Below are 71047 nucleotides of genomic sequence, written 5' to 3' on the forward strand. Positions count from 1 at the left end.
AAAAGGAGGACAGTTTATGCAAGCAAAGACAAGCACTAAACAGCACCAGGCTCCATTTGCCCAGATATTTCCTATCCTGCAATTTTACAGTCAAGCAAAACAATACCAGCAATTTAAGCTGCATTTGGCTCCTTCTGTTACCAAACATCTTCTGGATTCAGGAATGCAAGCATTACCAAGTGACAGACAACTGTGCAAGCTGCTAATGTAACACTAGAGAGCAAACAGCTCTAGTTTTACTGTCATGAAAGTTAAACTACACCTTTTATATTAGTGAATTGGAATTATGTCTAACTAAAGTTTCCAGATATCTTTTTTCCTATTTTCATATGACCATTATCCAAAATAAGTTTAAAAAAAGAGTACAGTTGTATTCAATCATTCTTATTTTGCTGGTGTTGAAGGGAACACCCAAAAGGATTTCTTATAGAGTGCATATACTCCTCCTGCCAAGCATGGTGTCTGGTCACACAGAGCTCTTGGCAGGATAATTGTCTAATATGGTAAATTATTCATTTTTTTGTTTGATAGTTACTTCTAGAAAACCGTTCAGTACTTTGTGCATTGGGGAAAGTCCTGGAGAATAAAATTAAGAAGTGCAAATGTACCAACATGGCTTTATCACAGCAAAGAACACCACTAAAAAAGGAAAGAAAATTACTTGGCTTCTTTACAACTCTGTGAACAGAGAAACTAATTAGTACTAATTAGCTTCTATAGAATAACAACTGCTTTACAGAATACATTCAAACAGACACTGTTCTGACCTTGATGCTATTCATCAGGGGTGTCCCTGTAACAGCAGCTAAAAGCTATGAACAAGATGTCAGTTTTCCTCTGTATTATATGGACACACACTAAAAGGAGACCTTGACCTCGGACTTAATGCTATGAACTGGACACAAGTTACAAAACCATGGCTGAGGGAGACTGAGGAAAAGAAAAATACAAGTGGACTTGATTTAAAGGAGAATTTCTCATCCTAAGATTAAGAATCAAATCTTTCCTGAAGCAGGAAATGCTGAAGCCTCTTGCCTATCACTTTTCCAAGCACCTGCTAAAAGCCAAGCATTTGTTAAATCACAGCTCTGAACTTGTGTAATGAGCAGCAAACCTCAACCCCATTATGTTGCTCTCTCTCTGTTGATGCAAACCCTTGAAGCTGCAAAGCAGAAAAGTATTTTTGCTGCTGTAATATAAACTACACCTGAGCATAGATGTACACCTAAGCATCGTAAGGAATAGGATTCCTGGCTTGCCTGACTCATCGTCCCAAAGAAACTGAGAAGGACAACAAGCTCATGAAGACAGTGGGATGCCTGGCAGCTGGACCACACTGGGGAAATATTGCCAAATTTTTCAGCTCCTGACTTGCTATCACACTGGAGAAGTCAACACATCTCAAGGCACAGAGGCACCACACCACAGTCACATAAGCTTGCTACCCTTGCTGCTGCTTTACCCAAACTGCTACCCAACAGCAACTCAGACAGACTGCACTGCATTTGGGCACTGAGATGGACTAGGAAAACACAGCTGACCTCATTTCTTTCCCTTCCTCCCTGATGCCTCGCCCAAAAGTAGGGCACCAGTGCCTAGACAGCAACTTCACACCAGCTCATAGGAGAAAATATAGCCTTGGATAGGAGGCAGGTTTGTGTACAACAGAAGAGAATAATGCTAAGTGAATGATTCCCAAAATGGGAGTAGAGGACGACTTTTAGGGATCAGCACAGAAATGATTTGTTGCACACTACCAAGTCTCTCTCATTCTTAGGCAGCTCTTGTCATTTTACTCACGTTTGTGCTCATGTGAGCACTCAGATTTTGACATGTTAGGACTTGATGCTCGGCTAAAGCAGCTTAGTTCATGACATTGGCACTATACAAATCCTCCTCTTCCACACACAGAAAATGAGGTGCCAAAGACAAGGATTTGTGATGTGCACTCAAGGACACACCTCAGTCCCGCAAGAGGGAAAGCTGAAGAGTGAGGAACAACCGGATGCCTGTACCTCTAGGGAAATCTGCAATCCCAGTGATTCAGAAGATCACTGCCTCCTGCACTAAGCCATACTTGTTTTCTTGTACCCAAACACTGACTCGTTTTCTCTTCAGCACACAAGAGATTTATTCACATTTCCCAAAGTTCTTAGAGCACTTTGCTAGAGACCATCAACACCTGGCTTCATCTCCCTCTGTGCCTACCCCAGCTGGGACTTGTAGTCCTGGGAGAGAGAGCCAGCTGCCAGTTCCTGCTCAGCAAGATGGGGACTCCTGTGGTAAAAGATTTCAGCCTTGTACAGTATCTATTGGCTTCGCATCTCTTCTCTGTGACCATCAGTGATCCGCAGCTCACAGCCAAAGGAGGCAAAAAAATAGAATCTGAAAGTGAGGAGAAGGAGCAAGCAAAGCATTGGCAGCTTCATGCATTTAGAGCCACCAGAAGGGGAACTAATTGCCTGCTCTTTTCATATGATTCTTCAATATTTACTTTGGTTGGGTGTCTGAGTATCTACAAGAAAGACGATTATGCTCACTGCTGAGGGAGAAGAAAGGCAAGAAGGCCATGCTTCCCAAATGCACAAAACACAAATTTAGTGTGTGCAACAGGGGTGTAAATCTCCCATGATCTCATTTCATGTTTGAGTCTCATGTTGTGTACTACTTTGTAGTTCCTCTAAGTGGAAATTCAAAGATTATTTTCATCTCCTCACTGTAACACTACCCTCAGATCAATGTCCCTGAAAATTGCACAGAAATGCTGGCTTTTTTACTCCTATTTTTACAACATTCTCTTTCTAAGCTCATGACAGCTGTGGACAAATCCAGAGCAACACCCTGAAGCATTAACAAACAGAAGCAACACAACACAGAAGCTGCTGCTGCATTTCCTGTGGCCATTTGAGGCTGCAATTGCAAGTGTGAAAATATTGCAGTTCTGTCATTCAGGAAGAAGTACACCTTCCAAAGGAAATCCATTCAAAGCAGATTATACAGCATCGATTTGTTACCCATTTGAAGTTCTTACTGGAAGCCAAAGAAAGATTTCTTTGGTAGTCTCACAGCTTTACCTTCACCATTTAGAATCGAACTGTTACTCTGCTTTAAATTGAAGTGGTTTTTTCCCCCAACAGTTTCATCTACCTCCTCACCAAGCTGATACAGAATAGAGGAGCACAGGTAGTGTGAGGAACAGATTTGGAATTACATAAATGGACTTACCATGTGGCTACAACTGATATTTCCAGCTCTGTGGGCTAAGAGCATCCATCCAATGTCCTGCCACTCCAGCACTTCCTGATGCTATTTGCAGCCACTGCTTCCACACAAGTTAGAACAATGCACTTCTCCTTTGATGTCATGTGGCTGCTGCAAGTGCAACAACGGAGACACCAATTTCTAGTTGCAAGGTCAGGATTACAAATTTAAAACCTTACTCTTACAAAAGGTCAAGACTCTCCAATCCTGCTGGAAACAAGAGCTTTGAAGAAACCTAACTCTTCCAACTTCAGCCTGCTTCCAACTTTATGGTATTAGCTTTTTCAGATAATAAAGGATTGTCTGTAGATTACTGTGGATTAAAATTATAACTGCAGACCTGAGTATTAGTCTCAAGTTTGATGGTATGAGGAAGGTGATGGTCTTCTTATCCATCCCTGTAATCACCATGATGCACTGTCTCGACTATCTCCAACAGGTTGTTTTTTGTTTCAACGTGGATAAACTGTTTTATGAAGGTTGGAACAGGGAGAATGGCTGCCTTCCATACCAATCAAACAGGTTCGATTTTCAAGTGATTCGAATTGGATCAAAGTCTTCGGACCCAAATAGGTGTAGCCTCTGTGAAATACAGAAGCCCTTATGAAAGCCTCACTCAGAAGGCGTGAATAGAATAAATAAGAAATTCATCATAAAAAAATGAAGAAGGAAAAAACCTCCATTCCCTAACACTGCAGAATTCCAGCCAAGTAAAATCTCACTCACTTTACAATGAAAGGAAAATAGTTTAGTGGTGGTGCCAGGGACAAGGATATACGGTGCCAGGGAGGATTCTGCACTTAGAGATGCTGAGTATCCAGCCAAGAGACAGAAATTCAATTGCCAAGGCATTTGAATGAAGTCAGTTAAGTCACATCATCTTTTCTATCTCAGTGATTCCATCTGACAAGAAAGCAAAGGCGGGCAGCAGAAAGCAGGGGAGCTGCTGCACTCAGGGGGAGGGATCGAATGAAGTACGATGGTTCCATATGCACTATGGGAAAAGCAGGCAGAAGAGAGGAATAGCTCTAAAATTAAGATGGAATTTTAACCTCTTCCTTCTCTGTTGACACTGACTGTAGGGTTGTCTAACAGCTTTTCAGACCATTGGGTTTGATTTTGTTCCACAAACCTTACCTAGATCCATGTTCATTAGCTGACTCTCTGCTGCCATCAAAATTGAGGGAAGTAACACCTTTTAGCACTGCCTAGAAACAGAGGAGATCAAACTAAACTCTGCAGCTCCAATGAGCTAAGGAATTATGTCCTATCCACCTTCATGAAGTCGCAAAGACCAAAATCTCTTGAGAGCATGCCATTTCCTTTCAGCCTTGTGCACTGAGCCTTCAGCTCATCATGGATCAAAAGATGCTTCACTAAATGACAAGAAAAATGACTGCATTCTCTTTAGTTGCAATCCTGCTAGTCATAACAAATCTTGTGGGCATCAGCTGGGCTCCACAAAAATCATATGCAACAGCAACACCATCTTCAGAGCCTCTCCCACTACCTTACCTAATCATTGCTCCGGGACTGTACAAGACTTGTCCCCACCCTTCACACCTACAGCAACAAACCTACAAATCTTCCAAAGAGTTCTTAAATTCCACATCCCTACGGAACATTCCCGCTTAAAACCGCACAGCTGCCCACGGGACAAAGGTCCAGTGTTACAAGCTTCTGCTCTCCCTCCACACAAGCCCCTTACACATCTTGCACTGCTGCTCTCAAACTGCAAAAGTTGTCAGCAGCGCCATTAGACTCACAAGTGGGGAAACAATTCCTTCTGCTGGCTTAAGTTGGAAACAGTTCAAGCTACAGGAGTTATTTATTATCATCCTCATGGAATGCCCCTGCCCTTCAGAGCTCAAGCACTACTGTGCAGAGCATTTCATGGAGCCAAACAGAAAGGACTGCTGTCCCAAAAGAAGAGGCTGGGAGGAACTGCCAGTGTCCTTCATGCCTTGAGAAAATTAAGGAGCACTCACTGTTGGCCTAAAGGGTACAAATTCAGTTCAGATGACAAATTTTCCAGGGTGATCCCCCTCCTCTTTATCTTCTAACACAACTACAAACAAACCAAATGACAGATTGCACAAGGAATAAGGGATGGTTAAAAGCAAATCTCTAAACTAAGCCTGCCAGGCTCACCTAGGAGTTCAACACATCAAGGCAGGCACTCTGCACTACCTAGTTCATGGGAAGAGATTTCTAAACTCTACCAAATGAAGTTAAGAAATGAAACAGAGAGCAATAGAACCATATTTTAATTCATTTAAAGGGATGGAATAACACAGAATCTTTGCCATGAAACTAGGGGATTTTTCTCCCTTAGCTAGTGCCCAAGTAAGATTAGAAATTGGGAAAAAAAACCCCACTGAAACTGCAAATGCATTATGCCACCGGATAGAAACAAAAGGTAATTATTGGAAAACTAGAAAAAACTCCAAGAGGAAACATAAAACATGATGGAATATGGATTATTTTGATCCCCGAGAATTCCCCATGTTCAAGGCATGGAGAAAACCATCATTCACAAGTGGGAAAACAGAGGGAGTGTAAAAGTGAAATGGAGTTCTGACAAATGATGCTGTGTAGAATATGGGTTCCCAAACCAACAGAAAAAAAGCACCCTGCTTTTTTTCTGATATTTATAATTATTCATAATAGGTACCAGAATCACAATATTCCAGTATTGCTGCTACTGCCAATTTAATTTTAGCAAAGTCAAAGCTCTCAACTGTGCTGAACTACACTATTTGGTTCAGAGTTTTCCAAGATGTACAGCAAGAGACATCTGAAGGATAGTTCACCCCACAGTTTCAACTCTTACGTGCCTGCCCAAATCATTGTCACGTGAGCTACAGGAATGGCTGCTAGACTGAACGAGGAAATGCCAGTGGCTCTCTTACCTGCCTCAGAAAAATTCTTTCTGCTTTGAGGTTTTTGAGTGAAGAGCATCATTGAAGATCACAAAGAGCACTGATTTCTAGATTGGTCCAGGTAGATGTCTACAGATTCATTTTTCTGTAATGGAGAATACAGAGCTCTGTAAATCTAAAACTGTATTTCAAGGGGGCAAGGGAGAGCAGAGTTGGCAATATTTTCCATTTGAATAAAGCTTCCATTTTTATTTCGAGTTACAAAAAAATGATCATTTTTTAGTTATGGCTTCTTACAGTGTCACAATGGAAAAAGCTAGCACAGTAAACCATTTGCAATCAAAAAAATGTAACAGGGAAAAGTTATGGAGAGTAACAATAAAAGCACATTAAACAATGGCTGAATGCTTCAATGGAACTTAAAGGAAGACAGCTTTTAAAATTTTTCTTCTAACATTTACTGTACAGTCACACCAAATGTGAAGCTTTTAAGTTCTAGGAAGTTTTGTTGCTCCCTGCCTTCTCCTAGTTTACTGCACAGTGCATTATTTACATAAAACAGAATTTCTTCCATGGGAAAGGCTTGCATGGTACTTCAAAGCCTGAATAAATCAGGGACTTCAGCTAGAATCTACAAAAAAATCATCCCAAAAATTCCTTTCAATATCTGCATTCTATTACCTTATCATGCTACCTGTCTAGCTGAGTTATTCAGGTATCCACACCAGAAATGCCAGACAATGTCTCTCTAGGATGATGTGATGTTACTTCAAATGAAAAAAAAACAATAAATAAAAAATCACACATTAATTTCCCATACAAATGGTAACTCACTACTCCCAAATCCTTCCTATAGCAGGATGCTCACTTCAGTCTGGAAGTCTTCATGTTGCAGCCTGCAGGAATCAGCTGATTTCCTGTAAAGGGCTGGAAAGCCTTACAGGAACTGGTTTTGGTTGAAGAACTTCTCCAAGGTGCTTACCTGTGGGACTTATCCAGGTGAGGGATGTTAGCTCCCTCTTCTTTGAGGTTCAGTGTCCAACCACTCCTACTGCTGTAAGAAGAACAGAAGAAACATCTGCCTATAGCAAGGACTGCACAGGTGGGCAAAGTCCAAATTCCGTCCTTCAGGGAAAAAGAAACCAAGACTGAGGAATTCATGCCTGTTCAAAATTTCATCCTTGACTACTGAAAGCACTGGAAGCACATGTGTATGTTTAAAAATGGAATTGTCCTAATTTAAGAACAAAAAATAATTTGATCCCATCACCATTTCTCTTGGTCCAATCCTGAACTGGAGATCCAACAGCTGAGAAAGCATGGAATAGTCTGCTGGACAACATTAAAATGAACAACTCCTGTATCTTCCCAAGTTAAGAATACAAATCACAAAGAAAGGCACTGTGAGAAAAAAATTTCTTAAAGGAAGACCTCAATTAATTTCCAGCAAGGCAGGTAATAAGCATTTGGATATTTCTCAAAAAAACCCAAAAAACCAAAAAAACTGTTTTCATACAAGATTTTACTCATATATTAACTATCACATATTTTGCAAAACAAGAACCATAGCAAAGTAAAATCCCAGATATTTCCTATATTTAAACTGTGATTGTATTTGTGAAATGGGAATCCAGAGCCTCACCAGATTAATATCACCACTTTGACCAGGGAATTTGCCATATCCACTTCTGGTTTCGTTCAGTTGGAGTTTCTGTTTCTACAGTGATGGCTCTTGAACATTTCAGGATTTAAAGTAGTCCCTGAAGAGATAGCTGACAAAAATATGACGTTATTTTAAGATGCTTTCTAATTATTTCAACCCTCACCCAGAACCTGCAAACATCTGATCTCCTTCACTATGCTCCAAGCTCATTAAAATTGGAACACTAAATAAGAATATTCAAAATATTTTGTTTTGCATTGCTAAAGGCACCACTACAGGTACTTGACTCATCCTTCAGACTGTAAATAAATAAATGAAGTCCAGGAGAAATCAAATAAAGACACTATGTCTTCTAGGTTTTGTTGGGGGTTTTTTTTAGAAGACTTAGTAGATTTGAAACAGGTCTTATATTAAAGAATAGTTCCTAAGGGACTTGACTTAGAGAAATTACTTTATACTTGGCAGTCCATCTCATTGATTGCAGTTCCTTTTTTTTCCAAATATAATCCAACATTTTCACTACCAGGGGTGGTGGTTGGAAATGTTGGGACTGTAGAACACTGCAAGGCTAATTTCTCCTCCGGTCTCCATTATTTTTATGTAGCTCAGCACTTTCTCATCCTTACTGAGATCTGCTGCAAATTTCAAACACCCTAACAGGGCTGAGAGAGTCTTGCAACAGTGTTTATCTACTGTATCATTAGAGTTCTTGTTACCATAATTCCACAGTTCTGAACAACAACTCTCATTTTATGGGCAGGTAATTGAGCTCTATGATACATGAATTGATTTGCAGGGAAAATACATTAAAACCTGGTTGGAAAAGCAAATTATTCAGGATCTTCACTCTCATTGCCTTTTAGAGCTACCACTCTAGGACCACTGAAAGAGTTTACTTTAGCTCGTGTCAATGAAGCTGCAATTCAGTGTTTGTCCAAAAAATGTTCACATTCTAAAATGAAGGTGAGGTTACTGTGGTTTCATGAATTATAAAGACAGAATTAGAGATTACTGCAGATTCTTAGATCAGGACCACTTCCCAGCTCAAGAGCTATTTAGTGGGAAGAGCCAAGGCAAAAGGCAAAATTCAAGCAAGTGTTGCTGATAAAGTGAGTTATGGGTTCTACATTAAAATGTTAGCAAGGGTGATCCAGTCAGATCTCATGTCTGCCTGTGGTTCAGCACTGCAGCTGGTAACACCCAGAGCACCAGATCCAATCCCTCCTGGGGAGCAGGTTTGTTAAAGCAAGCACTGTTGTTTCAGGACCAGTGAAAGACAGGACAGAGACAAAATTGATAGGACTCCCTCAGTGTAAACACAACTTGCCCAGCGACAAATTTCCTCCTCTCTGGCCCTACTTGTAACATCCCTGTTTTCAAATTCCTATTTTTAGCAGCTTCTCATAAAAGGCATTCTTACTCAAAGAAGTGAATGTTACAAGTGTTCATTTGAATGAAGCCAACAATTAAGCAACATCTTCTCTCAAGTGATTTTGTAAAAGTTATGGTTTAGTTTTCTTCCTAATTGCTTGGAAAAATCGGATCGGTGCAGGAAATGGGAAGGGTTGGCTCAAAGGGATGGGAACCAGCCAGTAACTCCTGCTGCTGCTGACCTGCTGCAACTCCCAGGTAAGAGGACAAGTGCTTCATTTGTAATCAAGTCTATCTAAAAGACAAAAAAGGCAGAAGGACAAACCTGGTTCATAAAGGCAGCAGTCTGTGACCAAAAGCAGCAGAGTCAGCAGCCAGTGTTTCACTCCTGATGAGAGCCCACTTGCAAAAGTTCCACTTGAGCACCTGCTGGAGAGCAGAGGCTGTTCTTCTTTGATGTGTCAAACCATAAGAGCCATACTTCTGTTGCTATTCAAAGAACAGGGATAAACTCTGGGGTTTGTTAGGTTTAAAATAGTTCCCAATTTCAGGCCTAATAGAAGGCAAAATGGAAAATATCACATGTAATAGGACTTAAAAATAGAAATGTGGAAGAACACAATGTTATACTCATGTTACCTATCACTTTTTTCAGCTGAGCAAAGCCTTCACAAACATTGTAAATACATATATTTTTTCCCCAATGATAAAAAAAAAATAATACTAATACTAATAAAAAAATCTGTCTTGTAACCTGAAAGAAAAGACATAAAACCAAAGCAAACCTGATTCTTGTAAACAGAAACTGTTGCTTAAAAATTCAGTTTGGGGAGCATAAATAGTTAATTGCCTTGAGCATGTCTTAGAAGTTCAGATTTACTCAAAATAGTGTCAAGAGCAAACAAAACTGCAAAACAATCTCTTTTAGTAGGAAATACCTTGTGAGAATCAAGTGTTTTCTTATCATCTTTCACTGTTTCACTTTATGTCTGAATCTTGTAACTCCAGCTCCTATAACAGCATCAGTGGGGGAGAGAGACAAGGAACACTCCTTCTGGTATTTAACTGACTGCAAGGTTTTGACATGTACAATATTAATAAAAATAATTTATTCTCACAGGGCTTTATTACAATAACAAGCTGGTAGCTTTAGATATGTTTAAGAAACAGAAAGAAACATCTGAAGTAGTAGGACAAAACCTTCATAAAAAGGTATATATCAGATATACATATTTATATTCATATCTATATCTCCAATTTCCCAAAGCATTGCTCTAAGAATTACACAAAACTGGCTACAAAATTTACATTTTTTAGGTTATTTATTGACTGCAAAGTGCATCCTGATTGATAATAAATATCACTGGGGAGCATTTATTATTAAATATACATTGTCCAATCTTTAATAAATCAACTTTAGTAAGAACAATTTTAAATCTAAAATTAAAAACAATTTCTAGGACACTTATTTTAAGTAATTGCACTAATAAATAATAAGACCTTATATACAATTAAATGACTAGCAGCTAACTCACATGATCATAGTAAGAATAATATATATGTACTGCAATTTTAAGTGTTAGGACTTCAAGAATTTGTAGTAATAACCAAGCATTACTTGCTAAATAACACAAGATTTGTCTGATTAAGTCTTTGTTTAAGAAAATAGGCAATGGGAATAACTAAGAGCTGAAATTAATGGTAAGTGCTAGCTTGTAAAGACAGAAATTTACTTCTGACAAGTAGGAAAACATGCAATATATTCCTAGAGTTAACACATGTTCATAGTGCAGACATTACTTTTAATAAATTTCAGGTTAAAATTGACAAATGTGACATGTTTTGCTATATGGAATTTTGTCAAGTGACTATTGTTCCGTCTGACAACACAGACTAGAAAATGTCCTGCCTCTCAGAAATATTATTCTGTTTCTACTTTTTACTTGATATTTCTCAGTTTTAGAAAAACACAGAATTTTTTTTAACTTTTTTTTTTTAGTTTTAGAAAAATACAGGACAAAAACAAGGCTTCTGTTGCATTTCTGGTTTTGTGGCTCAAAGTCATTGCTGCTATTATCATTATTATTAATAATTATTTATTTTAAATTACTTCCATTTAATTTGGATGAATTCTTGAAACAAACAAACCAACTCACGTATTTCAAAACCCGCATTTTAAAATGTGATATTCCAAATAATCCAGCTCTATGCAGCTCCTCAGGGTTCACTTCCATGCATATTTTCTGAGTTCAGAAGAAATTTGTCAACTGTTTTACCTGGGTTGAACAAGACATATAGATTTTGAGGGGTGACTATGGCTCTCATATCATATTCTCAGCAATGATAATTTGATTTTTTTCTCTGCACAGGTTATTTTCATTCTAGCAGCAGCCAACCAGTTGGAAATGGTCAATCACTTTGTGCTGCTCCCCAGGCACAGCTCATCATGGGAATCTAATCTGCTCAAATGAACCCTCTTGCTGCACTTCCACAGACAATTAACCCTTGTATTGCCATGGGTTGTGCAAACCAAATCTCACCCATCAACGTCATCTGCACATTGCTCCAGGAGCCATAATTGCAAACAACAGCTCTTCTTTTCCATGATTACTCCTGAGGTTTGAATCATGTCTGGGTACAGTTCTGAGCAAAACAGACACCCCCAAATCCATCCATCATCTCAACACGTCCCAATGTCATTTCCAGCTCAGCTCCAAAGCTGTGCCAGGGAAGCAGCCCCGTTTGCTGGTTTCCCAGGACAGCCTGGGATGTGAGGATGTTTTCCTAGGGCAGCCTAACGTGGCTGAGGACAAAATCCTCTCCCCACAGCTACTTCAGCAGTGCCTTTGACATTGCTTGTGCTTCATGGCCTATTAGGTGGCACTTCAGAGAACATATTAGAACTCACCACCAGACAGACTGTTCACCTTCTTGACAATTAGTTTGACTTCCCCAGGACTTAGCTGAGTAAAAAATCACTGCCCTTTGTCTATGACTCATGTCTTTGTCCAAGACAGTAAGAAATAAGACCAAAGAAGATTTCCTCCTGGTCAAAATCCGTACCCTTATCTGTGTGTCTCTCAAATCCCTGCTTTGGAGAAGGATCTAAATTGTATTTGTTTACATAAATACCTCAACTGACAAACAAGAGGCAATAAAATCTCCTTGAATAGCCAATGTTTTGTCCTCTGGTGAGTTTTCCTGACACTGGACCAAGCTTGCAGAGTCATGAGAGAAAGAATTTCCCAGAACAGAGACAACAGAGAACAAGAACAAGACACCAAAGAAAGGAAGGCTCTGGGAAAAGGTATAAAAAACACATTTTGTGATATATACTGAAATGAATAGTGACCATCCTTGGGCGTCAAGAGACATCCTGATGAGCTGAATAACACATGGCCATAGAGAATCCAAGCCGAGGGATGGGATGGGGGGAATCTCCTTGACTATCTGTGTGATCCTCAGGTATTGATTTAACACACAAGTAGATAGAAAGCTGGCAGTAGCTAAACAGAGTTTGAGATTTTATGACAGATACATGAACCCAGAGACACATTCCAGACTGTGGACTGCTTACAAATAGCTCACAAAAAGGACCTCTAAAATTGGCTTCCACAAATTCTATGGCAAAAATCCTTTATCTCATGTCCTCCTGCACGTTATACAGAAATTATTTCTTTATACTAAAAGCTTGATCTAATCATAATGAAACACAAGTCATGTCAAATATTGGCAGCTTCCCTAAGCCCTTAAAGGAACATAATTCTATAAAATCAATGCAATAAAAGTATAAACATTGAAAGTCGTCTGGTTGATGCCATAGGATACATCTACACATACACATACGGTGCTAATGTTGGAAACTTTCCATTTTGAAGTCATTAATGGTATTTAATACAAGATTACTATTTGTTTTGGGTATGAAGGTTACTTAAACACCATTTGATGCTTCTTCTCAACCTACACTTTCTACTTTCAAACAACTCTCCTCATCTCTCCTTCTAACATGATTTCTTTTTACTCAGGTGAATAAACGTCAGCAAATAAAATGCTTATATCCACTGTGTATAATTTGGTTTTGGACAATGGAAATCATTCTACAAATGATAAAATAATATAATAAATGGAAACGGCTTTTCTGACACCTCTTTGGCTGATGCTGCTCTTGAACCCTGGCAGGGCCAAGGACTACCACAGACTTCACCCTGGAAGGCTGCCAGCAGCAACAAGTGTTCATTTCCAGGCAAAGATTGCTTTGGTAAGGCAGTTTCAGGGAGAAAGTACCAGCAATTCACCTATTTGGGCCCCCTTTCAGAACTAACAAACAGGAAAACTCAAACAAAATACACACACCCACTTTTCTCTGCCTAATTCTAATCACCAGAAGGAACAGTAACAAAAACAAAATTCCAAAATATAGAAAAATAATATCGTACTGCTGTGTAAGAGCCCTCTGTGCTACAGAAATAATACACATTTACCAATGCGGCAAGCAAATCTTTTACTTTCTAGTGGCCTGTATCTCTTGTTCAAATATCAAATAATAAAAGGTGAGGCAGTTTGCCATTTCATATCTGTCATATTTTAAGTAGACATCTTCAATAAAGCAGCACCCAGAGCGAAAAATAACAACCTGAAACAGCACTATTCTAACAAAACGCTTTTGTAAAGCCATGGGGCTGCTGCTTTTTTAATCAAATTTCATTTTGCAGCAATAATTTTAATAGCTACTTTAAACCCACCCCACTCCCTCAAGGCAATGTTGGGGTCTGATAAAACTAAAATCATGGACTTGTTTTCTTCTGTGAGAGAAAAAAAGCTTCAGTAATAGCTATTTCTTTTATTTGCACCCTACCACTTGGTTTATTAAGTATATAAGATAAGGGAAACAAACATCCCTCACACATCAGGTCGACAAGGAGTGTTAACACTCACCTGCCTCAAAGTGCTCAGCAGTGTCTTTACTCCAGCCTCAGAAGCTGACAAATATATATATACAAATACAGAGCGTGTGTAGATACAAGTATTTGTGCAAAAGTTCATAACTAAATATATAAAACCAACAGCAGAAGGAAAGGAACGACCTCGCACCACACGCAACGCCACAGCCAAAAGCAAGACAGCCGCAAGGGGAGGGGGCACGGACCTGCCTTAAACAGCCCCTCAGAGCGCTACTCTACTTAAAAACTAAAATTTTTACATTCCTGAGGCAGGGAAAGGAGACAGCTCCTCCCAGCCACTCGCAGTTCATAGCCAAGGAAACCCCCACGAACCTGCCGGGAGAACACCAGTCCCTCTCCACAGCCCTGAGGAGCCGGCTCTCAGGCGCTCCCTCACAGCCCAGCAGCCCTGAGGAAAGGAGCTACAAAGCCTCAAAAAAAGGGTCAAGACGCCTTACCCCACAACTTTCACCCTCACGAACCTCACAAAGGGCAGGAAACCTTGAAAGAAGGGGGCGCCCGTGGCCCCAGAAGTCTTAAAAAGGGCGGGAGCACCGCCCCCCTCACGGCCTCCCGCCCTCAGAAAGCTTCAAAATGGCGGGAAGCCGTGAGGGGCCCCCTTCCCCCTCTCGGTCTCGCCTCAGGATCGGCGAACAGGTGGGGATGTGCCGGCCATGCCTTGCCGGTGTCTTGTCTGCTTCCCCCAATGCAAGTTCATTTTTAGCGATCTCTTTCTGTGTGGTTTTTTTCTATCTGGTTTTGCTTTTTTGTTGTTTTTTTGTTGTTGTTGTTTTTGTTTGGGTTTTGTGGGTTTTTTGTGCTTTTGTTTTTTGGGTTTTTTTGCCCCAAAAGCCCCCTCAGAGCCTTGTGGGCAGCCTCAAGGGAGAACCGGGTGTGTCTCCTGACAGGGTTGTCAAGGTGAACCAGCCCTTCCATGGGGTGCCTCCCTCAGCCCCCAAACCACAATAAAACACCCTCAGAATGTCCCATTAAACACACAGAACAGGCTTTTCACTGTTCCTAGAGCATTTAACGAGAATCTTTTCTGATGTTCCTCAAATGCGAGAAGCGTTCCTCCAGAGGTAGAAGGCAGATCAGCATGAAAAGTGGTTTAAAAACAGGCTGGAATCACTGGGTTCTCAGTCTAAATAACTTTGGGGATAATATACAGGGACTGACAACAAAGACTTGCACTGCCTATGCAAAGTCCACTAGAAAAATTGTGGATGCATTTCTTTATTGTAGACAATTGCTGAAAGGGAGCAAAGAAATATCACAGCAGCATTGGCATGAAACTTACAAAGGAAAAGGATTGATTTCTACAATGTGCAGGTGTGTATTCTGAGGGGTTTATTAATAAAATGAGTTATATTTATAAAGCCTGCGTTTTATTTATAAAATCTGAAGAAACAGGGAAAAGCAGAAACTGACAATTCACTGTAACCTAACATCAACAACACTGAATGCTATTTTATGCAGTGTTTGCTTTCCAAAGTGATTTAATCAATACGTTTTTAAATGTGTCATCTATTCTCTATCTCCTGCACATTTAATGACTGCTATATAGTTAGAAGTCTGGAGGATTCTATGGGATTTCTTATACATGGCTTACTGATCTTCTTACTTAAACCACAATTATTCCTATTTTCAGTCTGAACTTAAAGCAGTGTGTGGAAGTCTAATGGCAGTGCTGCCTCATCGCAGTCTCACAGTATCTCATCTTTAATAAAAGACTGAGAATTGTTTTGCTTGTCCCATTTTTCTCTGATAGTGTTACAAGCACATCCCTTTTCTTCCATCCATCTTCATTTCATGAATTTAAATATCTTGTTCTTGCTTTTGATTACTTCTTAAATAGCTCTGCTAGTATTTGACCCACTATATTCTGAATTTGTGAATTTTGATTAATTAACTTTGCTTTTTAGAGGAATAGCTTTATTCATGATTGGAATAGTTTTATTCATGATTATTGCCAGCTAGAGGTCATTTCCAGACCTAAGCATTCCCCAGCACCTGTTAGATTTCCCAGAGAGTGATAAAAGTAATATCTCAATATATAAAATTCATACTCATTTCTAGTAGCTAAGGTTCTGATGAGAGATGGAGCAGATTGTTTTACCCCAAGAAGTTGCTCTAATTCCAAATCAACTTATACTGATATTATTTAATGCTGTCTCTTCACTTTTGCACTGAGCTCCTGGTCCAGATCCAAAAGGCCAAACTGCAGCGCTAAACTGGCAGGTCGTTGTATCTAATAGCAGATACAAGGAAGCATTTAGTAACTCTAAAGCTTTCAGGTCCTTTAGGGTGTCCTTTTTCCTTACATGTGTCACAAACACGGGAAACACAGCTGGAAATATCACTGTACGAGCACGGGAAGCTTCTACCCAGCCATTTAATCAGTTCAGTCTTACTATGTGCTGATGTAACTGTGAAATGTGTTCTCTTTGCACTCCTAATTACCCTAGAACAGATGGGAAGGCTGCTAGTTTAAAGCAAAAAGCCTGTTTTACAGAGTCTGTGGTAATTCCACACTCTTAAAAGAGTTTACTGTGGTCTGTGAGTGTGTGTGGGGGAAAAGGTTTGGATTTCGTTGTTGTTTTTATTAATTTTTTTAAAATTTGCTTTCATGTTGCTGACCTAACATTCTAAATAACTCCAGTAGGTTTTCAAAGGTTCTTGCTAGATATGAACAGTTTCCAGAGAAGAAATCATCTGATCTAGAGTACGATTTTCTTCTAATTGCATTGGAAAGATCTTAGGAAATTTGTAACACCCTCTCAAGTTCTGAAATACCTGTAGAACAACTTTATACTGATAACTGTGTTTAATATTCTGCTTTTCATTCACGAAAACAAAACCTTGTGTCAAAATTAATGTGTTACAAAGTAGGTCTATCTCTGCTTATCAGTTCTGTCAAAAATGTTATTATGTAATAACAAATATGTAATGTCCCTTTTGAAATCCTATCCATGAATTCCATGCTGGAAACCCCTAGCTCAGGAAAGGCTTTTTGGGAAGTCTTAGTGACATAATTTTGTGTGAAGGTTTAGCCTGTACCCATTTCATCCCTACAGTACTACCTGTGCAGATTAACAGTGGCATTGCAATGTAAGTCTGCTGAATACATTTCCCACACACAGAAAGAGTGACAGGCTCAGTTCAGAATTCCCACTGATCTTTTCTGCTCACTGAAGGTTTCCCTGGCCCTCTTTTTTCTCTTCATGTTTCTTTTTGGTAGTGACCCACTGGCTACCGCCCTGTCTGCTCTGTACCATCCTTCATTTGGTTTTAATTTTTATTTGCAGTGCATGTTTTGGTTTTATATAGATCAGTTAAAACACACAGAGAGCCAGCAAAATATAAATTACAGCACTTTCGCAATTAATTTCTTCTGCATTCTGTTGAGTTTCGTCTGTGCACTGCAGTCCTTGGCCCAAGCTTTGTTCGTGTCTCATGACTTCACAAGTAAACTGAAAGCATAGAAATTCGCTGTGTGGAATTGGCTTGAAAAAATTCTTTGATCTCTAAAACTGCATCAGATATTTGGCACTGCAGACAGGGAGCTCCCGTGGTTTTGGCACATCTGGAAGCTCATCTCTACTGGAACTCTGTTGTAGCAATTCACAGCTGAAAGTGCTACCAGCATTTACAAAAGCTGCTGTACCTGATTCTTGCCACGGCCCATGAGAATGTGTCAGGAATCTGTGCTCACTGAGAGAAAACCAGCAGGTCTTCCCCTTTTTGTTTTTGCCTTTTTACACAAAGGCAATAGAGAAGCCTTTCTCACTGTGTCGATTTTCACCCAACTTGATTTTCCAGAGAAGCATCCTAGCTGAAAGGAGGTCTCGCTTCACCCTTCAGCTTTCTGTGTGTGGAGATGGAGCTTGGCCAGTTCTGCCCATCTGCAGGCAGGCAGTCGTCTCCTCACTGTAGCTGGATCAGCCTCAGCTCTCAGCACAGACTTAGCAGCTCTCTGGCTCCACTTCCACATGTGAAAGCTTCCCAGAAGATCACCCAGGGATGATGGATGCAAGGGTAGTTGGAAAAGGAGGGAGAAAAAAAAAAAAAAGAGAAATGACATGGACAGGAGAGAAAGAGAACCTAAAAATAAAATAAAATAGGGTCATGAAGATCTTGCCTGAAGCTGTGTAATTCTGCTTTTGTTCTTAGTTTAATCACAGTGGTCCAATTCTATAGGTGTTACACGAGCTTACAATTGTTGAGGGGAAAATATACGTAACATAATTCTGATTTTCAGAAGAAATTTAGAGTGAGTACACTGGGACTGGAAATCTTAGCCAATATTTTGTTTTTCCTTTTTCTTCATGAGGTAAGAGATATGTTTCTCTAAGCACTTTCCTAATGTATTTCTGCTTTTTATTCATCAGTCCTTATCATTGCACTTGGGAGGTTACGTGGTTTCAGGATATCCATAGATTTACACTTTTCCTGGTAGCACTGAATAGATTGTGTGTATCCACTGTAAAAAATCATGTTTTTTCCCTACAAAACATCTCATATGTAAGAATGATATTTCATTCTTTTCACATAAAAATTCAACTGTTTTATTCTCACACTCTTTTTAAATATAGATTTTGTTGCCTATATTTGGACCCAGGATGACGTCTTTAAACGACTTCCTCGTCAGCACCTGACCTGGTGCCCACGGCTACACCAGAACAAGAGATTCTCAAGGTGAGTTTTTTGTCTGCTGGTTCATAAACACTGGGTTGGACCTTGCAGCTAAACTTGTGCCATCTCCTCTGGAAAGTGAGCAGCTGTCCTTTAGCAGAATGCCTTCTTGTGAGGAGTGATCTGCCTCTCTGGGGTCCATTTGGCTCTCGTGATTTTCTTTCCTTTGGAGAAACGGGGAATATTTAGGGATTATGTTCCAGCTGCTTTATTTTGTTTTCATTAAACCATCCGGTGGGAGAGTGTGGACTTGATGAGAGATTGCTTTCAGTGCAGATTGCTACCACAGACAGATAGGTTCTCATTGCCTGCTCTAGTGGACTACACACTTGCAGGAGTGGCAGTAACACATTTTATCCTGAAAATTAAGGGCCAATCCACCCCTAGGAAACCTGTTTTTCAGCCAGATGTTGTCCCAGACGGCGGCCAAGAGAAGGCAACTTGTAGATCTCTAAAGAATGTGCAATGTCTAATATTTAGCAGTATTGTGGTATTTTTAATTCATAGGTGTGAGCTCAAAATATCTATTTTTAAGTTATTACTTCATCTGTCTGATTAATGCAGCTCATTGGTGGAGTTTTCATCCCACCAGGGACCAGGAGAGGAATGATGAGTGTGATCTCCTCCTCCTCAGTCACCCAGGCCAGAATTCCATGCTTGGCAGCTCAGTAGGTACCTCACTATAAATGGTGCTGATGGATCAGGAAGTCAGGTTTGGGCGAGATAAGAAAGGATTCAGGGTGCTCTGGCTTTGTATTAATGTGCTGTAATCAATCATCAGGAACTGGAATGAGAAATTATCACTGCATGACTCGCCAAGGTGCTGGAAGCCAGCAGCAAGCGCTTCAAGAATGAGTTTGGCATTGTTAGGCCAGTATACAGCTAGTCAAAAAAGCCTGAAAGTACAGCAAAGTTTATGTTTTGAATTTTCATTCAAAAAGCAGATCTCCTGAAGTGAAAAGAAATTTAGATGATACTGATCAATATAATGGGCTTATAGACAAAAAAAAAAAAAAAAAAAATTCTACAATGAATCCCAATTATTCCCATAGAGAAGGAGCCTTAAAGCTTGGGAAACACATTGTGACTTCTCTTCTTCTCATAAATGTAGTGGAAAGGCAAGAGTGTGGACATGGAAAGTGATGGGGAAGGTGCCAAAAGGAGGTGAAATGAAACTAGGAATGTAATAAACAGCAGGCTGGCTTTAGTTGTGCAAGTCTGTGAAGGCTCCTAAAGCAGTGCAGGCCACATATGAATGAAAGGCTTTCACTGCAGCCACAACACCCAGGCCATCCTTCACACAGGAAATTTCTGAGGACTGCTTAATTTGATTGTGTAAATGCCAAACTGTCAGATGGATTAATCAGCCAGAAAGTGGCAGCTTGTGGAAATATTTGTCCATCCTCTAAAGGAGAAAAATGAGGGCATAAAACCAGCAGTGCAAGGGTAATTGTCTGTTCATTAAAGATTGTGTAATGCAAAAGGTTTAAAAGTGGCTTCTGGTTGTTTAGCATGAGTCTCTTACCTTCTCATTAGCACTTTTTAAAGGTAGGATGGGTCTACTTCTTGCACTGCTGTTCACTTTCTGCGCTTTTCTTCCTTTTTTTGCCTCACTGTACTGGAAGGGAAAATTTCTAGGTGGATGGTTGTCCTCCTGCCATTTAGTTGTAAGCCCAAAAATGTCAGTTCAAGGCACATCTTCTCAAAACATTGTATCTTATCTCCACTTGCTGTGTATCTGCCTTTAAACAAACATAGATTTACTATGGAACTGCTTGGCCTGCATCTTCAGGCTGCCTCCCAACAGCTACTGCCACGTTTTAGTCCATCAGAAGCAAATGGAAGAAATTCATATTAATATCTCCAGATTATTTAGGTGAAGGTAAAATCAGGAGAAGGAACAGGGTTTTTTAAAGGGTTCTTGCACTCTGGGAAACACTTTGGGCTTAATGCTTGTCTGTTTCTTCCCTTCTCATAATTATTATTATCATAACATTATCTGCTGCAAATACGACCTGCCTGGATGAAAGTGAAAAACTAAATGTAAATGTCTTAAAATTTAATGAGGGATGATTTTTTTTAAAAATAAAAGCACGGTCCACACATCTCTGCTGCTCTATGCAGAACAAGACAACCAGAGAAATCCCCTGCTATTTCTGAGATGACCATTTAGTCCATCCATGATTAATAAATATTACAATATATTTATTTTTTTATTTTACATGTGTATCGTGGCTTTTCAAGAATCCTCAGCTTAGAATTAAACGGGGGAGCAGTACTAATAATCGGAGTGTTTGTTCAAAAATCATTCAGAGACAAGATACCTAACAGAGAGCTGCTTGATTTAAAAAAAGGGGCAATATAAAGCTTAAAATAAGAGGCAGACTGAACTGCTGGTCAAGTTATCCTTTTAACTGAGCTGACTTTTATTAGACTGAATTCCTGTAAATCATCTAGTGCATGAAAGTAAAGCAACAGTGTAACTGGAGCTGCATTTTGTAACAAAACATCTTTTATTTCAATTTAAGTAAAGGACAGTTTCAACAGTACCAGTGGAGATTTTTAGAGGAGGGGTGTTGCTTTAATCTAAGTTTCAAGACTAGATTGTCAGTGGTGAACAGTTTGAGAAAAGAAAACATTTTTGAAGGGATCTCTTATGATTTTTTGTTTGTCCTTGTAGAGAAGAAATAAAACTGAGTAAGTCACTAAGGTTGCTTTGAAGTGCTCTAGCAAGATTTTAACTGCACCTGTTGATAACTGTCTGCATAGCAGAAGTACTTTATTTGACTAGGAAGTCGGTGAGAGAAATGATTTGAAATTTTCATTTGCAAGATGGTGTTCATAGTAATAATGGCTATGAGTTGTTCTAGTCTTTTAAAAAAGATTTCTTTTTAAAAAGGTTTCTTTGACATGCCTTGTCCAAATCAGGAAAGAGAGTTGCTAACAATAATCTCAGTTCATGAAAATAAATTTAAAAGGCTACTAGTACTTTAAACAAAGTTTCTAGGTATTCACTTTCAACCTACCGTTGCTCTTTTCCATTTTTCCAATAATAATAATTTTAATAATAATAAATATTTTCTTTTGCATCTTCCTGCTTATCACTGAACCTATGGCACCGTAGTTATGCTTGTTCTTTTATGGCCTTAACAGACACACAGGGAAGTTGTGCAGTACCTTACTCTAAATGATGCAGTAACCTGTCCAAAAGAATGAATTCATTAACACTGTACACACCACCTCAGTGAAAAGAACACAGCAATGCAGATTGGTAAAAGGTTAAGAAAAAAGCCACCTTTAAGATTTTACAATTGTTATGAAACTGTTACCCTTTTTAAAATGTTTCTGTCTGCTCTGTTTTTTAAGATGTAGTTAAACTACAACTTCATTTAAAAGAGGAATGGAAGAATAGAAAACTAATATATTCTACGATTTGCAATTCCCAGAAAGGAAAACAGTTATTTCTCATAGAGGTAGATGAAATTCAGCAGCAACATGGACACAGGCTGTGCTTATTCTCAAAAGAAATCTCTTCCTGGATTTCTACTACCTGAGAAGATACTGAAAATGAGCCTTTAAGACTTGAACTTCAATCTCAGGGACTGACAGGAGTACAGGAGAGGTTTCATTATGTAGGAGCATTTGGATAAGGCTTAGTAGATGTTTTTCAGACACTTGACAGACCAGGTTGTCTTTTTTTGTGTGCCCTACTCTGTATAAAAACTTTAAAAAAAAAAAAAAAAAGTCCTGGGAATATGAGGTCAAGGGAGTTTATTATTTATTATTTGTCAGGCAGTGTGGGTGACTGCAAAGTTCAAACTTGGTGAAAAACATGATACTGATGTTTTTATTCACTTTGTTTAAGCGGGATGCCATTAACTCTGATGAATGTTGGAGAAGTGCACATTATGAACATTTTGAACAAAGATACTTTATCCCAGTAACTCTGCTGTCCTGTAAAAGGATCAAAGAAAGGGTCACGTGGTTTTTGATAAACAAAGTGTACAAGTCCTTCATCACATTCAGTAGAGGCTAATTGATGAGCTATGGAGACAAAACAATGGAGGAAGGATCCAAGGATGTTTTCCAGAAAACAGGACGTGTTTCTGAAGAGCAGATGACATAACTGAAAGTTAGCAGTGAACACATGCATGCAGACTGCCATGGGGCTGGTTGTGTGTGCAATTTGTTCTCAGCTCAACAAGAGTTTTTAAGGCTCTTGCCAGTAGTTTCAGTTTGGAAAGGACAAAATAGTATCAGATGCTGTGACTTCAAAAGCTCATCATTGCAAGCACAGGGGCCTTTCTGATTTGTGTTCTTGTGCTTGGCATTTTCCATCGTGTCTACACCTGTGAGACTGTGCATACCTGCACAGCTGGGAGAGGGAAGAGAATAAAGCTGGCTTCCAGTACTGACACTGAGCACTGAATGATCTCTGGACACCCACTGGAGAGCCCACACAAAGTTTGAGTATACCCAGACCCCCAGCTGATAGAGCCCCTCTCCCTCTTGTGCACAATAAAGTACAAATGGCAGTTCAGAAAATGTAGAATTACAAGGAGCACAAGAGGAGAGAGAATTCCTGAAGCCCTACTGCTCCTGGTCAGCAGTGGAAGGAAATAAGTTCAACTGAACTCATTCATTTAAATGATAATTGAAATATCTGTTTTGTTCACAGGCATCTGAGCATGAGATGGCAGAGGAGGGTTCATGTTCTCCCAGTTCTCCAATAAGAACGCTGCCCAAGCTGCCAATTCAGGGCAGGAATAACAGAGTGTTCAGCATGGTGACAATTTCCCAGCTCCCCAGTAAGTCTTGGATTTTTCCTTTCTTGGCTTCATAAAATAGCTTTAAACACAGAGCTCTTGGTAACAATCTGATTTCAAAACATAAACCTGATGTACTCTGTTAATGACTAGGGATATAAAAATATTTCATATTCTGTCTACCCTATGAAAATTAACATTGCATTATACTGACTCTTGGCTTGATTTAGCAATTTGAATTGACGGTTGTTATGCAAAGTTGGATTTCTGTTCTTCTGTTTTTTGACCTGGTAGAAGGCGAATTGTAAATGGCACATCTAATTAAAAAAAAAAAAAAAAAAAAAAAAAGAGAGAGAGAGAGAAAGCCAGAACAGGGGTCGTTTTCTGTGCAATAGTCCTTCGAAGCGTACAGGAGTTGGCATCACTCTTGTTAGATCATGTTGGAGTGCAGCCTTACAATTCTATGGAAAAGTATTGTTCTTTTTATTTGAAGGCTAGGAAAAGGGATGTGATTCACTGTTTTTAAAGGGAAAACCTATACAAGTGTGTGTCTTAAGGGCATCATTACCCTCACAGGGCTTTTTGCTTCTAGAGCTGATGTTTGAAGTTGGCTCGTGTCCACACCAGTTGGAAATCATCACCATCTGAGACTTGGTCCTATAATGCAAAAAATTCTCAAAGGTCAGTGGTAGCTTTATATGCAGAGGGGATTCATAATAAACCTTTCTTAATCGCTTTTCAGTGGCTTTTGTGAAGTGAGAGTTGTCAGTTCAGAGCCCAGTGCACGCCTGCAGCAAGGAAGACACACGACAGCATCACAGGTGGTTTTGTCTGGTATCTTAGCTGGGATACTGAGCAGGGACCTGATAGCTGTGGCCCTGAAATCACAGGGTATTGCCTCTTGCAAGTGAAGCTGTACTGAGTAAAATAAGAGCACAGTCTGTAATTAAAAAACTTCACAGGGAAATTCAGCTGTTGAAAAGTATTTTAATATTCCAGTCTGAGACTAAGAGGTAGGGACATTCTTCATTACGCTGCCAGTTCTAGAAGAGGAGTTCTAGAAATGCTTTTGTAAATAATGATTTATTAAAAAATGCAATGCAGCTTGTCTCACATGAGTGCTGTCACTGCATTACATTCAGAAGAAGGAGCTTGAAAATGGATTTTATTCAGTGTTTACATGGGTAGAGAGTAAGATACTGTGGGAGGAGACAAATTAAATTTGAGTTTGATCAGTTCATACTGAAAGCTGAAGAAAATGGAAGGAGGATGGGAAAAATTAGCTTATTTGTTGTTAGTTTACTGCTTTGTTGGTTTGAGCAGTGGCTAATGTGCCTGTCCAGTGACTTAAGGATAAAGTGTATTGGGCTTTTTCTGACAGCAGCTGAACAAATTCATGCGTTTTGAAACAGATTTTTCCCTAGAAGAAAGCATCAATTCCTTACCATAGCCATGCATAAAACTTCTCACAAGATGCAGACCCTCAGCTTTCTGTCCAGTTTCAACAATATTAAATTGTCTCTCTGTGTATGAAGGGACAGACTCATCTCAGAAGTGGCTACGAAGGCAGGGAGTGCAGTGCATACAACGGGATCATGGAAGGAAAGAGGGAGAGGATTCGATCTTTTGCTTCAATGACATCATCAGGACACGGCAGAAGTTGGGAAATGACACCTGTCCCAGAACACAGGAGCATTTGGAAGTCATGGGCTGGAGCTGTGTCTTGCAGCTATGGCAGTCTCCTAGCAAGGGAACCTCCCTCGGTGCTCAGCCAGGGCCTCTCTGCTGTGTGTGACGTCACCAAGTGGAAAATGGCAATAGCACGCTAAAATACATTTGCACAAAGCATGAGAGTGAGCACCAGAGTCTACAAAGATGGATTTTTCAGGAGAACGTGTCCCTGTCCAGCACAGTAATTCATCTTCATCTAATAAGATATAGAGCCCAGTCAAGCGTGCATAAATCATTCCTTGTTTGTTCTCTTTGTACTGGGCGTGGATGGGACTAGAGTGCTTTGGACACTGTTTATGTCAAAGAGGAGAAATGTTGCAGTGTTAAGATAAAGAAGGAGAATGCTCCTTTGCTGCAGGCCAAGTGTGCACCTCCATCAGTTTGCAGTCTGCTTCAAACAGCAAGTAGTGTTTGGGAGAGCAGAATACTAATTCTAGAAAAGAATTAACTAACAATGTTCGGTAGGAGTTGAGAAGTTCTGATAGTGCCCTTCGGTGAAAAACACCAGCCTCAGAAGTGGACTGAGGGAGGAGCTCCTCGGCAGAAATCCCAGCTCCTCAGTTCTTTGCTGGCTGTGTTGCTCACTTACGGTGAACTTGGGCTTTCTCCCTAAACTCAGTGTGGCTCAGCCTTCCCAGAGCCTCCTGCATCCCCTGATCTCCTGTGTGTCCAGTGCAGTGGCCCTTGAGCCGTTTGCAGGCTCTACGGAGATAGTTACAAATCGGTGAGTTGTCAGAGCGTCACAGTCGCCGTGGTGTGCCAGAGAGATCGGCTGTGCTCCCCCTGCTGCACTGAAGGATGGCAGGAGCATCTCTTCCTGTGCACAAATCCATATCATCACAGATGCCTGTGACACTTCAGAAGCAGGTAGTGGGCAGGGAGCTGCGTCCAGATTATTTCAGGTGAATCCCCTGAGTTGTCCAGCTGCCTCTGTGCCCCGTCCTGGAGAGTTTGTGGCCCAGGAGCAGGCACGATGTGCAAGAGCTGTGGCACACCATGGGTAAATGAAATTAAGTGGTAAGGCTGACATGCCAAAGCAGCATTTTCTAGGCACAGCTCCTAGGAAACTTAACAGGGAATTGCATACAATATTTGTGGCATTATAAAGTGTTATTATTCACTGCTATTAGATGACCACCAGCTGCTAGCTTAAACCTACTACAATTTCTGCTCTGGAACAACCAAGCTGAAAGGTAGAATTCAACTCCTTGTGATGGTAGTCCCCTTTTTCATGTATTTGCACAATATCTAGTACAGTGGGGCACTATTAACAATAGGAAGTTTTAGCTTTTAATTTTAATCTTCAGTCTGTCTGGGTTAGCATTTGCCTTTAAGGTGACTTAACATTTTGCATGTAATTACAGTCTCTGGATCTTTGAAAAGAGCTGTTTCTCTTGAGTTTTCTGAGTGGAATAAAATACACTTATTAGCCTGTAACCTTTTTTAAATCCCTCTCCCATATGGTATTCATGTGGCATCACCTATAACAATATAGGATAATAACCTGCATAATATGGGCTATCATGAATATTGATGAACAGGGTAATTAAGATCTCTGTGCATGGTGCATGATTACATATGGGCAACCTATTGACGTAATTTCTTAAGATTAAATCAAAATAATACATGATAAACATAAGAGTTCTACCGGTTTATCTGATATTTCAATCCATTTCATGTTTGGGGAGAACTGAAATATTAATAAGCAGAAAGATCTGGTATTCAAATGAATTCTAGCAGGAAAGAAAACAATTTCTCCCTTTTTTTTCTTTACCTGTTGACTTGTGGGACAGATGACAAGCTGATATGTTTCCCTGGAGGCTAACATCTTATGTTCCAGAATACAGGCTTTCATTAAAAAATGATGACTTGTGAGGAGATGTTCATATTCATGTGAACAGAGTGCAGGTGCTCCTCTTCTCTAGTGCCCACAGACAGCCTGAAAGAACCAGTGTGACAAACAAACCACAGCTGAAACAGCCGATAGCAACTCCAGCATCAGTGATGAGGATTTATTCCTGTTCTTGTTGGGTTTGATCTCCCAGCACTATAAAAACTCTGGGCTCACTGATGGATGGATGCTCTGAATCCTCCATCAAGGCCGGGCCAGCACCGTGATGAGCAATGTGTGATGGTCACTCAAGCTCCATCTCCAGGTTAACCACACTTTTTGCCCTCACTGCTCACAGAATGCGTCTGCTTCGCTCTGGTGATTTAAGGGCTTCTTCTAATTTCCATCCTAACTTTCTGCACCAATTTTACCCAATTGTTATTATGCCAAAAATCTCTTTTTCTTAAATAGTTGTGAGCTACCACTGCATATTAATGTCTCCCCCTCGAGTGCTGCAGCTATATCAGCTCTCAACCTTCACCTCGACTATCATGCTGTGTATTCACCTGATCATGGGGACAGCTCTTCTCTCCACCTCTTCCGCTTGGAATCACTTTCCCCAAACTTTAACCAGCCTTCCAAGTGAGGGTGTACCTCAGCCATATGAAACAGCATCAACACTTCCATACATCCACCTCTTCTTTTCCTGTCTGAAAACTGCTTGCAGTATTTTCCAGACACATCACTTTGGCTGCTGACAGACAATCCCTAACTTTGACTGGTCCCCACGTCCTTTCTCACCTCAGTGATTGCCAGCTGATGAGCTCTCAGTTTGGAGCAGACAGTGCTGCCATTGATCCTGCAGATGAAAGATGAAACTATGCTGATTTTTCCAGCTGACTGTGAATGACATTCTGCTTTGGGAAGTGTTTGTATTACTGCTCAACTGAAGTGCTGGATATAGCAGTTTGAATGTTTTCCCTCTTTGCAATGTACAAGACTATTTTAGAACTTCTCTTTTATTATTGGTGTGGAAAACAAATGGATTTTAGGGTAATAACACAGATTCTTAACTCTATTTTATTACATATTCTAAAATCAATTTTTAACAGAAGGTTTAATTACACATTACTTTCTTTCAAAGGGCAGAGATGCTCCAGATTGTTGGTTGTGCTTGCAGAGACTTGGTTTCTTTTTAATTTTCTTCCATCCCCATTATCCCTTTCCTGTAACCAATTTCAATATTGCTAAGGAGCTTTCACTCAAATTGACATACATTTGAAAAAACTCACTAAAATTAATACATTCTGAATCAATGCTGCTATTATTTTTTTTTTTTGTATATTTATTATCTTGGAACCTCTGACCCTGATATAATGGGAAGGAAGACTCTTTTCTCTCTTTTCATAAGCAAATTTCTTGGTAAATTGCAATGGAAAATGCTCAGTCCTCCTCATTAATGGATCTGTCTTACACTTCACATGGCATGACTTGAGCAGTAAAGGGTGGGTTTGCAGCTCACACACACCTAATGAATTCCTGAGCTGCTTGAATTCCAGAGCTGCCCATTTGATCATTGTGCAAAGATGACAGTTGTCTCGATACCCTGATGAATGTGGAACAAAACATATTTATAACAATAGTTTATTCTAAGCCTGGAGACAAAACTGCCTTTCTGCTGCCAAGCAGTCAGCACCCACAGCATGCAATGAGCAACTTCCTTCCACTGGTTTGAAAGACATTACTATCATGTATGCAGATAGTGAGATTTTTTAGGCTAAGTTATTGAAAATTAAATAGAAAGTTCTGAAAAGAAACAATAAATGGGTTTTCCATCTGAAATCCAGTGGCTTTATAGGGAAAATCCCTAAGTGTGGCTGGTTTCCTGTATTGTTTGCTACAGAATAGTCATTACACACTTCACAAGTGAAGGGTATTGTAATCACAATAATGGAAAAATGTAGCTCAATTGTAAACTTGAACAGTGTTGGGGTTTTTTCTTTTCCGAGATAGCCTCTTAGCTGATTACATTTTGGACCACAAGCATTTCTTAAATGTTAGGCCACATTTTTCTCCTCATTATATAGATGCAACTTGTAAAAAAAACCTTTTCCAGTTTCACGAGTTTCTGATTAATCCGAAGAGCATTATAAATCTACAATAAGTTTGCCTTTTGACTAGCAGCATTTGTAATAGCTTTAAAAAAGTAATCATGAAATGACTAATAACAAGCAATTGCCTTGATGCTCCTTGTTTTCAAATACCTATCTCAATTTAATGTCTTCCTGCAAGAAATTGCCAACAAAAATAATACAAATAAAAATGAGTGTTTGGTTAAAAGATGTCTCTAAACTTTGAAGTGGCAGGACTGGAAAAATATTTCTTTATTAATGGAAAAGTGTTGCTATTACAAGTAACGCTCCGAACGGTGACGACCCTTCTGACGTGCAGTGTAATCAGTCTGTACATGGTAAGAGCAATCTGTGCTGGGAGTTGGAGTAATGATCACCACACCAAAAATAACCAAAATTTTGCACAGGTTTCAGCAGGACCAGGAGTTCATTTGCAGATGTAGAGCCATGCAGTGGTTAGAAGCGTTTCTTGCAGCAATTGCCTGAAAGTGCTGAGACCCTGAGACAGGGTGGGATTCAGTTCATTTGAGGAAGAGAGATTGCTGACGGTGCAGAAGGACGTGGAACAGGTGAAGACTTGAGCTGGAAGCAAAACATGAATGGGAAAGGGAGCATTTGTGTGTAGAGGCCAGCAGTGAGAAAGGCAGAAAGCTGAGTCCTTAGTTCACGGTGGAGTCTAGCAGTTGTCTAGATGTGTCTCTGTTTTGCCTGCAGTTCAGTAGGTTTTCCTCCTCCCTGATTTCTTGTCTGGATTTACTACTCATTTTCCTATTTTTTTGTCAAGTACTGTGTGCCAGGCAGAAATCCTGGCCAGAAGCGCAGTCAGTGGTGTCCTAAGATGTATTGCTCAAAGAACAGCTAAGACATCACTCCCAGTTCACGCTGCATTGACAGCTCAAGAGCAAAAAACCTGAAAAGTAGCACCAAGGATGATGAAAGCTGTTAATATTCCTGCCAGAAGCGCACGGCGCTGCAGCTGGTGACGCTGAGCACCGCAGCCCTCAGCTGTGAGGTGTCTGGCACATCTCGGTGAGCAACCAAGTGCTTCCGAGGACAAGCGCTCTCCGACACGTTTCTGTCCAGGCTGGCCAGCGATAACCTAAAAACAGCTGCTCAGAGAGAAGGGTAGGAGAGAAACCGTGAGTTTGAGCTCACAGCTGAGAATTTTAGTCACTTGACTTCCACCCCATGCTTCCTAGCCTGTTCTAAGAAAAGTAGAGTCCCCAAAACAAGGCTCTGTCAGGATATTCTGCCGGTCGAGAAGCTTAATCTGGGAGAAAATCCCTTTCTGTAGAATACTGAGAGGGCAACAGGATTTCAGCTGGAGTCTCTATTCCAAGGATTAATAACCTTATACATTGTAAACCCTTTTGACAAGTTCTCTTTTCTGCTCTAAGTCTAGCTGATGGACCTTGCGCTGTTTTTTAGCTTAGAAGACAGTAAAATTTGGGGTATTCAGTGTGTGATGAGAATTAAAGGGAGAAAAAGAGGAGAAAGTAAATGACAGTATTCTTGAATTACAAGCTGTCAATTCTCCTGATGTTTGGAAAGGCAACGTTCGGGTGACTTTTCTCCTTGAAGTTTTTGCCTTGCATCAGTCACAGAAAGGAAGGTTTGGACAGACAAGCACCAGTGATGGAGTTAATCCGATGTATTGAACTGTCAGCCATTAGGTGAGCTAACAATCACTGGGCAATTGTAGGTAAATTAGCTCGATCAAGAGGGCACTTGTAAAATTTATTAATTTTATTTCCCATTTGTGGAAGCTGATGCAGTTCAGACGGGGAACCGTAACTCCCTCACCTGCAGTAATGGAGCAGCTCCATCTCCAGAGCGAGGGATGCAGGGTATCAGTGAAAAATGCAGTGGGACTAACTGTGTTTAACATAGGGTTAGGAAATTCAATCAAGAAAAGCAGCGAGGCTGCAAACACATTAACTGGCATTCTCTCAAGATTTTAACCCTACATTGTCTTGACAAAATGGAATTGACCTCACGGAATTTCCACCCTTGCCTTTAGACCGGCTCAGAAATCGGCCTAAAGGTGCTCCGAGAGCGGGGGATTGGGCGGGAGGGTGCGACTTCAACTTCCCCTCAGCGCGCCTGCAGCACGGGCTTCCTAAATTGGTTTCGGAGGAGCGGGGAAGAAAAATACTAAATCCTACTTTATTTAAGACAGGGATTAAGAATCCCACAAGGGAGGGCGCGGCGGCCCTCGTGTGGGAGGGGGGCGCGGCAGGTGCCGTGAGGGGCGGGCCCGCGGCTCGCTGAGGGCGGGAGCAGCCTGAGGGCGGCAGCAGCCTGAGGGCCCGGGCCCGGGGCTGCCCCCGGCCCGGCCGAGCCTCGGAGGAGGGCGGGCGATGCGGGAGGAGGCGCGGCGGAGCCCCCGCCCGCCCCTGGCCGGCGAGCGCGGCTCCTCCTCCGGGAGGGCGCGGCGAGGCTGGCGGGCGGTGCTGCAGCCCCGGCGGCAGCCCCGCCGCACCTCCGCGCCCGGGGCGACTCCGCGCCCGCCGGGTGCCGGCGCCTCTCCCGGAGGAGCCTGTGCTGAGGGCACGGCCGGCAGCGGGCTCTGAGGCAGCGCGGGGGGACATGTCGGCGGAGCGCGGCTGGAGGTGAGCAGCGGGGCGGGCGGTGCCCGCGGGCCCGGCGCGGCCGAGCCGCACAAGTCGGCGCTCGCCGGCCCCCTGATCCCGGCAAAGTTGTGCCCGAGGCGGCCGCAGGCTCCCGCTCCGCTGCGGGCACCGCCCGGGCCGGGAGCGCGGCGGGACGGGGCGGCTGCCCGGCGCTGAGGCTCCCGCTGCGGAGGCAGCGTTTGCGGGGCTGTTCGCTGGTGTTTCTTGGGCTTTGGGTTGGTTTTTCTTGTTTCCCGGCGCACTCGGCATCTGCCCGGCGCGGTGCCCGCAGCAGCCCTTCAGTGGCCGGGCTTTTCCCTTTCGCTCTCCTCGCGGCGTTCTGCGCGACGCTGTTGCCCTCTGGTGTTTGTGAGAATTGGTTATGGCTCTGTTGGGGAGCAAAATTTGTCAGCCTAGTGCGGTAATTCTTCATAACTTCAGGTGGTTATAGCTGCTTGGATTCCCCAGATCCCATCAGAAATGGATGTGTATTGCTGCTCGTTTCAGCTGTCATGTGCAACCCTCGGGAAATGGCAGAAAACTTTTCTATTATTCAATTCACTGCGTGGTGTGCTGTGCTGGATAATTGCTTCAGGGTTTGGTGTGGTGGGGGTTTCTCTTCCTAAGAAAATGGTAAGTGAAAGAAACGGGGTTTCTCTCGCTCTCAGCATCCCAGGCAGTTCTCTCTGAAGGAATGGTGCTGAACTCTGCCTTATTAACTCTTTATTCTTGGCAGCTGTAGGAGAAAAGGGAAGTAATGGTATGGGCATGGACCAGACAGTGTGCTGGACATTTATCTCAGAGACCTTGAGCAAATCATTTACTGTTTAGATAGTGAAGTTTCTGCAATTGCTGAAGAATTACAGGGTTTATCTCAGAAAAATTGTGTGATGTCAGGAGCTTAAAGCTCTTCCTGTAGAAAGTTTTGTGTGAAGGTGAAGAGTGATGTGAAGACTAAACCAAACTTCTGTGTTCTGTTGAAGTCTTCAGAGCCTTCTTTTAAACTATTTTTAAACATTGTACGTTTAATGGTTGTAAATATTTTTTCTTGACAAACTGTCATGTATGGATCTCTATCCTGGATCTCTATCACTAGAGACTTTTCAAAGGTGTCTCTAGTGCTGCATTAGGCAATGCAGCATGGAGCTAAGGATGTTACAGGTACAGTAGAAACTGAGAACTGCTTACCTCAAGGACTTGAAAAAGAATGAAAAGAGTTTCTATCCACCAGAATTGCTGTGCTGCCTAAACCATTGCCTTTTTTTTTTTTATTTCCTTCACAGCTATGAGAGAATATAAGCCCTTCAATATTCACACATTGCAGAGTTTGTTATGTGATATTAAAGCGTCTCAAAGACTTCCCTTGTCATGTCTCATATCACCATTTTTACAAGCTGAAAATATCTTTTTAATATGCAGTTGTAAGGTCTCATTCTCAGCCTGGATTTACTCCTTTGAGCTGTTGAATACTTCAGTCAGTAAAATAATGCTGTAAGTAGGCATGCTCAGGGTTTGGACGCTTGTTTGGTGTTTTTGTAACTGATTTAACAATCTGAGCCCTGCTGTTCACCCCAGGTTTGGTTGTGTTCAGTTGCACTTTGCTGCTTCCTACCATATCATCTCTATATCCAAAGATTTCCATTCTAGTAACGCTAAAATGACTTCAGAATGCTTCCTTTGAGGAACTTGTATTTCTTAGTGACTGGCCAGAGCAGACCTTTATGTTCAAAGCAGTTAAGCAGCATTCTAATCATGTGAGATTTAAATGTCTGTAGTAATACACTAAACAATATGCCTCCTTTTTTTCTGCTCTTCATTTAAAACTCATCCTTTGTGTAATAAATCACCAGCATGTCACCAGCACTGTGGCACTGTCCAGGCAGGTAAAGAACAGGATGGGAATGATGGGGATTATTAGAAGAGAATTATTTAAAATATGTCCCCAGAAAAATGTGATCTACCTGAATAATACTGATGGATACTCAACCCAGAACTAGCTCTCTTTTAGTAGTTCTTGATGAAAAGGGTTTTTGTTACCCTTTAACAGGATGTTTTTACTTATAAATTTGACCCAGCTGTATTGTTTCTACTCAAGGGTCACAGTAAGCAGTTGCCCTAGCACGGGCCTGAGGTAAGACTAAACCAGAGTTTTCCTACTGGGCTTTGACAAATTTGATTTGAGAATAATTCCTCACTTATTTATGGATATTTCAGTTGAGCCCATTGCTTTGGTCTTGGTATTATCACAGTGCAGAAAAGTTTCTTGTCATTTTAAAAATTGTGTTGATACTCATGACTCAACTTTAATAGATTTTTTTTAAAATTCTCTGCAGTTCTTTGTGCCTGTGCAGGTACCTAGTTTCTTACTTGAGCGTCTTTTTTTACTGGATTGAGAACTGCTGTGAAGAATTTAGTAGGCTGCGTTCCCTGGAAGAGTTTCCATTAAATTATCAGGGTGACGTGATTTACAGAAGTCAAGAATTTGGTCATTTATTCTTACCAATGAAACAACAAACGAAAGAAAGCTGCAAGTGGTAGGAACTCGAGGTGTGCTTCATGTCTTTGGGGTTCCTCACAGTATTTGTTCTGTCATCAGTGGCACTTTGTTAGTGAATTTAAAAACCTGAAACAGAACAAGCAGAGCCATGATAAACCCCCCAAGCCAATCCAAACTGAAGATCTCTATTCAGATGCAGCTATTTTGTGCTGGTTGCCTGCAGATGCCTGTAATTGTGACTGCCCAGCAGTGCTGTTCAGAGTGCTAAATCTTCTGCTTAAGAAGGTGATATTTCTTTATACTGCCAGCAAGATTTTCATGTGAACTAGTTCTGGGCTTCTGCAGTGGATGACAGGAGCACTGAGCCTTGCTGTCTGTGTTCATAACAAAATGCAACACTTGCTTCCGTGACTCAGCTTTCTCTTAGCAAGATCTTCTCCATAGTGAAACTGTAAGTGAAAAACCAAATTCTGAATATTCAAAGATGCTAATTTTCACCTTAAAATGAGCATTTTGGTACCTGCTACTTTGAGCAGCAGAGGTAAAGGGTTTAGGTCTGAATTTTAACATGGTGGCATGAAAATGCAAAATAGGACATCAAATGCAGGTTGTAGGAGAACAAATGCAGGTTCTTTTGAAGCAATGAAGTTCTAGATAAAAAAAAAAACATGCAAATTTTATTGCTTCAAACCATGGAAAAATACCATATGAATTATTCTCTAGGTAAAATTTATTGTGACATCAGCTTTGTGGAACTTTGGATTCATATAATATCTGACACCTGTTCTCAAGTGCTTTGAGGTACAGGTGGGACCACATTCCTCTGTCACTGAATTCCATGACTGTAGAAATTAAAAAGAGCTGTGACTGCTTATGCTATCTATGGGGGTTTTTTCATGTTTTTTTTCACTAGAACAATACTAACAAGCTTGAACTCTTGTGAAGACTTTCTAGACTCTTTCTGGTTTTTTCCTTTAAGCCTTTTTCTTGGATATTTTTTATTGATGTCAAAGCTATCATGACTTCTCCTTCCTTTAGTAAAGTATTGTGTTCTTTTGTAATGAAAGTGAGACTCTTCAGGTACTGTCCTCTTCTGAAATGCTGCTTCTCACACACTCACTGTAGGTACATTGAGAATTAGACCTTTTGTCTGGTTTTACTGTAGGAAATGATAGTGAGCAAGGACCATCTTCCCTGAAGCCACGTCTAGAGATGTGATAAAGGTCGCTGTCCCAATCTCCATAGGTCCCACGGTGTGTCATGTGAGGAGCATCCCAAGGATGGCGCTGTCAGGGGTGCACTGTGAGTTATTTTAGCTGTAATACAGCACTAGAGTATCCAGCAAGATCTGTTGCTCAGGGGAAAATGCTGCTGTCCCTGGAGGAAAGCAACTGTATCTTGTCAAGGCCTTGAGACTGTTGATACTGTAAAATGCATGTTCTCTATGTTCTCTTTGAATTGTTTGTTTTCTTCTTCCTGCGTTCTTTTGAACTCCTGCCATACAAACCAGCAAGTGAAAATTACGTGAGCCTCAAGCTGATACAAGAGAGCGTGCATTTAAAACTTGTGCCTTGCTCTGTTCCGTCCTGCTTCCTGACTGTCTTCAGCAGGGACTGTGCCAAGTCTGGCTGTGTCCTGCTGCCTCAGAGAGTTCCTCATTCCTCACAGAGGAACCTCACATCTGTCTTGGCAGTTCCAGCCACTCCTCCTTGCAGCTGCCCGCTGTAGCCCCACGGGGGTGCCCGCAATTAGGAGCTGAGGATACAATGACTGGGCTTTTCTTGAAGCAGACACGGGTTTCTGGGCTGGCTCCAGATTTTCCTCTCTATGGAATGGCATTAGGAACCGTGTCCTTGCTGCAAGTGTTTCTTGGGTTGCAACCCTTGTGTAATACCCAGTTCAACCAGCTCTGTCTCATCGGCCCTTCCTTGCTCTGAGCTTAGGTCAGTGTCAGTTCTCACTTTTTCTGTATCTGGACCAGCCAGGTCTGTGGTTGTCAAAGACAAGTAGGTGTATGTAGAGCTTTCCTGCAGAATGCAGTCAGTGATAATTTTAGGCACTAAAATGATGTGTTTCTTGGCATTCAGGCAGCTGAGCTGGAAACCCAAGATGAAGAGAACCCTTGGTGTGTGTAATGAAAAATCATCTGTCTGAAAGCACCTGTCTGGTGTTAACTCATTCAGGGTGGAACTTCTCTTTGTCACCTGACTTGTTCCCATATTAAATGTCTCTGTTATGCCATCCAGACTGAAATTCTTGAAGCTGGTGTGGCAAGGATCAGACATTTCAATGCTTAAGAATGTTAATTTCTTCTAAAGGTACTTCCATGTTGTTGTTTGGTCTTTCTGCATTCCTCAGGTTTTTTTTCAGACAGAAACCGAGAAGCTGGGGTTGTGTTATTTTAGTCCAGCACTGATTAGTGAGCGTGGGTGAAGGGCAGGTTTCCTGCCCAAAAGCTTTGAGCAGGACTTTGTGCAGCTGCAGGTCAGGTTCAAGGCTGGGTTCAAGTCTTCCCAGAAGAGAAGGGATTGATAAAGAGGTATCTGAGTAGACAGTGAGGAGAGTAAAATCTATGCAGACAGCAGGAATCTTGCTCTGAATCTTAACTATGAATGAGACGGCTCACGTACGCTCGCTCTTGATGCTGAATTTTGCGGTTTTGATGAATAGAATGCCTTGGAGTTTCTTTTCCCCTCCTTCATCTGATCTTTCTCGTTTAGTTTTACTTGATGCTCATCTTGGCACCAGGAAGATCTGTCTTCAGGGTTTAATTAAATTTGTGGACATGACATAGGTACTGTTAAGTACATCATATTTTAGCTTTTTTGAAAATCTGGAGCGAAAGACCAGTTTGCTTACAATGTAGGAATAAAAAAAGAAACCAACCAGGACTGGAAGGATTAAGCTCTCAGTTGGGAAATGACCATGTTAATGCCCCACCTTATCCTAATCCCATTTCCAAATGGACCTGGGTGCAAACTACGCTGAAGTTAGAGTGGCCATGTTCTAGATCTTCACACACCTAATATTTTCCAAGATCTGCTTTGAAGCTTTGTTTATGACTTATGATCATTATTTTATGCTTGTCACACCATCCAGTTGTTTTACTAGGGAGTTTTGACAGCAGTTGTACTGCTGGCTTGAAAAGTTATTCTTTCCTTAAATACAAGATAAAGCATAAGTATATCCTTAGGTGATCTGCCTGTTAGGTTTAACTTTTGAGTTATGACTTTATCTTCTCCAATTTTAGAGCTTGATTATTGTATTTTGTTTTTAATGCAAAGAATTGGCAAGTGCTTCTAACAGTCTGCAAGACTCCACAGTCCAGAGAAATGCTTTGTTTTCCTCTGATGTTGCAGGAAGGAGGTTTTGCTTTGAAAACATTCCTACAGTAGATGTAATATAGAGTGCATCAGTGTATGTTTGTACAACAGTTGTGTATGTTCTTAGTTCTTGGGAAAACTAATAAAAGATAAAATTTGTTTAATCATGTTCCCCCAGCTTTTTAGGAGTAGAAGGAAGAAGTTGATAAATTTTCTTCAGTGTTTTGGTTGTTAGCAGCTGTCTACTTGGGAATTAACTTTTATCTTTAGGTGAAAATAATTTCTAAAGCACAGTAAATACTTTGCTTTTATGCCTTGCTTTTCAGTACCTCTTCCTACTTTATTTGATCCTCTGAGCTGAGGAACCTGTGAGATTCAGAGACCTTCAAATGCAGGTGGCAAGTAGTGGGAGCAGGGAAAAAAATACATTATTGCAAGATTTGGAGCTGTTGGTCTCCAACTCTCTGGCTGGCAGTGGTTTCTTTACTCCCCATTAGTTTAAGCAGGTGATACTTCACAAGGTTCTGCCTCAATTAAATCTCTGATTTTCTTTTCTTCTAGACCATACCTTGGGTAAAGCTCTGTGGAAGATAGATGTGTGTGCTGCAATGGTGACAGAAATATTTCAGAGGACTGGAACAAGTTGTTGAGAATCTGTGTTTGTTTTTCATGCTGCTGTTGAGAGCTATCTAAGGCAAGTAAACACCATGAGTTTTATCCTGAAACTTGACAGACATTTCCAAAGAAGAGTAATTTTGCTGGCCACTTTTTGTATGGTGAGCATAGTTATTTCTGCCTACTACTTGTATAATGGCTACAAAGAGGAGAATGAGCTTCCTGAAACCTCTTCAGAAGAGGAATGTGGTGATCCTCAACCGTTGCCATCCAAGCTGATGGAGATGAAGAGCACGAAGCCCATCGATCCCCTGAGGACAGAGCTGGTAGTGCTGGTGTTTGTGGAAAGCCAGCACTCAAGCTTAGGCCAAGATATAATAACCATTCTGGAATCCAGCAGGTTTCAGTTTCACCTTGAGATTGCATCTGGGAAAGGTGACCTCCCAGTGCTTATAGACAAAAGCAGAGGCAAATACGCTCTCATAGTGTATGAAAATATTCTGAAGTACGTGAATATGGACTCTTGGAACAGAGGCCTTCTAGATAAGTACTGCCTGGAGTACGGTGTAGGTGTGATTGGATTTCACAAAGGCACTGAGAACAGCTTGCAGAGCTTTGAGTTGAAGGGTTTTCCTTTCCATGTCCACAGCAATCTGGGTGTTCAGGACTGTTGCATTAACCCTCATTCCCCACTGCTCCATGTGACTAAACCTTCTAAGCTTGAGGAAGGGCCCTTGCTTGGAAATGCCTGGGCCGTTTTCCAGGTTAATCACACAACTTATCAACCAGTGATATTTGCAAAAGTAAAGACACCAGAAAACCTTTCTCCACCTGCTGCTCTAGGTGCTCTCTATGCCACAGTAATACATGACTTGGGGCTCCACGATGGGATTCAACGAGTCCTTTTCGGCAATAACTTGAATTTTTGGCTGCACAAGCTGATTTTCATAGATGCCATCTCTTTCCTGTCTGGAAAGAAACTCACCCTATCCTTGGATAGGTACATTCTGGTTGACATAGATGATATCTTCGTTGGCAAGGATGGAACAAGGATGAACACCAACGATGTACAGGTAAAGTATGTGCACAAACTGATGGTCAATGCAGCAAAGCGGTATTTTCATCTGAAAGTGAATAGTTGTTCATGGTTGGAACTGGAGGGCTCCACTCAGGAGCTGTTCATATTTATTGCACTTGTTGTGAGTCTTACAAGCAGGAGGTGAATGTGGTGAGCAGCAGTAAATGGCAGCATCAAATGTGAAGAGTGGACTGGGTTATTGGCTGTTTGAGATAGGTTTGGATGTCAGGAGTTGTTTGCAGCATTTCACCTCTCTCATCTCTGTTACATGGCACTTGCTTGCAGGGAGGGTTTGTGCTAATATTGCTCTTAAAAGCTGTCAGTAAATGACTGGACAATTTCCATTTGAATGTTTAGAGCTGTACATTCCTGAAGGTCCTTTTCCACTCTGTTGTGCTGTTCAAGTGAGGTGACAGTGGTTGGTCAGTAGCACTAACATCTTCCCATTATTTCTTCCTGTGTTTCTTGTGTGCTTTTTGTGAGGAGTGTTGTCCCAAAGCAGGAAATAGGAGATCACCTTTCTCAACTTGGTCTAGAAGCTGCAAATCTCTAACATCCTGATTGTTGCCCTGTTTGCACTAAAGATAAGGGAGAATGTTTTCTTAGAAGTTTGTTAATGGGATGAGGAAGTGCAAGAAGGAAAGACAAGGACAGCACTGCATGCAGTGGGTCATTTTTGTTTCATTTTTAACCAAGTTTTTGGGTTTCTTCAGTGTTAATACACTTGTCAAGCCACAGCAGCTCTGCATTCTTTGCTCTCTTAAATGAAAGGTTTGACCCTGCGGTTAAACTTTTAATTTGCTTTAAAATTGCATTTGCTCTTTTCCAAAACATTCTCTGTCCATGCACTTAAAAATGAGATTTACCTCCTTGTTAAGTAGGTGTTTTCCTTAGGCAAACAAATCCCATGGGAGAGAGCAGAAATAAAGGTGAAGCTTCCTAAATGGTTTTTCCATGGAGAAGAGGATGGCAGTGTTTGAGTTAGGTGAGTGAGCATCCTTGGAGAGTCTCCTGAATGCAAACTCAGATGGCAGGAAAAAAGTCAAGTCTGGCCAGCATCACTGGCAGAACTTGTGTTGTTCTGCAGGAGCAGAACTTTCTGGTAACAAAGTGGCTGAAATAAAGCCTGAATAAATCCATCACTGAGTTGTGCAGTAGCAGTCGGAGACAGCACGTTTTGTATTGTTTGTCTTTGCAAGTGACACCTTAGGATTGTCATTTGAAAAGAAGTTGGGATGTTGAATTGCCAGAGTTATATACCAGAAGCAGGAGACTATTGAGACAAATTTGGTTACAGCAGATAGAGAAGGATAAACCATATTGTTTGGGGAAAATAATTTGCAGTATGTCAGAAAGTAATCTTCCCAAAATAAAACTGTCCCATTAAATAGAAGTAATATCAAAGTGGAAATAACTTTTAAGTAGGATAATTTCATTTATACAGAACTGTGTTCTGAAACAATGGAATCTGAAAAAAGTGTTCCCTTCTGATTCTTCATCTACTTAGAGTTAAAATGTTGTATTAAACATGTTGTTAGGGCTGTCAGATGCAATGCATCTTCATTACTATTAATATCAAAGGAGTTCTCCTCGGTGGCACAATGACATGTGGAAGGAATGAAACAAAATCAGTTTGCAGTAGTTGGAAACACGTTATTGTAAAGTGTATTTGCAGATAAATGACATCTCATGAAACAAGAGTTTTAGTGAGTTCTGCTGCAGTGACTGTGACAGAGAATTGGGCGCTGCAAGTGTGAAAAGGGGTTCTAAATGTAAACTTTGTATCATTTCAGTACTCAAGATTAGCTCATTTCCACTAGGCACACATTTCTAATAAAAACATGGATGTTTTTCTGGCTCTTAACCTGCGGCACAGATTTTGCATTAGGTGGTGTACATTATTCTGTACCTGTTAATCCTCATGTGGTCCATTTCCTCCCTGTATAGGCAGGCAATCACAACAGTTTATTCTACTGATTTTGGTAGTGCAAAGCTTGTAGATAAAACATAGCATTACTTAGAACAAAACTTTCTGAAAAACATCTGTTTCTGGATTTGGAACTGTGGCTTTGATGGTGGTTGGGTTTTTTGGGTTTTGGAGGGGGTTTTTTAGGTGGTTGTTTGTTGTTGTGCTTTGTTGGTTTGGTGTAAGGAAGTGTTGCTGTGCTCTGTCCAAATCTTGCAGCTTACACACCAATCGCTACAATGTCTGTGAACATTTTTAAAGTTTTCATCTTTGCATCCCCAAATGTGGAAAACACAATTCCTGCAGTTCTGTGGTTAGAAACATAGAATGCTATAACCATTTAGTTTGGAATAGACCTTTGAGATGATGGGGTCCAACTATTAATCCAGCACTGCCAAGCCTACCAGCAAATCATGTTCCTAAATATGAGGCAGAGCAAGTCAATCCTCTCAGAAGTTTGTGTGTAAACACACAGTATCCCCCTGGTTTGCTCTTCCAGACTATCTGAAAACTTCCACTGGAATATCTGGATCCATGTCCTGCTGCTCCTGTGTGGAGTTTCTGTAGTCTGGCTGCTCCCAGTCTCCCCACTGTTATCTCAGTGCTCTGATGACACTGGAATAGGGGCTCCTTACTTCTCCTCGCAGCACCAAGGGCGTGTTTCAAAATTTACTGCAAGAGATAGAACCTTTTCTTTCAGCTGGAGACACAGTGATGGTCTTCACTGAAGGAAAGATGGCTTTTGACACTGAAGTTCATAATGAGTTGGATAGAAACAAGAAATGACCATTCCTGGAAGAACTGGTTTTTTCTTGAGCTGTGGAGACTGCTTCTGAACCTCCCTGTAATTAAACAGCACTGTGTCTTACTCGACATACAGAGCAGTTCCTCAGATGGTGTAAGCTGTCAAAACATCCATTGATTTCAGAGGAACTATGACAACTTAGAAGAGTTATAGATTAGTCTTAATTCTCCAGCAGCAACTTGAGATATGCGGAACTTAATTAGACTGGCATCACGAGTGCGAGAAACATAAAGGCATACCAGAATGTGGTTTGGGGTTCTTGGAGTGTTCATATATTTCATTAAGAAAAGTCTAGTTTGTTTTCTTGATGTCTCGAGAAGTTGTTAGAGTTTTTCATCTGAATCTTTGGGCTCTGGCTCAAAATGTGTTAGAGGTTTTCCAGAATCAGAAATGTAGGGATGAAATATGGATACACTTGGAGCTGAGTTTCACGCATTAGAACTCAGCTAGGGCACTCATGTCTTCTACTGGCAGTGCCTGCCTTGTCATGGGTTATTCTTATTTCCCAGATATCAGGGGAGAACACGCTGCTAGTGGTCTGCTTCAGCATCAAGTGCTGATTTGCAACAACATCAACAGCAAAAATGCTGCTCAGTCCTCCAGTCAAATTAAAAAAAGTAAAGAAACCCAGCTAGATTCCCTGACTGCTGACTTGGTCCAGCTATACAGTGTCTTTTCCAGCTTCTCTTTTCCCCTCTTTATGTCTGGACACACTTGTACAGATGATAAAGGCAAATCAGTGCATACCAGTTCTGTAATGACCTTTATCTTACGCTTTTATTCCTCTGTAAGATACCTTTGATATCCTAGTGTGGCTTTGTTCCTGTATGGCTTTGGATGTATTAGTTTCAGAGAGTGTGCTGATAGAAACTAATGTGGAAACATCTGTTAAACCAACATCCATTCATTTACATCTAGCATTAGAGCTGCTCCACATATCTCTAATTACATTACTGTTTTATGTCTTAAGTGCTTACTCAACTCTGAAAATATAAACTGTGGGGTTCTAAGTAGTCTTCTTGAGATAGCATCAAAGCAAGAAATGAGTTGGTGCTTAATCCACAGCCTGATCTTTGTCACCACTTCCCGTGTGACACCGAGACAAGGGCTCGTGATGTGTGAGAGAGATGGATGGATGGCTTTGTGTATCCATAAAGCTTCTTGGGCTCTGTCCCACGATTCTCCTGACAGAATCCTTCCCAGGTTTTGCTTTGGCCTGAAGTAGCAGACAGCTCCTGGGAAGTCAAAAGGGGTAGGAGTGGAGCTTAGAGAGAGAAGAGGTTTTTCCTAGGCCTTGCTTCAATGTCATAGGAGAGAGTGAAGCAGTAAGCAGATTTCAGCTCTGCTCAGCCCTCTTGTCATTTGTTGTTTGCACCTGTAACACTGTGGAAGAGCTGCATCCCCTTTGGTCTGTTTCCATCATGACTCTTTTTGTGACCTCCCTGCTGATAAGCAAGTCAGTCTAGTTTTGTAAATCCTTGCACAAGCAAGACCAAAAGCAGGTCCAAGTCCCATTCATCCAACTGCCTCAGGCAGAAAAGCTGGCTGCTGCCCCTCCTCCATTGCAGATTGTCACAGACACTAATCCAGGAGCTTGGGTTGTGCCCCCATTTTCCCTTTTTTGTGTGAACATAGAGAACCATTTGCTGTGTGACTCACAAGGGTTGTGTTCCATCAGAGACCATGCCAGGGTTTCTCTGGTCCCCAGTGCTGCAGGCAGAAGTGTTGTCACCCCGTTGTGCATCTGCTCCCAGCCCGAGTTCAGGCTGGCCGAGGGAGTGATCAGAAGGGGAACAGGTTTTGTGCAGCACTGCTCTACAGCAAGGGGCTCCTTCCAGGGCTGGGCAGTGCTCTGCTGTTCCCTGCATCAGCTCCAGCAGAAACATTCCCCAGCTCCTGATGGTCTCCAGCCGAGCCAGCAGCAAAATGCTGACTGATGGTTTCCATGGGCTGGGACTGTTGTCTCTGGGTAACACCAGCATTCTGCTGTCACCTCAGCTGCGTGTCTGAGCTGTAGCAGGGCTGCTGAGATGGGCAGGGGAAAGGGGGCTTCTCCTAAAGAGCAATGCAGGTCAGCTGCTGGCAAAGCAATGATCATCAAGAGGATCATCCATAAAGTGCAGTGATAGCTTACAAATCTCAAACCCAAGCGTTTCTTCTTTGATTATTAAAAACAAAGGGGCTTGAACTCTCGGTTTGATGTATTAAGTGATATTTTTTTAGAAGACATTTTGAGTTAGTCAAACTGGAATGTTTCATAAAGCAGCTTAATTAGACCAGAGCTCCAGTGGGAGTCCCCTTTAACATGTCTACAGAGACTCTTTTAATACGCTAATCCACTTCTGAATAAAAGGTGAAACCAGGAATGGTAGTTTCAAAGGAGGAACTACAAAGAACATTTATCTTTCTCTTTTTGCTCTTCTGTCCTTGCCATCTAGATATCAAGCTTCCATTGCATTCTGAGGATGACTTTTTTTCCAGGTTAGCTTGCACAAGCAGAGCTTTTTATGTACCATCATTTAAACCTTAAAGAACCCTCAAAGTGAAAAATTGGATACTAAAGCACCACCAAACCGGTGTTCTAGAATTACTGTCATGAATTCATCCTGTTGTACAGTGTTTTGTTTCACCTCCTAGCAAGTTTTTTAAAAAACTTTTAGGTCGCCCTCTTCTAATTTGTTTTCCGCTTTATCCGGTGCTATAGGAGGAGGCTTCGTGCTAATGCTCCAGTAGGGTGGGAAATCCTGAAATGGGAAATGGAAGTGTGCCCTGAGGTCTATTTTTAGACTGATGTGACTAGGCTGTGCTTCAAAATAAAATGAAAAATAACCCACACAGACCTGGGTTCAGCAAAAGGGAGGCTAAAGACTTGAAAATGCTGTAGTCTGACAAGGGAAATCAAGATCATGATGTTATATTTACTTTGCACTGGGCTTCTTTAGAGATGTGCAATCTCTCTACAACATCTGCTGGAACAGAGTTAATAAGCTAAAGCAATGCTTTTAATGTCTAACTACTATTGATTCCCTTTTCTTGAGGTAGGAATTGCTTACAGGCTTTCAGCACTACCATTAAAATATCAGGATGGTAGCAGAAGGAATGGTTGGGTTTTTGGTTGGAATATGCAATGCAGTTCCAGGTGAACAATGCCCAGTGGTGATTGCTCTCCAATCATCTTTTGAGTGAGGGGTTTTTTTTGACAATATCTTTTTCTCATGGAAGGAAAACAAAGGTGACTTAATTAAAATGAGGAAAGAAAAACATGGATGGAATAATTCACTCCAAGTGAATAAGAACTTGGTACTTAACCATTGTACCTCTTCATCTTGCTCATTCCTACTTTCCTGCTTTCCTAATGTTCAGCAGGTTCCATTTCAAAATATCTGCCGTGATATTTTGGAGTGGCATCTTTGCTCTCAGAAGACTTTGGGGCACTTGAGAAATAATTTTCCAAATGCTGTTTGCCTACCCATCCCAGTGATGTGGCACTTTGGGTCTCAGTTTTGTTCATTTGCTGGTTTTAAGTGTGCCTGAAATGCTGACACACACAGAGCAGCAGGGCTTCTGTGAACTGAAATGGTCACCTAAAACGTAAATAGCAGTAGCAGAGATACCTGTTAAACAATTTGAAGTGCAGGCTTGAAAGAAATAAACTAAATGGTGAGAGGATAGTAAGTTGATTTCTCCTGGTGGCATAAAGCTTTTATGTTCAAGAGGAGTGTTTTAGGAAAGTAGATACTATGCCCAAAAAAATGGAATAGGAGCAGAGAGCATCAGCATCCGTATTTCTGTTGTAGATCTGTTACATCTTGGGGCTCCCACAGAGGGCAATATTGTATAAAAGATAGTTTTAAGCCATGCATTAGGGGTCTGCCGATTCATCTGTGTTGATAGACCTTAAGGAAAATTGCTGTTAAAGTCAATTGAACTTCCAAGTGTGAGAAACTGGAAGAGACTTCAGGGGACACGACGCTGTTTAATGGGGCAGAAACTGAGAGACAAGTGAACTGCAGTGTGGGGTGATTTGCATTTTTCCAAGATGATTTGTAGAAGGTGAAAAGTTGCAGATGAAATGCTTTGATTTGCCTTTATCTCACTCTGCCTGTGCACTTGTGTCGTTCATTTCATGCAATACTAAACAGTCAGAGGCTGCAGCATCATTTTGTTGACCTTAAATTAAGGCAGAAAGCTGCAGTTTTGGAATTTGAAGTTTGTAGTATCTAATTGGCTAAAGGGCAAAAGAAAGAAGTAAAGATGAATGACAACTTTTCATATCAGATGAAAAATCAAGGCTCATGCATCAGGGAACTTCAAAACAATTAGTTTCATATCATTTCAGCCTAGGTCTCAATCCTAAAAGTGCATTAAAATGACACTCTCTAAGTCTCATTCTGTGGAGCTTAGATGAACCTCAGATTTTAGGTGTTGCCAGGATGGGAGTTACAGGAATTGATTTCTTTGCAATGTGAAGTGCCTAAAATAGGAAACAGTGGCAGTTTGGGGGCCTCTTGCTGCTTTCTTCCCTTTTTATTCCTTTCTATCCAACATGGCAGAAATGCCATCTAAGTGAGTAGCAGGAAGGCAACCTACATTGTTAGCAAATGAGGGGAAAAAAAAAGGTTAATCTTTCAGGCTTTGGAGGAGCTGATAGCAGGAGAAAAACTGTGCCTGCAATACAAAGCCAAAAGTTATCAACTATCCTGAGAGATGTTTTCACAGATCAACAAAGAACATAAACTAGGGGAAAAAAACAAAAGGAAGCATTGCTCTGGTCTTTGTCCCTAAGATGAGAAACTGAAAAGCTGTGAGTATAAAGCAGGTATGAGCTGGTTGTCAGTGGAATGTCAGCTTCCAGCAGAACAGGAATAACTCAGGAGTCTGGAGATGAGTCTCTGCTGCCTTGCACAGTGTTTTAATCAAAGCCCTGAAGGAGCAGTTCCCAGCCAGCCACAAAGCACCACGTCAGGCCGTGCAGAAAGAGGATTGCAGCACAACTGGGGCTTCACCAGATCTGTCTGAGATCTAGAACTGCTACTAGGTGAGGCTCAACTTGAAGAATTTTCTTAGTTCCTTCTTTTGTCCTCTCACCCCAAATACAGCTTGTATTTTGCTTCAGCATGCTTCTGTAAATCCTCAGAGGATCCATCTTGGAAGCACTTCCAGGATGGAAATGCTCTGACCTTTAGATGTTGACAGATGAGGTGCATATTCTCCTGTTCTGTATTTATTGACAATAATGGCAGCTCTTCCTTTTTTTATTTTTTTTTTTTTTTGTGAACAATGTAACTTTTACATATTTGTATGACTTCATTGTATAGCTGCCCTCCTGTAACATATTCTATATGTGCCAATTCTTTTACTCCAGGGATGTAAATGCAGTACCACATATTGATGAACACACTGTACCATTTAAACCACTGTCTGCACCATCACCCTTCAGAAATGAGACCTGCACAGCACTCTGCAATTCAATCCAATGAAAAAGGCCATGAATTTATCCACAGAGGCAGCATGGCTGATAAAGCAGCTCCTGTCTCCTGTGCTCAGAGGTGATTCCTGTTCCAGATCAGCTCTGTGCTGGACCTGCCTTTTGCAGATGTTGTGGGGCTGCTGCCACATGATGTGTGGTGGCTTTGTACGGGGGAGTCTCCTCCAGTGAGGATTGCACAGCACCACCAGTCATCCCAGTTAGCACTTGGATGAAATGGAGAACTGAACTCCAGAGGCAGGAACCAATTCTACTCTATTCCATTGCTTGAAATGTTTTCCTTAGAGTGTGTTCAGGGGAGGAGGGGAGATAGACCTTTTTACCTTTCTGGTTTTGTCTCTTTCCATGGTGTATCATATCCACCCTTGCCATAGCTGAGCTAGTAGGGCTGTGCTTTCTGAGAGGAATTCAACAGGAAAACGTTCCATCTTTTGTCCCCCGGGAAGAAGCAGCAGTTTTTGGGGCAATCTGTCTTCAAATGCTTCTGTAAAATTTTCCTTTTAGTTCTTGATCCTGCTCAGACACATCAGAGCGATACAAAACCCTCTGAGTAACGTCACCAGCCTCAGCAGAATGTCTAAACTCTCTAAACTCCAACTTTGCGTTATCACACCATAATTACATTAAAATGATGAACATAATGATGGCAGGTTCGAGGTCATTGGCTTTCAATCTTCCTGCTTAGGGCTGACCATAGCATTTGTCTGGATTTTCTTGTCTCAGGGACCGATCACTCCACGTTTCCTTAAGGGACCAAGCGCTTGCTCTCCACAGCTCCTTGGAGCTGAAGGTGCTTGCCCACACTGAGTGAGACTCTGTGATGTTTCTATTTGCAGATGTGCTGCTGTGATGGAAATTTCTGTTCCAGCACACTTCCACACCGAGAGAAATAGAGGAAAAAGAAAAGAGAAAGGAGTTAAAAGCCAGAAGGCATCATTTAAATGCCAGTGTGGCAACCAAAGAGGTAAGGGAATGAAAGACCGACAGAGGGAGGAGAGGAAGGTCACTGTCCCCAGGGACAGCAACGCCAGATGGCCACAAGCACAAATCAAGAATTCCACAGACAGGAGTTTTACTCTCACCCTTTGATTTTTTTTTTTCAGCATCATTTGCATTGCAGTTTATTTTCATGGCCATTGGGAGGTTGGCAAAGGGCCAGATTGCCCTGAAGGGAGGACATGTTAATGTAATACGTGCAGGGGGCTGTTCTGAGCTATTGTCAGCACTAAACCTGCTCAGAGCAGCTCTCTTTGCTGGGGTGACAGCAGCAATGAAAGATCCACCTGAGGATCTCTTCCACCTGAGATGCAAATACCCTCTCCTTCCCTCGTGCAGTCCTAAAGCTTGCACATACATTTCCTGCATGGGGGCTGGACACTGCTTCCACTTGGATTTAATTGCATTTCCCTGCTGGGTGGAAACTTCCAGTGGCCAAGTGAGAATATTCTGGCTTGAAATAAGAAGAGACATTTCTTAGTAACAACCATTGACTATTGCACATCTCTCCTGGCAAAAATAAAAGAACTGACCTTAATGGTGATTGCCAGGGAATATTCCCAGCTTTACATTTGAGACACTTGCCTTTCCAGCCCCTTTTGCCTCCCTACAGGAAAGCTGATGTTGCACAAAGAAGAGTCAGGTAAATTGCTGTTCCTGTTAGTTCTGTGTAACTGGAGCACCAGTATCCCACATTCTGGGTAACTTCACAACCTTTGGAGTTTCCCTTCCGCTGCATTGCATTTGTTTTCTGGATGTACTCAGTTTTGCTGGCACAGGACACAAAAATTATAAAAGGAAGTTTATGATAGAAGAGCAGGAAACAAATGACACTTGTGCATTTGTCATTGATCCTTGAAAAATTAGCTGAGCCCCAGACTTGCTTTTGGATTTCTCTCTGCTTCTTGCACTCATGTGTTAGGGTGTTCCCAAAGAATCCTAAAGAAACAAATTCTCTGGTTTGCCTCCTATTCATGGAAAGGGCAAAGATGAAGTATCAGATTCAGTTGCTTAAAAATCTGATAAACCTGTAGGAGAAAGATGTTTTCTGCTGCACTGTTTGTCATAAACAAAATGAAGATTTAAAAAAAGCCCCACAACCTTAACAGCCTTTTCCAGAAATGAGGCAGACGCAGCAATCTTGAAGCAGTCATTGCTTCAGTCTTTCTATAACTCTGAAGACAACTAAATTAACACAGAAACCAGAGCTCTCACACACCCTCCAGCCAACAGCTCCCAAAATTATTAAAACCCTTCTTGATTCAGTTTATTGCAGATGCTGTCCTGAAGCAGAAAAGGTGATTCTGCACTTCCTTAGTCCTTTTCCCTTGGACTGAGGTTTGGTTTGGCCTTGTGTGGTCCCGCTGAAGAGCAACAGAGAGCAGTGACAAGGCTTCCTTAACCCTGGGATCATAAAATCTTGTTGTTTGGGCAGAGACAAATCCCCCCCTGGCTACAGCCTCCTGTCAGCTCCAGGGGACAGGACCAGGTCTCCCCTGAGTCTCACTGAGTACTTGGTTGATGCAAAACATTTGGGCTCGTTCCGTTTGCTGAGAAGAAGAGCCAAAGATGACAAACCTTGGGCACCGTCCCCTCCTCACCCCAAAGTGCCCCCCAGGATGGCCTGTGGCTCATCAAGTAACATTTCTGCAATCAGGCATTGCCAAAAGTGTTTCCAGCAACACATTCCATCACTTCTTGTCACTTTTTATTCAGTGCAAGCATGAAAATGTCTGAGATAGACAATGAAAGGCAATAGATAAAATCCAAGACAAGCGATCATAAATGGCCCTGCTGAGAAAGCAGATCCCAAGGAACTGAATGGAGGTGGAAGGTCACTCCTGACACATGAAATAGAACAGCCAGAGCAGATCCTGATGTCACCGTGATACTGAGATAGAAAAATCACCTGCTTCAAATCATTGAAAAGGAGAAGAAGAAGCAGGAGGACAGGTGGGTAGGTGTGTTGTTAACTCTGTTAAACACAGTTTAAAAACCCCCAAAATGCAGTAGTTATTAACCAGATATTTGAGGAGCCACAGCCACAGATCTCTGCAGAACATTTACAAAGTGCTTGACAAATGGAAAGCTGGATCTTTTTCAGCAAGTGCCATGGGTGCTGTGCACCCAGACCTGCAGCACCAGGGCCATCCATCTGCCTCAGGAGTCCTGCTTTCATCCTTGGAGTGTGCATCCTTCCATCCTCCAGTGTGCACCGGCACTTCAGATTGAGCTAAGGACAGCATTTAATAGGGGAAAAAGAACAGGAGCTGCTACCTCCATTAAATATTGGCACCACCATGGGACACATTCACTTGAAGACGAGCACAAAGGGATTACAACACAATTGTCCCCGTACAGAACACAAACCAAGCTTCTCCTGCTGCTCTGGGCGGTCCCTAAACACAAGAAGGAGCTGTGGGTTTTCTCCATCGCTGCTGGTGCAGCTGAAGAAGTTCCTTAAGCCTTTCCCGTTTCCCTGAGTTGCCTCTGATTTCCATCACCTCCAAATGGGCATCTGTGGCACTGTGAGAAAGAGCAGCATTTTCCTTGGGAAACAGCCAGAAAAGAAGCAGAGCAGGTCCCAGACTGGGGGCTGCCCCTTCCCGGGGATTATGTGTCAGCTCTGTTAGAATTGCTAATTCTTTAGGCACCTCCTTGGCTTTGAGGAGTGGATGGGGGGAGATGGAAAGCCAAGGCCTGGGCTGAAGGCCGTGCCCGAGGTGTGCCCAGCTCCCTGCACACCTTTTCCCCCCAGGTGCAGAGCAGGTGCAGACGCTGCCCATGGAAGGCAAGGAGAGCTGGGAGCCAAGAGAGGAGCGGTTTCTCCCGGAACACCGGGAGCCGTTCCATGGCAGCAGCTCATTCCCAGCCCCTGCCCCACTCTCTGCTCCCAAAGGTCACCAGGAGCTCGCCCAAGGCACGGGGGGCTGGCCAGGGCTTTCCCACCTGGGCCGAGTGCCACAGGAGGGGCCCCTGCAGGATTTCTGTCTTGCTCGGCTTCCAGCAGCTCAGACTGGCTCCTGCATCCAGCAGGGATTGGCTGGGGATTTGCTTGGGGTTTTTGGTTTGTTGCTTTGGCTTTTAGTTATTTGGAGAGTGCTTTGAGGGTCACTTTTGCTGCTTCATCAGCTTTACCCCCTGCCCAGCTGCCTGTTGTGTGCATGGAAGGCTTCAATCTGCATTTCGCTTCTTCTGCACCCCTACTTTATTATTTTAGGCTCTTTCTTTTACTTTTTCTCTTTTCCTTTTTACTGTTTTTCCCCCTTTCTTTCCCCTTTTAAAAATATTTCTTTTTTGTCAATTTTTCTCTTTTTTTTCTTTTTTTTCTCTTCTCCTGAGCAGAAGCACCTGGGGCAGCTGCACAGCTGGGGCCACTCCTGGCTGTTAGAGAAGCCGGGAGCTGACTGCTCCACGGGATTTGTTTGCTCCCAGCTCTGCGGCTCGGGGCTCTCTCTCATCGTGTTTTATCAAATAAAGTTGGTGTGGCATTCCTGGCTTTGACGATGGTGTTTTATTGGGATGTGCCAAGCCTGGATTCCCCGGGAAGCAGCAGGACGGGTTTGCCTGTGCCTAAGGACAGCCCCGGAGCCGCGCAGTGCAGAGAGAAGCCGTTCCTAAGCCACTGCTGATGATCATAACCAAGTAGAAATTAGAAGAAATGAGAAGTCCCAGCTGAAACCGATGCAAAAGCAAGTTTGGATTGATTTTCAGACCCTCCTGCTTCATCTGCTTTGCCTTAGGAGCCGGGGAAACGGCTCTGATTCCCCTCCCGATGCTGCTGCTGCTGGTGCGGAGCTGCCGGCCGGGGTTCAGGGATGCTGCGGCTCCCAGAGTCAGCCGGCGCTGCCTTTGGGGGCTCGGAGCTGAGCCCCAGTCCTGCAGCTGTGCCTCACAGAGACCCTTGGCTGTGTTTTGGGAGCTCAGAACCAGACTCACCCCATCAGTTTTGGGCTTCACAGAGGGCGGCGAGTGCCGTGTTTGAGAGGCTCAAAATTCAGGCTCAGAGCTTAAAACCAGAGACCGAATCGTGCGTTTTGGACTCTGAAACCGGGCTCGTGTCCGGGCTGGATTTGGGGTTCAGGCACAGTGACTGAGCCCTGGTTTCGGGGTTTCGGTCCGAGCAAGCGAGTCCAGGCTTCAGAGACCAAGTGCCGCCGATTGACTCTCAAAGCCAGGCTGCGCTGGCCAAGTGCAGACAGCGATGAACCGAGCTGAGATTTGGGGATGTGAAAGCCCGGTCCCTCCGAGAGATCTGGGCTCACAGAGAGCAAGTTGTGCATTTCAGGGGCTCGAGGCAGCGACCAAGTCCCGCGTTCTGGGGATTTGGCTTCACAGAGCCTCGTGTTCGGGGGGCTTGAAGTAAACGCCAGCTGCGGTGCTTTGGTGTTCAGAGCGGGCTCGTTCGGGCAGCGTCAGTCGCAGCCGCTCAGCTCTAAGGGCCGCCTTTGGCCCGGCCCCACGGAGAGCTCGGAGCCGGCGACTCGGAGCTGCCTCTGGGGCCGGCGGCGGAGCCGCGTTTGGGGCTGAGAGCGGAGCCCGAACGCCGCGTTCGGGGCCAGGGGCAGAGCCCGGCCCGGCGCGTCGGGCTCCGCTCGGGGCCCCGGGGGCTGCCCCGGCACCGGCAGAGCCCCGGCTCCCCGCGGCCGGAGCGGGACCGTGCCCGGGGCCCCGAGCGGCCGGAGCGGGAGCCGGGCGCGAACCTCCGGCTCCCGGCCCGGCCCCGCCGCAGCGTCCCGGGCTCGGAGCGGCCCCGCCGAGAGCGCCCGGGCCGGGCCGGGGCCCGCACAGCGCCGAGCGGGGATCCCGAGCGAGACCCCCGGGACAGCGGCACCCGCGGGGCGGGACAGGGGCGGGATGGGACATGGATGAGATGGGGGCGGGACAGGGACAGGGACGGGACTGGACAGGGGAGGGATAGGGACGGGCACGGGATGGACAGGGGCGGGATGGAACAGGGGCGGGATGGAACAGGGGCGGGACCGGGGCGGGTCGGGATGGGACAGGGGCGGGCCAAGAGCCGGGGCGGGGCCGGGCAGGTGCTCGGGGTTTGGGGCGGGCGGGGCCGGGCTCAGGTGCGCGGGGCGGGGCCGGGCAGGTGCGCGGGGCCCCAGGGCGGCTGCGCGGGGCGGGGCCGAGGGGATTTAAGGCCCGGAAGTCGCTCCCGCCGCCATTTGCTCCCCAGCGCTCGGAGGTGCCGGCACGGGCCGGGCCGGGCTCCCCGGCGGGGCCCAGGTGAGGCGCGGGAGCCTCGGCTTCCCGCCCCTGCTTCTCTCTTCCCCTTCTTTCCTCCCTTCCTTTCTCCCGCTCACCTCCGTCTCCTCCCTCCTCTCCGCAAACGCCCCTTTCCTCTCCCCCGCTGCTCTTCTCTTCCTCCCCTGCACCTGGGTCCTGTCTCTCCTCCCTGCACAGCCCGACCCTCCAGTGTATCCCTCCTCCTCCCCCCGCTCCTTCTCCCCTCGCTCCTTCTCCCCTCCTGAGCTCCCCTTCCCTCCTCTCCCTGCCCCATCCTGCGCACCCCGACCGCCCCCGGCCCTCCTTCCTCCCCTCTCCTTCCCCCGGGCACCCAGCCCGAGCGCCCCCCATTCCCGCTCGGCCTTTCCCAGCTGCACCTCCCTCTCGTGCTTCCCTACAAACGCCGAGCCCGCTTCTGTTCCTCTTTCCCCTTCTCCCTCCGCTCTGTGCCCCCGCTGAGCTCCGCTCCTGCTCCCTTCTGCCTCCCTCCCTCCCTGTGCGCTGTCTCTCGGCCCTGTCCCTCTGTGTCCCCGTGTCCCCTTCTCCCCTTGGTCTCTGTTTGCCCTTTGCAGAGAAGCCGCGAGGTTCGGGGCGCCGAATAATAAAGCCCCGAGGGCCGGAGCCGGCGCCCCCGGCGGGAATCCCCACACGGGGCCGGAGCCCGCGGTGCGGGTCCCCCCACGCACAACACCACCCCACACTGCCGGGTGTCCCCACATCACACTGGGGGCTGAGGGGGGCCGGGGCTGGGAGGGGGACTCAGGGTGGGCCCCTCCTCCGGAGGGGTCTGGGGTGGGTTAGCGAGGGTTGGGGGGCCGGGGGGGTTTGGGAAGGGCCCCCTCGTTAGGAGGGGGTCCCGGGTGGGGGGTGCGGGGGGGTTTAGGGTGGGCCCCCTCCTCTGGAGGGGGTCCTGGGGGGGAGGGTTTGGGAAGGGCCCCCTCGTTAGGAGGGGGTCCCGGGTGGGGGGTGGGTCAGGGAGGGCCCCCTCCGGAGGAGGGGTCCCGGGGAGGGGCGGGGGGCGGGGCCCCCTCCGGAGGGGGGGGTCCGGGGTGGGAGGGGCTGGGGGGTTCCGCCCCCCTAAGCTCCTCCCACCTTGGTCCCTCCCCTCCGGGCGGGGCCCGGCCCCTCCCCAGGACCCCTCCTCCGGACAGGGGCCCTGGGGGGGAGGGGGGGCGGGGTGGGTGGGGGGGAATAGGAGGGGGGGTGCCGTCGTTTGACACAAATGTGCGATTACAGTTCAGAGTGACGTGACCCCGCCTGCTGCCCCCCCACCCACCCCACCCCCCTCCCCCACAGGGCCCCTGTCCGGAGGAGGGGTCCTGGGGAGGGGCCGGGCCCCGCCCGGAGGGGAGGGGCCAAGGTGGGAGGGGCTTAGGGGGGCGGAGCCCCCCAGCCCCTCCCACCCCGGACCCCCCCCCCTCCGGAGGGGGCCCCGCCTCCCGCCCCTCCCCGGGACCCCTCCTCCGGAGGGGGCCCCCCCTGACCCACCCCCCACCCGGGACTCCCTCCTAAGGAGGGGGCCCATCCCAAACCCCCCCATCCCAAACCCCCCCAGCCCCCCAACCCTCGCTAACCCACCCCAGACCCCTCCGGAGGAGGGGCCCACCCTGAGCCCCCCTCCCAGCCCCGGCCCCCCTCAGCCCCCAGTGTGATGTGGGGACACCCGGCAGTGTGGGGCGGTGTTGTGCGTGGGGGGACCCGCACCGCGGGCTCCGGCCCCGTGTGGGGATTCCCGCCGGGGGCGCCGGCTCCGGCCCTCGGGGCTTTATTATCCGGCGCCCCGAACCTCGCGGCTTCTCTGCAAAGGGCAAACAGAGACCAAGGGGAGAAGGGGACACGGGGACACAGAGGGACAGGGCCGAGAGACAGCGCACAGGGAGGGAGGCAGAAGGGAGCAGGAGCGGAGCTCAGCGGGGGCACAGAGCGGAGGGAGAAGGGGAAAGAGGAACAGGAGCGGGCTCGGCGTTTGTAGGGAAGCACGAGAGGGAGGTGCAGCTGGGAAAGGCCGAGCGGGAATGGGGGGCGCTCGGGCTGGGTGCCCGGGGGAAGGAGAGGGGAGGAAGGAGGGCCGGGGGCGGTCGGGGTGCGCAGGATGGGGCAGGGAGAGGAGGGAAGGGGAGCTCAGGAGGGGAGAAGGAGCGGGGGGAGAAGGAGCGGGGGGAGGAGGAGCGGGGGGAGGAGGAGGGATACACTGGAGGGTCGGGCTGTGTAGGGAGGAGAGACAGGACCCAGGTGCAGGGGAGGAAGAGAAGAGCAACGGAGGAGAGGAAAGGGGGGGTTTGCGGAGAGGAGGGAGGAGACGGAGGTGAGCGGGAGAAAGGAAGGGAGGAAAGAAGGGGAAGAGAGAAGCAGGGGCGGGAAGCCGAGGCTCCCGCGCCTCACCTGGGCCCCGCCGGGGAGCCCGGCCCGGCCCGTGCCGGCACCTCCGAGCGCTGGGGAGCAAATGGCGCCGGGAGCGACTTCCGGGCCTTAAATCCCCTCGGCCCCGCCCCGCGCAGCCGCCCTGGAACCCCGCGCACCTGCCCGGCCCCGCCCCGCGCACCTGAGCCCGGCCCCGCCCGCCCCAAACCCCGAGCACCTGCCCGGCCCCGCCCCGGCCCTTGGCCCGCCCCTGTCCCATCCCGACCCGCCCCGGTCCCGCCCCTGTCCCATCCCGCCCCTGTTCCATCCCGCCCCTGTCCATCCCGTGCCCGTCCCTATCCCTCCCCTGTCCCGTCCCGTCCCTGTCCCTGTCCCGCCCCCATCTCATCCCTGTCCCATCCCTGTCCCATCCCGCCCCTGTCCCGCCCCGCGGGTGCCGCTGTCCCGGGGGTCTCGCTCGGGATCCCCGCTCGGCGCTGTGCGGGTCCCGGCCCGGCCCGGGCGCTCTCGGCGGGGCCGCTCCGAGCCCGGGGCGCTGCGGCGGGGCCGGGCCGGGAGCCGGAGGTTCGCGCCCGGCTCCCGCTCCGGCCGCTCGGGGCCCCGGGCACGGTCCCGCTCCGGCCGCGGGGAGCCGGGGCTCTGCCGGTGCCGGGGCAGCCCCCGGGGCCCCGAGCGGAGCCCGACGCGCCGGGCCGGGCTCTGCCCCTGGCCCCGAACGCGGCGTTCGGGCTCCGCTCTCAGCCCCAAACGCGGCTCCGCCGCCGGCCCCAGAGGCAGCTCCGAGTCGCCGGCTCCGAGCTCTCCGTGGCGCCGGGCCAAAGGCGGCCCTTAGAGCTGAGCGGCTGCGACTGACGCTGCCCGAACGAGCCCGCTCTGAACACCAAAGCACCGCAGCTGGCGTTTTACTTACTTCGGGCGTTCCCCCCGAACACGAGGCTCTGTGAAGCCAAATCCCCAGAACGCGGGACTTGGTCTCTGCCTCAAGCCCCTGAAATGCAGAACTTGCTCTCTGTGAGCCCAGATCTCTCGGAGGGACCGGGCTTTCACATCCCCAAATCTCAGCTCGGTTCATCGCTGTCTGCACTTGGCCACCGCAGCCTGGCTTTGAGAGTCAATCGGCGGCACTTGGTCTCTGAAGCCTGGACTCGCTTGCTCGGACCGAAACCCCGAAACCAGGGCTCAGTCACTGTGCCTGAACCCCAAATCCAGCCCGGACACGAGCCCGGTTTCAGAGTCCAAAACGCACGATTCGGTCTCTGGTTTTAAGCTCTGAGCCTGAATTTTGAGCCTCTCAAACGCGGCACTCGCCGCCCTTTGTGAAGCCCAAAACTGATGGGGTGAGTCGGGTTCTGAGCTCCCAAAACACAGCCAAGGGTCTCTGTGAGGCACAGCTGCAGGACTGGGGCTCAGCTCCGAGCCCCCAAAGGCAGCGCCGGCTGACTCTGGGAGCCGCAGCATCCCTGAAGCCCGGCCGGCAGCTCCGCACCAGCAGCAGCAGCATCGGGAGGGGAATCAGAGCCATTTCCCCGGCTCCTAAGGCAAAGCAGATGAAGCAGGAGGGTCTGAAAATCAATCCAAACTTGCTTTTGCACCGGTTTCAGCTGGCACTTCTCATTTCTTCTAATTTCTACTTGGTTATGATCATCAGCAGTGCCTTAGGAACGGCTTCTCTCTGCACTGCGCGGCTCCGGGGCTGTCCTTAGGCACAGGCAAAGCCGTCCTGCTGCTTCCCGGGGAATCCAGGCTTGGCACATCCCAATAAAACACCATCGTCAAAGCCAGGAATGCCACACCAACTTTATTTGATAAAACACGATGAGAGAGAGCCCCGAGCCGCAGAGCTGGGAGCAAACAAATCCCGTGGAGCAGTCAGCTCCCGGCTTCTCTAACAGCCAGGAGTGGCCCCGGCTGTGCAGCTGCCCCAGGTGCTTCTGCTCAGGAGAAGAGAAAAAAATAAAATAAAAAAAAAAAAGAAAGAAAAATTTACAAAAAGACGGGAAAGCACTGAGGGTAAGAGAAGGGGAAAAAAAAACCCACAGCAGAAAATATTTAAAAAAGGGGAAAGAAATGGGGAAAAAACAGTAAAAAGGAAAAGAGAAAAAGTAAAATAAAGAGCCTAAAATAATAAAGTAGGGGTGCAGAAGAAGCGAAATGCAGATTGAAGCCTTCCATGCACACAACAGGCAGCTGGGCAGGGGGTAAAGCTGATGAAGCAGCAAAAGTGACCCTCAAAGCACTCTCCAAATAACTAAAAGCCAAAGCAACAAACCAAAAACCCCAAGCAAATGCCCAGGCAATCCCTGCTGGATGCAGGAGCCAGTCTGAGCTGCTGGAAGCCGAGCAAGACAGAAATCCTGCAGGGGCCCCTCCTGTGGCACTCGGCCCAAGTGGGAAAGCCCTGGCCAGCCCCCCGTGCCTTGGGCGAGCTCCTGGTGACCTTTGGGAGCAGAGAGTGGGGCAGGGGCTGGGAATGAGCTGCTGCCATGGAACGGCTCCCGGTGTTCCGGGAGAAACCGCTCCTCTCTTGGCTCCCAGCTCTCCTTGCCTTCCATGGGCAGCGTCTGCACCTGCTCTGCACCTGGGGGGAAAAGGTGTGCAGGGAGCTGGGCACACCTCGGGCACGGCCTTCAGCCCAGGCCTTGGCTTTCCATCTCCCCCCATCCACTCCTCAAAGCCAAGGAGGTGCCTAAATAATTAGCAATTCTAACAGAGCTGACACATAATCCCCGGGAAGGGGCAGCCCCCAGCCTGGGACCTGCTCTGCTTCTTTTCTGGCTGTTTCCCAAGGAAAATGCTGCTCTTTCTCATAGTGCCACAGATGCCCATTTGGAGGTGATGGAAATCAGAGGCAACTCAGGGAAACGGGAAAGGCTTAAGGAACTTCTTCAGCTGCACCAGCAGCGATGGAGAAAACCCACAGCTCCTTCTTGTGTTTAGGGACCGCCCAGAGCAGCAGGAGAAGCTTGGTTTGTGTTCTGTACGGGGACAATTGTGTTGTAATCCCTTTGTGCTCGTCTTCAAGTGAATGTGTCCCATGGTGGTGCCAATATTTAATGGAGGTAGCAGCTCCTGTTCTTTTTCCCCTATTAAATGCTGTCCTTACCTCAATCTGAAGTGCCGGTGCACACGGGAGGATGGAAGGATGCACACTCCAAGGATGAAAGCAGGACTCCTGAGGCAGATGGATGGCCCTGGTGCTGCAGGTCTGGGTGCACAGCACCCATGGCACTTGCTGAAAAAGATCCAGCTTTCCATTTGTCAAGCACTTTGTAAATGTTCTGCAGAGATCGGTGGCTGTGGCTCCTCAAATATCTGGTTAATAACTACTGCATTTTGGGGGTTTTTAAACTGTGTTTAACAGAGTTAACAACACACCTACCCACCTGTCCTCCTGCTTCTTGTTCTCCTTTTCAATGATTTGAAGCAGGTGATTTTTCTATCTCAGTATCACGGTGACATCAGGATCTGCTCTGGCTGTTCTATTTCATGTGTCAGGAGTGACCTTCCACCTCCATTCCATTCCTTGGGATCTGCTTTCTCAGCAGGGCCATTTATGATCGCTTGTCTTGGATTTTATCTATTGCCTTTCATTGTCTATCTCAGACATTTTCATGCTTGCACTGAATAAAAAGTGACAAGAAGTGATGGAATGTGTTGCTGGAAACACTTTTGGCAATGCCTGATTGCAGAAATGTTACTTGATGAGCCACAGGCCATCCTGGGGGGCACTTTGGGGTGAGGAGGGGACGGTGCCCAAGGTTTGTCATCTTTGGCTCTTCTTCTCAGCAAACGGAACGAGCCCAAATGTTTTGCATCAACCAAGTACTCAGTGAGACTCAGGGGAGACCTGGTCCTGTCCCCTGGAGCTGACAGGAGGCTGTAGCCAGGGGGGGATTTGTCTCTGCCCAAACAACAAGATTTTATGATCCCAGGCTTAAGGAAGCCTTGTCACTGCTCTCTGTTGCTCTTCAGCGGGACCACACAAGGCCAAACCAAACCTCAGTCCAAGGGAAAAGGACTAAGGAAGTGCAGAATCACCTTTTCTGCTTCAGGACAGCATCTGCAATAAACTGAATCAAGAAGGGTTTTAATAATTTTGGGAGCTGTTGGCTGTAGGGTGTGTGAGAGCTCTGGTTTCTGTGTTAATTTAGTTGTCTTCAGAGTTATAGAAAGACTGAAGCAATGACTGCTTCAAGACTGCTGCGTCTGCCTCATTTCTGGAAAAGGCTGTTAAGGTTGTGGGGCTTTTTTTAAATCTTAATTTTGTTTATGACAAACAGTGCAGCAGAAAACATCTTTCTCCTACAGGTTTATCAGATTTTTAAGCAACTGAATCTGATACTTCATCTTTGCCCTTTCCATGAATAGGAGGCAAACCAGAGAATTTGTTTCTTTAGGATTCTTTGGGAACACCCTAACACATGAGTGCAAGAAGCAGAGAGAAATCCAAAAGCAAGTCTGGGGCTCAGCTAATTTTTCAAGGATCAATGACAAATGCACAAGTGTCATTTGTTTCCTGCTCTTCTATCATAAACTTCCTTTTATAATTTTTGTGTCCTGTGCCAGCAAAACTGAGTACATCCAGAAAACAAATGCAATGCAGCGGAAGGGAAACTCCAAAGGTTGTGAAGTTACCCAGAATGTGGGATACTGGTGCTCCAGTTACACAGAACTAACAGGAACAGCAATTTACCTGACTCTTCTTTGTGCAACATCAGCTTTCCTGTAGGGAGGCAAAAGGGGCTGGAAAGGCAAGTGTCTCAAATGTAAACCTGGGAATATTCCCTGGCAATCACCATTAAGGTCAGTTCTTTTATTTTTGCCAGGAGAGATGTGCAATAGTCAATGGTTGTTACTAAGAAATGTCTCTTCTTATTTAAAGCCAGAATATTCTCCCTTGGCCACTGGAAGTTTCCACCCAGCAGGGAAATGCAATTAAATCCAAGTGGAAGCAGTGTCCAGCCCCCATACAGGAAATGTATGTGCAAGCTTTAGGACTGCACGAGGGAAGGAGAGGGTATTTGCATCTCAGGTGGAAGAGATCCTCAGGTGGATCTTTCATTGCTGCTGTCACCCCAGCAAAGAGAGCTGCTCTGAGCAGGTTTAGTGCTGACAATAGCTCAGAACAGCCCCCTGCACGTATTACATTAACATGTCCTCCCTTCAGGGCAATCTGGCCCTTTGCCAACCTCCCAATGGCCATGAAAATAAACTGCAATGCAAATGATGCTGAAAAAAAAAATCAAAGGGTGAGAGTAAAACTCCTGTCTGTGGAATTCTTGATTTGTGCTTGTGGCCATCTGGCGTTGCTGTCCCTGGGGACAGTGACCTTCCTCTCCTCCCTCTGTCCCTGTTTCATTCCCTTACCTCTTTGGTTGCCACACTGGCATTTAAATGATGCCTTCTGGCTTTTAACTCCTTTCTCTTTTCTTTTTCCTCTATTTCTCTTGGTGTGGAAGTGTGCTGGAACAGAAATTTCCATCACAGCAGCACATCTGCAAATAGAAACATCACAGAGTCTCACTCAGTGTGGGCAAGCACCTTCAGCTCCAAGGAGCTGTGGAGAGCAAGCGCTTGGTCCCTTAAGGAAACGTGGAGTGATCGGTCCCTGAGACAAGAAAATCCAGACAAATGCTATGGTCAGCCCTAAGCAGGAAGATTGAAAGCCAATGACCTCGAACCTGCCATCATTATGTTCATCATTTTAATGTAATGATGGTGTGATAACGCAAAGTTGGAGTTTAGAGAGTTTAGACATTCTGCTGAGGCTGGTGACGTTACTCAGAGGGTTTTGTATCGCTCTGATGTGTCTGAGCAGGATCAAGAACTAAAAGGAAAATTTTACAGAAGCATTTGAAGACAGATTGCCCCAAAAACTGCTGCTTCTTCCCGGGGGACAAAAGATGGAACGTTTTCCTGTTGAATTCCTCTCAGAAAGCACAGCCCTACTAGCTCAGCTATGGCAAGGGTGGATATGATACACCATGGAAAGAGACAAAACCAGAAAGGTAAAAAGGTCTATCTCCCCTCCTCCCCTGAACACACTCTAAGGAAAACATTTCAAGCAATGGAATAGAGTAGAATTGGTTCCTGCCTCTGGAGTTCAGTTCTCCATTTCATCCAAGTGCTAACTGGGATGACTGGTGGTGCTGTGCAATCCTCACTAGAGGAGACTCCCCCGTACAAAGCCACCACACATCATGTGGCAGCAGCCCCACAACATCTGCAAAAGGCAGGTCCAGCACAGAGCTGATCTGGAACAGTGTCTTAGTTTAGGGCAAATTAGGGAGGAAAACTCTGGATGGGGATTTCCCCAGGGAAATGCCCCTCCCCACCAACCGGTCCGGGAAAGGGAAAAAATTTCTTTGGAGAGAAGTGGAAAAAGCTGTTTATTTAACAGAAAATTGAATAATATTAAATAATAAAACCTCTTGCTGTTCGATGGGATGGCAAATCTAGGAAGAAAAGTCCTTTTCATGTGGTGTGTAGCTCGGCTTGCTCAGTTTCTTATCAGTCCCTCCAGCGCTGGAAAAGTGCCGAGGCCCAGGCCCTGGTGGGCCACAGGCGTGGGCTCCCGGGGTTTAGCTGGGTGTTCAGTCCAGAGCAGGCTTGCACAGATCCAAGAAAAAGGAAAAAAAAAACCAAAGGTCCGGGGAATTCTTCTGCCTCAGCTAGCTAAAACTAACTAAAAGCCAGGGAGAAGCTCTGTCCCGCTGTCTGTCTGTGCTGCAGACAACACAGTCCAGGAGCGAGATGTGTGGGAGTTATATTTTCTTTAACACAAACTGCAGCTTCTTTTTCCCCCTCTTTTGCTCTCAGAGCCAGTCTTAAAGGTACAGAGCTTAATATATAACATAACCCAGACGATTGGGGATACCAGTATCATAAAGTCACCCCAGGACATTCCACCCCTTATCCCCATATCGTCAACTTATTATCAAAATTAATATATATATATATTTTAACTCTACAACACATACATTATACAGACAAGGGAATTAATTCACGATCTTCACCCAACCATCAGATCTCCCTGAGGTACACATTGTGTTGTTCCATCTTTCCGCATTATCCACCATGTGCAACCCGGTCCCTGAGCAAAAACAACCCCACGAATGGGTTTGTTTGCACTCGAAGTAGAATTGATCCAAACTGTCTTTCCTAACAAACCTCTGAGATGTACCGCTGGGACTTTGTCTCCGTCTACTATATACAGGGCCTCGGACTGGGCTGGGCCTGCTCGGTTGGTGGAACCTCGGGTGTTAACTATCCAGGTGGCCTTTGCTAGATGCTGCTCCCAATTTTTGAAAGATCCCCCACCCAACGCTTTCAAGGTAGTCTTTAACAGTCCATTGTACCTCTCCACTTTCCCTGCAGCAGGTGCATGGTAGGGGATATGGTACACCCACTCAATGCCATGTTCCCTAGCCCAGCTGTTTATAAGGTTATTCTTGAAATGAGTCCCATTGTCTGACTCAATCCTCTCAGGGGTGCCGTGCCTCCAAAGGACCTGCTTCTCAAGTCCCAGGATGGTGTTCCGGGCTGTAGCATGAGGCACAGGGTAGGTTTCCAACCATCCAGTGGTGGCTTCTACCATCGTGAGCACGTAGCGCTTTCCTTGGCGGGTTTGGGGCAGTGTGATGTAGTCAATCTGCCAGGCCTCCCCATACTTGTATCTGGACCACCGCCCACCGTACCAGAGGGGCTTCAACCGCTTGGCCTGCTTGATCGTGGCACACGTCTCACAGTCATGGATAACCTGAGAAATACTGTCCATGGTTAGATCCACCCCTCGGTCTCGTGCCCACTTATAGGTGGCATCTCTACCCTGATGGCCTGAGGCATCATGGGCCCATCGAGCTAGGAACAACTCTCCCTTGTGTTGCCAATCTAAGTCTATCTTTGACACCTCTATCTTTGCAGCCTGATCCACCTGCTCATTGTTTCGGTGCTCTTCATTAGCTCTACTCTTGGGAACATGGGCATCTACATGACGGACCCTCACAGACAGTTTCTCTACCCTGGTGGCGATGTCTTTCCACTCATCAGCAGCCCAGATTGGCTTTCCTCTGCGTTGCCAGTTGGCTCTTTTCCACCTTTCCAGCCATCCCCACAGAGCGTTGGCTACCATCCATGAATCAGTGTAGAGATAGAGTTTTGGCCACTTCTCTCTTTCAGCAATGTCCAGGGCCAGTTGAACAGCTTTGAGTTCAGCAAGTTGGCTTGATCCACCTTCTCCTTCAGTGGCCTCTGCGACCTGTCGTGTGGGGCTCCATACGGCTGCTTTCCACTTCCGGTTCATCCCTACGATGCGACAGGAACCATCAGTGAACAGAGCGTAGCGTGTTTCTTCTGCTGGAAGTTGGTTATATGGTGGAGCTTCTTCAGCCCGTGTCACTTGTTCCTGCTCCTCTTCATCAGTGAGATCAAAGTTTTCACCTTCAGGCCAGTTTGTAATTATCTCCAAAATCCCAGGGCGATTTGGGTTTCCAATACGGGCGCGCTGCGTGATGAGGGCGATCCACTTGCTCCATGTAGCGTCGGTGGCGTGGTGGGTAGAGGGAACCTTTCCTTTAAACATCCACCCCAGCACTGGCAGTCGGGGTGCCAGGAGGAGTTGTGCTTCTGTGCCAATCACTTCTGAGGCAGCTTGAACTCCTTCATAGGCAGCTAAGATTTCCTTCTCTGTGGGAGTGTAGTTGGCTTCGGACCCTCTGTAGCTTCGGCTCCAGAATCCCAGTGGTCGGCCTCGAGTCTCCCCAGGCACTTTCTGCCACAGGCTCCAGGACAGACCATGGCTCCCAGCTGCAGAGTAGAGCACGTTCTTCACATCTGGTCCTGTCCTGACTGGGCCAAGGGCTACTGCATGAGCGATCTCCTGCTTAATCTGAGCAAAGGCTTGTTGTTGTTCAGGGCCCCACTGGAAAGTGTTCTTTTTGCGGGTGACCAGGTAAAGAGGGCTCACAATCTGACTGTACTCAGGAATGTGCATCCTCCAAAAACCTATGGCACCTAGGAAAGCTTGTGTTTCCTTCTTGTTGGCTGGTGGAGACATTGCTGTGATCTTGTTGATGACATCAGTAGGGATCTGACGCCGTCCATCTTGCCACTTTACCCCCAGAAACTGAATCTCACGAGCTGGTCCCTTAACTTTGCTCTTCTTGATGGCAAAACCGGCTTTCAGGAGAACTTGGATGATTTTCTCTCCTTTCTTAAAGACCTCTTCAGCCGTCTTTCCCCAAACAATGATGTCATCAATGTACTGCAGATGTTCCGGAGCCTCACTCTTTTCCAGGGCAGCCTGGATCAGTCCATGGCAGATGGTGGGGCTGTGCTTCCACCCCTGGGGCAGTCGGTTCCAGGTGTACTGCACTCCCCTCCACGTGAAGGCAAACTGAGGCCTACATTCTGCTGCCAGGGGAATGGAGAAAAATGCATTGGCAATGTCAATAGTGGCATACCACTTTGCTGCTTTGGACTCCAGCTCGTACTGGAGCTCTAGCATGTCCGGCACGGCAGCGCTCAGCGGTGGAGTCACTTCATTCAATGCACGATAGTCCACAGTCAATCTCCATTCTCCTTCAGATTTACGCACAGGCCAGATGGGGCTGTTGAAGGGTGAGTGGGTTTTGCTGACCACCCCTTGGCTCTCCAGCTCTCGGATCATCTTGTGGATGGGGATCACAGCATCTCGAGTTGTCCTATACTGTCGGCGATGCACCGTCGAGGTGGCAATTGGTACTCGCTGTTCTTCCACTTTCAGGAGTCCTACTGCAGATGGGTTCTCTGACAGTCCAGGCAAGGTGTTCAGTTGCTGGACACCCTCTGTCTCTACAGCTGCTATCCCAAATGCCCACCTAAGCCCCTTTGGGTCCTTAAAATACCCACTTCGGAGGTAGTCTATGCCCAAAATGCACGGGGCCTCTGGGCCAGTCACAATGGGGTGTTTCTTCCACTCATTTCCAGTCAGGCTCACATCAGCTTCCACTAAAGTAAAGTCCTGTGATCCCCCTGTCACACCAGCAATAGAAACAGATTCTGCCCCTACATATTTTGATGGGATTAGGGTGCACTGGGCACCAGTGTCAACCAAGGCCTCATATTTTCGTGGTTCAGATGTGCCAGGCCAACGAATCCACACAGTCCAAAAGACACGGTTTTCCCTAGCCTCTACCTGGCTAGAGGCAGGGCCCCTCTAAGCCTGGTTATCCTTCTTTCCTTGGGTATATGTCTTGGAGGTTCCTTCAAGAGAATCAGACATGTCATCATCATACTTGTCAGTTTGACTACAGGCTACTGGAGCGGCTTTCTTTTTGGTGGAGTATCCCCCCTGAGTCTTGCTGTCTTCTAATTCACGCACTCGTTGTGCCAGAGCACCAGTAGATTTTCCATCCCATCTTTTCATGTTTTCTCCACAGTCACGTAGGAAAAACCACAGCTCAGCTCGTAGCTTTTTCTCTCTATCTGGGGAATTTCTGCGTTGGGTCCCGGGGCTCTTGGACTGTACTGCCGAGACTGGAAGAAGATCTTCCTTGAGTTTCTTGAAATTCTCTTCCATTTTGTCTTGGAGGTTTCGCATATCTGTTCTCACAGCTGCAATTGTTGCCTGCATGGGGCCATGCACGGTATCTGCATATGTTCGAAGTTTCTTCGCCATATCCAGCACAGTCTCCTCTCGGTCATCCCGCTTCATTGTTGCTAAAGCAGAAGCGTATTCTTGTGGCCCAAGTCGAACAAGTTTTCGCCACATCACAGATGTACATGGCACCAAATCTGGATTTCTAGTACCTAAGTCACCCACGAAGACAATCTCTACTATTGCCATTTCTCTCAAGCGCTGAATCCCTTGTTCTATGGTTTTCCAACGAGTTTGCTGTATATAGAGATCGTCTGCACACAGATATCTTTGTGCCACACTTCTTAGGACCCGTTCCCAGAGACTGTAAGGGTCAGCCCCCCTCATCACTTCTTGATCGATAACCGGATCATGTGACAGGGATCCCAGATGCCTCGCTTCAGTGCCATCCAGAACTGTAGCCTCACCTGCAGCATCCCACAGACGGACTAACCAACTAATTATAGATTCATCAGGTCGTCGAGTGTAATCTTTTCTCAGGCCACGAAGGTCCTTCAGGGAGAAAGGTTCACCAGCGCCTTCTGATTTCTGATCAGTTGCTGGTCTTGAGGGTCCTTCCCCCTCATCGCCATTATCATCATCTACTGGCCGATCGGTTTTGGTTTTGAATTTCATACCTCTCGTGGTAGGAGCAACAGACACTGGCTTAGGTTCACTGTCTGGTGTGGCCACTGGCTTAGGCTCACTGTCTGGTTTGGCTGCTGGCTTAGGCTCACTGTCTGGTTTGGCTGCTGGCTTAGGCTCACTGTCTGGTTTGGCTGCTGGCTTAGGCTCACTGTCTGGTTTGGCTGCTGACTTGGCTGCAGCCTGAGTGACTGGGGTAGCTGCTGATTTATCTGCCTGCCCTACAGTATCTAGCAGCGTGCGATAAGCATACACTAGGGCCCAGCTTATTGCAATGAAATTTTTCTTCTTAGAATCATCACAGCAATTCTCTTCCAGATATTTTCTTACTTCATCTGGGTTCTGAATTTGTTCACGTGAAAATTCCCAGGCTGGGGAATCAGAAAATTCCTCCAGAGTTCGGCCAATTCTTTCCCATTCTCTACTCCACTCAGGATTTTTCACACCTGAGCCTACTTCTGGGACAGGGGTTTCATTGGCTCCTCTGGATATCTCAGCCCTCACTCTAGAGAAGTTACAGGCCGTATAGAGGAAGCTTAACAGCTGAACTACCAGGAAAGTAGTATCCTTAACACTCAGGGGAAACTGGATATTCTCAAAGAGGGACATAACAGATTCAAAGGAGAAAAAGGAAAGAAAAGGCTGAAAAGCCTCATCCCCTGCTCTTCCTCTAACAAACTGGGTACAATTACCAATAAACTCCCAAAATGTGCTACTGGGACTGGGAGGCAGGGTCGGGCGAAGAAACCATAAGCCAAACATACCTGACAGAAACTTCAGTAGTTCTATAAACTTCCTACAAATAATTATCACCAAGCCCAGCACAATAACCATTCTAATCCATGCCCCTCTATTGTGAAAGAGGGAAAAGACAAGTATTAAAACCTCAAAAAATTCTAGGGACCAGATCGACATGAAGGCTTCCACCCCGAGAGATATTATGTATCCAAACAACATGGCTACTGACTGCTTTATCTTAACACAGAATAAATACAACCAAAAATACAACCAACAATCAGTACAGGTTTTTCCACTTTCTCTCGCCCCGCACTGGGCGCCAAAAGCTGTATATGTCTTAGTTTAGGGCAAATTAGGGAGGAAAACTCTGGATGGGGATTTCCCCAGGGAAATGCCCCTCCCCACCAACCGGTCCGGGAAAGGGAAAAAATTTCTTTGGAGAGAAGTGGAAAAAGCTGTTTATTTAACAGAAAATTGAATAATATTAAATAATAAAACCTCTTGCTGTTCGATGGGATGGCAAATCTAGGAAGAAAAGTCCTTTTCATGTGGTGTGTAGCTCGGCTTGCTCAGTTTCTTATCAGTCCCTCCAGCGCTGGAAAAGTGCCGAGGCCCAGGCCCTGGTGGGCCACAGGCGTGGGCTCCCGGGGTTTAGCTGGGTGTTCAGTCCAGAGCAGGCTTGCACAGATCCAAGAAAAAGGAAAAAAAAAACCAAAGGTCCGGGGAATTCTTCTGCCTCAGCTAGCTAAAACTAACTAAAAGCCAGGGAGAAGCTCTGTCCCGCTGTCTGTCTGTGCTGCAGACAACACAGTCCAGGAGCGAGATGTGTGGGAGTTATATTTTCTTTAACACAAACTGCAGCTTCTTTTTCCCCCTCTTTTGCTCTCAGAGCCAGTCTTAAAGGTACAGAGCTTAATATATAACATAACCCAGACGATTGGGGATACCAGTATCATAAAGTCACCCCAGGACAAACAGGAATCACCTCTGAGCACAGGAGACAGGAGCTGCTTTATCAGCCATGCTGCCTCTGTGGATAAATTCATGGCCTTTTTCATTTGATTGAATTGCAGAGTGCTGTGCAGGTCTCATTTCTGAAGGGTGATGGTGCAGACAGTGGTTTAAATGGTACAGTGTGTTCATCAATATGTGGTACTGCATTTACATCCCTGGAGTAAAAGAATTGGCACATATAGAATATGTTACAGGAGGGCAGCTATACAATGAAGTCATACAAATATGTAAAAGTTACATTGTTCACAAAAAAAAAAAAAAATAAAAAAAGGAAGAGCTGCCATTATTGTCAATAAATACAGAACAGGAGAATATGCACCTCATCTGTCAACATCTAAAGGTCAGAGCATTTCCATCCTGGAAGTGCTTCCAAGATGGATCCTCTGAGGATTTACAGAAGCATGCTGAAGCAAAATACAAGCTGTATTTGGGGTGAGAGGACAAAAGAAGGAACTAAGAAAATTATTCAAGTTGAGCCTCACCTAGTACCAGTTCTAGATCTCAGACAGATCTGGTGAAGCCCCAGTTGTGCTGCAATCCTCTTTCTGCACGGCCTGACGTGGTGCATTGTGGCTGGCTGGGAACTGCTCCTTCAGGGCTTTGATAAAAAAACTGTGCAAGGCAGCAGAGACTCATCTCCAGACTCCTGAGTTATTCCTGTTCTGCTGGAAGCTGACATTCCACTGACAACCAGCTCATACCTGCTTTATACTCACAGCTTTTCAGTTTCTCATCTTAGGGACAAAGACCAGAGCAATGCTTCCTTTTGTTTTTTTCCCCTAGTTTATGTTCTTTGTTGATTTGTGAAAACATCTCTCAGGATAGTTGATAACTTTTGGCTTTGTATTGCAGGCACAGTTTTTCTCCTGCTATCAGCTCCTCCAAAGCCTGAAAGATTAACCTTTTTTTTTCCCCTCACTTGCTAACAATGTAGGTTGCCTTCCTGCTACTCACTTAGATGGCATTTCTGCCATGTTGGATAGAAAGGAATAAAAAGGGAAGAAAGCAGCAAGAGGCCCCCAAACTGCCACTGTTTCCTATTTTAGGCACTTCACATTGCAAAGAAATCAATTCCTGTAACTCCCATCCTGGGAACACCTAAAATCTGAGGCTCATCTAAGCTCCACGGAATGAGACTTAGAGAGTGTCATTTTAATGCACTTTTAGGATTGAGACCTAGGCTGAAATGATATGAAACTAATTGTTTTGAAGTTCCCTGATGCATGAGCCTTGATTTTTCATCTGATATGAAAAGTTGTCATTCATCTTTACTTCCTTCTTTTGCCCTTTAGCCAATTAGATACTACAAACTTCAAATTCCAAAACTGCAGCTTTCTGCCTTAATTTAAGGTCAACAAAATGATGCTGCAGCCTCTGACTGTTTAGTAGGGGTTATTGCATGAAATGAACGACACAAGTGCACAGGCAGAGTGAGATAAAGGCAAATCAAAGCATTTCATCTGCAACTTTTCACCTTCTACAAATCATCTCGGAAAAATGCAAATCACCCCACACTGCAGTTCACTTGTCTCTCAGTTTCTGCCCCATTAAACAGCGTCGTGTCCCCTGAAGTCTCTTCCAGTTTCTCACACTTGGAAGTTCAATTGACTTTAACAGCAATTTTCCTTAAGGTCTATCAACACAGATGAATCGGCAGACCCCTAATGCATGGCTTAAAACTATCTTTTATACAATATTGCCCTCTATGGGAGCCCCAAGATGTAACAGATCTACAACAGAAATACGGATGCTGATGCTCTTTGCTCCTATTCCATTTTTTTGGGCAT

At 45.1% G+C, this 71047-nt stretch overlaps 2 protein-coding genes across 5 annotated transcripts in view; one reads left to right on the plus strand and one right to left on the minus strand.

The window, feature by feature from the left end:
- Positions 1 to 31672: 31672 nt before the first annotated feature.
- On the plus strand, positions 31673 to 48569 carry LOC131578949 (bifunctional heparan sulfate N-deacetylase/N-sulfotransferase 3-like). 2 transcript variants are annotated; one of them, XR_009277610.1, is made up of 2 exons: positions 31673 to 31884; positions 38266 to 38404. XR_009277610.1 is itself a non-coding variant. In XM_058838287.1 (2 exons), the coding sequence occupies exons 1-2, from the start codon at positions 38412 to 38414 to the stop codon at positions 48547 to 48549; spliced, it is 1038 nt and encodes a 345-aa protein (XP_058694270.1). In that variant the 3' UTR covers positions 48550 to 48569. The 2 variants fall into 2 exon arrangements, 1 of the variants encoding a protein (XP_058694270.1); XM_058838287.1 differs by lacking the exons at positions 31673 to 31884; positions 38266 to 38404 and adding exons at positions 38412 to 39392; positions 48493 to 48569.
- A 10799-nt stretch (positions 48570 to 59368) lies between these two features.
- Positions 59369 to 71047, minus strand: part of LOC131579350 (bifunctional heparan sulfate N-deacetylase/N-sulfotransferase 3-like) — a 19178-nt gene continuing 7499 nt past the window's right edge. The window contains exons 2-3 of one of the 3 annotated variants that reach the window (XR_009277686.1): positions 61616 to 61743; positions 59369 to 59480 (exon numbers count right to left, since the gene is read on the minus strand). Coding sequence is in view for 1 of the 3 variants with exons in the window: in XM_058839084.1 (XP_058695067.1) it covers positions 61687 to 61743 (57 nt within the window). In the remaining 2 variants the exon portion in view is untranslated. Of the gene's footprint in view, positions 59481 to 60266; positions 60319 to 61515; positions 61744 to 71047 lie in introns of those variants that run through there. The other 2 variants (XR_009277687.1, XM_058839084.1) reach the window with 2 other exon arrangements.

This window comes from Poecile atricapillus, chromosome 4, assembly GCF_030490865.1.
Source record: "Poecile atricapillus isolate bPoeAtr1 chromosome 4, bPoeAtr1.hap1, whole genome shotgun sequence".
Taxonomy (NCBI): domain Eukaryota; kingdom Metazoa; phylum Chordata; class Aves; order Passeriformes; family Paridae; genus Poecile; species Poecile atricapillus.

Bases quoted from the DNA above. Each gene is read 5' to 3' on its own strand.
- LOC131578949 (XM_058838287.1), top strand. From the start codon at position 38,412: ATGAGTTTTATCCTGAAACTTGACAGACATTTCCAAAGAAGAGTAATT. The intron at 39,393-48,492 runs GTAAAGTATGTG...TTCTATTTGCAG, and splicing joins TGAACACCAACGATGTACAG to ATGTGCTGCTGTGATGGAAA.